The sequence below is a fragment of the Oncorhynchus masou genome, chromosome 21 (genome assembly GCF_036934945.1).
Source record: "Oncorhynchus masou masou isolate Uvic2021 chromosome 21, UVic_Omas_1.1, whole genome shotgun sequence".
Lineage (NCBI taxonomy): Eukaryota > Metazoa > Chordata > Actinopteri > Salmoniformes > Salmonidae > Oncorhynchus > Oncorhynchus masou.
The window spans coordinates 8,181,323-8,252,953 of record NC_088232.1 but is presented as its reverse complement, the minus strand read 5'-3'; the positions used below and the strand labels follow the sequence as shown (position 1 = coordinate 8,252,953).

The following is a 71,631-nucleotide window of genomic DNA, read 5'->3' as shown; positions in this document are numbered from 1 at the left end:
GCAGAACTATATCCAACGGTTCGACACCTGGCCGTTTTATCGGGGCTAAGGGTCTGGGAGGAGCCAAGCGCGCGGCATTAGAGGTTTCGCAACTTTGCAGTGCAATTTCGACAGAAATAAAGGAGCTTTCTGCTAATCGTGTGGTTTTGAGGGCAGCTTAGTTTCACAACCGAGGGTTTAATCGGGGGAAGTGTTCCGGCTACGTGGCTGTCATTGGCAAATCAGAAAAACAAATCCCCAGTTTAGAAGGTCATAAATATTTTCTAGCCTGAATAAACAGTCAGGTTGAGCTGTACAATGCTGACTCAATCTTGATATGTCTGGAACTGTGAATATGGTACAGTAGAAAGAAAATAATAAAGTATAGTCATTACTAAGAAATACTACCCAGATAATGTGTTTATTTTATGAGCGTGGCTCTTGCGTAAATCTACTTTATATGATTAAGTATTTGGGTTTTGGAAATACTATGGGGATGTATTGGGGATTTTATGCGGCCAATATTCCATCAATAACATGATCATTTGAAAATGCTGTGGGTGGTATTGACAAAGATGCAATGTGAGTATTAAGATGCACTGTGATTGCATGTACCTAACTGTATTGAAAAATACAGTCAATTATTTAAATTGTTCTTGAAACCAGACTAAAACAAACCAAATGATGACTTCCAATATCTTTATTAACATTTCTTATATTTACAATGTATTTGATGGAAAACAAAATGATTTGCTCTCAAAACACATTCGTAAAAGTATTGTATTAATCAGTGTAGTACTCTTAGAGTTTCAAACTGAATGTATCTATATAAAAAAATATATACATGAGTATCATTATTGAAGAAATGAAATTATTTACAGATTAGACGACATTGACTTACACAGTAAGATTAAAAAGTAGAAAATGTGCCTTGGCCAATCTTTTGGGGGGGAAATAGGGAAGATACTTTGGTCACAGAGGGATCATATGGCCTTTATAAAGGCTTTATAATGCCTTAATGGCCTACATACAATACAGTAAGTGTTGACATTAACACTCAAATGTAAATTGCTAGGCCTACAACCACATTGCCCTCTGTTTTCTTTTGGCTGGCCAGTATCAAATCAAAAGTAGCTATTGCTGTAACAATGGCCTATCATATGATATGCCACTTTAGGCCTATACCAAAGGCGTATGAGTTGGGAGGTGCCAAGTAATGTCACCACAAGGACCAATGAAAAGACACGATCCTAAATAGTTTCCATTGAAATGTCCACCGGAGTGTTTGAAGGTTTGAACTTTGGCCTCTCAGCCGGCCATCCACAGAGTGAAGGAGATGAGGGTTGTGGGTAATGTTGTTGAAGGTGCAAGGCCAAAGCAGAGGATGTAGATCATTCCCAGGAGAACGCTGAGAAAGACACTCCTCTGGTCTTGGATGATTGATTTCAGACACTCACAAAACTGCATAGAAAGGAGATGAATAATGCAATTAATAAACATGTATGTATAGGACTTTTATGAACAATTCATTTTAGGCATATTCAATTTCTTTATGTTACAAGTCTAAACTTTTTTGAAATATGGAAGAAAAGAGAGAAGAAGAAACACCAAAGCCCAAATATATGTATTTTCCGTAACACTGAATAAATCACAATGTTTCTGAATATAGCTGCCTATTATATTAACCATGGCATAATGTAATTTCAAATGGGGATGCATTATCATGAATATAAATAGAAAATATGGGATTGGAAATATCAAAGGTTGATGATGCTGTTCCCAATAAGTAATACAACCAGGTCTAACCTAAATCAACAATTCAATCGGATACATTTGTAATAATATTAATGGAAATGCAAATCTCTGAAAACATTATCTATGCCATAATCTAAAGATAACAGTCCTCACTGGGATACAGGTTATGCACAGGCAAAATATTTTAAGACACTACATTTATCTCCTGTAGCGTAAAAGGGGCCAGACTTATGCACAACGCAATTGTGAAATTAAATAAATAAATGAAATAATGCAAGGAAAATGAATGACCATTTCCGTTTGCTGACTTTTCGCTGAACCGTATCTGCAGTATGTAACAAAATGTTCACAGTTATTCCATAGTAAACTGTAAGGGATGGCGCCGACGAGTTGTTCCGCCCTCTCTGCAACCTCTTCATTTGGGAACGGTTGTTGCGCCTTGCATTTTCTATCCATATCATTCACCAATATGTTTGAGCCATACACAAAGTCCTCCAAAGTGTCCACGCGCACCGTGGCAGACTTGTACAAGCAACCCATGATGAGTCTCTTATTTGTGATAACTGTTTTGATGATCATCTTATCGTTGGTTAGCACGGGCATGATATCCGGGATCAGGTGGGCGACTTTGTTGTCACCCAAGTAGATACCGAAGTGCGTGAACAAAGTTCTCGGCACCTCCAAAAGGTCCCCTCTCTGGAGAGACAACGGCGCGTGACTGTGCATCGTGCGCTCTTTGCATCCCGCCTCATTGCGTTTCCATTTAAACTCGAAAAGTTTGAAGTTGGAAAGAAGGGATAGCTTCTCGACGAGAAATGTCAACGAGTCGAGCATGTTGAAAGTTCCTGTCCAAAGTTTTCTGAGAGTTGTCTGGGAGAAGTGGGTTTATATGCGTAAGTGCACTAGGAGGGGACAGTGCAGCTCGAAGGTAAACCCCGAAGACACGATTGGCCACAAAGGACATTTGCTATGGTATTTTTGGCACGTATGTCTTTTTTATTTAGTCTACATAATTTGGCATATTGTTTACTATACTTTTAATAATTTGTTTACGCTGAAGATGTACGTTGATTTGCGTAATTTAAATTCACAACCATTACATTTGTAGGATATACACATTATAATTACAGGCTCCTTGGAATCATATTGACCGAATAAATTAGATATTTTTATTTACAATTTTATAATCAAAAAGGCAGATTTATCAAATAATAAATTATGATCCTGTGCCCTGAATCTTGAAGTTTTTTTCCTTTATTATTGTATTATATACAGTAGGCCCTATGGGACAATCAATACAACATTTTGAAGAGCACCTTGTCTGGCTTATTAGGCCTATACTGTCTTTTAATCTAATCTACCTCAGGGATCTTTACAGTTGTTGTATTCTAAGCAAACTGACCTTGTCTGCCAAGCATTGTGCTACTTTTGGAGCAAGCCCTTTGTTTTTTTGCTTTTTGGGTGGGGGGGGGGGGGTACCCCATTGTCTCCGCCCCATCACTGCAGCTCCCGTATGGATTCCAGAGAGGCGAAGGTCGAGAGCCATAGCAAGCCATTTTTAACTCATTTCCAGTATCTCCCGGTACAGTATCCCCAACATGTTAGCCTCTCCCATCCCATCCATTGCCAATGACCTGGAGTAAAATGGTTGACTTTTGTTTGTACTGTAGTTGGTCTTGGTTTTGTGAAATGTGAGATTCTCTAATTAGGCTATTTAGCTGATTGCTTTGCAGACTGTAGGCTTTTGGCCTGCTTTGCTGACTCATAGTGGCGGGTCTGTTAGGACTATCTCCAATCCAGGATCATTTAGCGTGAATATAAATATTGTATTCAGTGATCCAATTTAGCTACCTGACACTGGCATATGATAACAAAGTGGCATTCCATAGACCAGCAGATTACTTGATAAAATCCTACTGGCTCCAATTTCACGTTCATCGTTTGGACATGAATAGCTCCTTTGGTGAAAGGAGTTCAACTCATTTGATATGTTTTTCAACATATTCCAACCTGAATACATGGCTGTTCATTTCAGAGTATAGCAAAATAAGTGTGTGACCTATAACGCCTCAGGTTTTCAAGGTTAACTGGAATCTGGATGGATACAACTACGTCAAGTGTTTATTAAAAACCTGTGCCCCTTGACCCCAAGAAACGGAACGTCAAGTACAAACATCAAGCATTACCTGTTAACATGTATAATATGTGAGTGTAAATGGGTCCATTCCTTAGCTAGCTAACTACCTAAAGAATGAGGCGATGGTAGCTGAAGTTGAACAGGAGAACTGGGTTTTATTGCCTTCAAAATAGAGGCTAACAGAGTTTTAAGATGGCTGCTTTGGGGGGCTATCGCTGTCAGTCCATATTCGGTCTGCCTTCACTCTTACTCCAACGACTCCCCTCAACCCCAAATCTAGTGGCTTATCATGTTATCATTGAAACTGTACATTAACTTGAGGTCCTGAGTCCATAACAAAGGCTCCAAAGTGGGTTGAAAATAGAAAATACTGAATTTGCAGTTCAGTGTCTGTGTTTATCTAAGTCTGGACAGATTAAAGGCTCCAAAGTGGGTCGATGTTGTATAATTCAGAAGTCAACAAAGATGGAGTCGAAACGTCTTGCATGAACTTCTAACCGTCCTCTTATCAACCAAAATATTTGGGGTTAAAAGTTGACGTCTGACCGTCATTGACCTTTGCAAGACTGCAGATGTGAAGTGGTCTTGTTGGGGTCAGAAAAGGGTTCTGTTGTGGTCATATCCAGGGCAAGTCAAGAGCATGTTGACATCAAACTCCCCTCACCCCTAACTGACTGGTGTCTTAAGATGTCCAATCCAACAGGATTCGTGGTTCAGCACTTGTCTGGACAGATGATCAGATCTTGACAGTGCCTGGAAAAGTGATAGATAGCCTAACAATCCTAACAGAACCTGTTTAAATGCACCCAACTCCTGTTAGAAAGTAATGTGACATTTTGTACCGGTAAAAATGAGAGTCCAAGTGCCTCATTTATAAAACGTTCTGGTGCACAGATTTGATCGTAAATTGTGCTAATACGGAACGTGAGCTGGGCTTAGGCCGTTGTGAGACAGTTTTACCCTACTGATGATGTGTTGTTGCAAAAGTAATCCTGTCACACCCTGATCTGTTTCACCTGTCCTTGTGCTTGTCTCTACCCCCTCCAGGTGTCAACCATCTTCCCCATTATCCCCTGGGTATTTATACCTGTGTTTTCTGTCTGTCTGTGCCAGTTCGTCTTGTTTTGTCAAGTCAACCAGCGTGTTCGTGTTACGCCATGCTCCTGCTTTTTTTCCCTCTGTTTTTTTTGCTAGTCCTCTCGGTTTTGACCCTTGCCTGCCTTGACTCTGAACCCGCCTACCTGACCATACTGCCTGCCCTGACCTCGAGCCTGCCTACCACTCTGTACATCCTGGAATCTGACCTTGTCATTATATTTTGCCTGTCCACGACCATTCTCTTGCCTGCCCCTTGGATTACAATAAATATCAGAGACTCGAACCATCTGCCTCCCATGTCTGCATCTGGGTCTTGCCCTGTGCCCTTATGGTACGAACTGGCCATGACAGACCCAGCAGACTTGGACCATCTCTGCCACGCTGTCTCCCTGCTCCCCGAGAACCCTGCTTACCTCCTCCGGAGCGATATTCTGGGGATCCTGGAACCTGCCGGGGTTTACTTTCTCAGTGCTCCCTTATTTTTGAGCTACAGCAATCTTCGTTCCATTCGGACCGGTCAAAGATAGCGTATATTATTACGCTAATGTTGGGAAGGGTGCTGGGCGACGGAAGTTTGGGAGCAACAATCTGCCATTTGTCGTCATCTGGAGGATTTCATGGCAGAGGTGAGGAAGGTGTTAGATTCTCCGGTATCCGGGAGAGAGGCAGCCTGAAAACTACTTGAATTACGTGAACACTCCCGTAGTGTGGCAGACTACGCAGTAGATTTTCCCACGTTGGCCGCTGAGAGTGTCAGGAATCCGGAGTCCCTATTCGATACCTTCCTTCACAGACTTTCAGAGGAAATAAAAGACGAGCAGCTTACCGCTTGGCCTTGATTCCCTTATCACCCTTACTCTTAGGATTGATGGGAGTCTATGGGAACGCAGGAGTGAGAGGAGGTCTGGACATTAAGATACCTATTTCTTTAGTAGGTACAAGTACTCGGGTGAGGCAGACTGGGAATCCTCTAATTCCCATCAACTACACTCCCTTTGTTGTGAAACTGCTGTGGGGAAACCAGTCTCTCCGGGTGCTCATTGACTCCGGGGCAGATGAGAGTTTTATGGACGCTACCCTAGTTTCTGAATTAGGTATCCCCACTCAACTCCACTCTCTTCCCATGGACGCTAGAGCACTGGACGGCCCCTCCATTGGTAGAGTTACCCACAGCACTGTTCCTGTTAACCTGCGGGTTTCAGGAAATCACAGTGAAGCTATACAGCTTCTCCTCATTGTCCCCCCCCCCATGTTCCTGTTTGGGGATTTTCTTGGCTCCAAAAACACAACCCCGTTAATGACTGGACCACGAGCTCAATCCTGGGTTGGAGTCCGTTCTGCCATTCCCATTGCCTCAAAGCAGCGCAGCCTTCCCAAGTCAATCCTCGGATTTCTCTGCCATCCCCGCAGAGTACCTTGACCTCCTGGAGTTCTTCAGCAAGGCATGGGCTACTTGTCTTCCCCTGCATCGTCCCTACGATTGTGCCATTGACCTTCATCCAGGCACCACACCACCTCGGGGTCAGCTATATTCCCTATCCGGCCCAAAGACCAAGGCCATGGAGGAGTATATTGAGGACCCTCTGGCTGCTAGAGACATCCGTCCTTCTGCATCCCCTGCCGGCACAGGTTTTTTCTTTGTGGAAAAGGACAAGACTCTGTGTCCGTGCATTGGCTACCAGGGCCTTAATGACATAACGATCAAGAATCGTTACCCCCCCCCCCACCACTCCTCTCCTCGGATTTCGAACCTCTCCAGGGGGCTACCATCTTCTCCAAGCTGGACCTTCAGAATGCCTACCACCTGGTTCGGATACGCAAAGTGGATGATTGGAAGATTATGAGTACCTGGTCATGCCGTTTGGACTTACCAACGCTCCTTCCAGGCCCTGGTAAACAATGTGCTCCGGGACATGTTAAATCGTTTTGTGTTCGTCTATCTCAATGACGTCCTGTTTTTTTCCCCCATTCTGCCCAAGAATACGTAATCCATGTTCGACAAGTCCTTCAGCGCCTCCTGGAGAATCAGATATTTGTGAAATGCCAGTTCCACCTTTCCACTCTCTCCTTTCTGGGATATGTCATCGCTGAAGGAAATGTCCAGATTGACATTGTCCAGATGGACATGCAAGAGAAAGGCCGTAGTATCATATAGTAGTTTAGGCGCAATTTAGATTTTGGACACCAGATGGCAGCAGTGTGTGTGCAGAGACAGCAGGGGTTCAAACTGTAGAACCCAGTTCCTACATTTTAATATAAAAATGTATTTTATCTAACAAAACTATGCTATATTATCTCTGTGACCCTCAGGATGACAAATCAGAGCATGATTGCAGAATGTAAGTACATTATTTAAATTCAGAGGTGAATGTATCACACCAGTTGCCATAAGTTGTATGTTGTGCACTCTTCTCAAACAAAAGCATGGTATTTTTACACCGTAATAACATGCTGTAAATTAAACAGTGCAGTTAGATTAACATGCATTTAAGCTTTCTACTTATGTAAGACATGTCTATGTCTTGGAAAGTTTGCCGTTACTTACAAAGTCATTCTAGTCACATTAGCGAACGTTCACTGCATAGGAACAGGGACACCGATCCCGTAGATCCTTGAGATAGCTGTAACGATGTGCGGAGAGGGAGTACACGTGACAATAGCAGATAAAATAGCAAATGTGGACCTCCTGTGGTGGGCCGGGCGCAGTACACGCTAACCAAGGTTGCCAGGTGCACGGTGTTTCCTCCGACACATTGGTGCGGCTGGCTTCCGGGTTGGATGCGCGCTGTGTTTAGAAGCAGTGCAGCTTGGTTGGGTTGTGTATCGGAGGACGCATGACTTTCGACCTTCGTCTCTCCCGAGCCCGTACGGGAGTTGTAGCAATGAGACAAGATAGTAGGTACTAACAATTCGATACCACGAAATCGGGGAGAAAAAGGGGGTAACATTCAACAACAACAACAACAAAAATAGCAAATGTGCCTAGTCTGGTCTAGCCAAAAGCTTGCAGATACTGTGCGTCTACAATAGCCTACATGAAGATATTATTATGAATAAGAGCAATAATATTTGTATTTACAAAACGGCAGTCAAGCATCATGTCACCAGAATAAGACCCTCAACATTTATTGGAAAGGAGCATCAAGCTCAACACCGTGCACGTTCACAACCCTGTGACGTTTATCATAATTGATTTCATCTGTAAACTAATAAACTACATGTTTTCCCGAGTCGTAGTGGGAGGACCACACACCATGTCATCATGTGACTCCAAGTTGACTTTGATATGTTGGTTATTATATCAATATTTGTGCATAAAGGAGTTTCCACCACCATTTCTTGCATAATTAATTTTACCATCACAAAAAGATCCCACCATGTCGAACAAACAAATACTTTCAGCATTTATTAAATTGTCCCGAAACTTCCTGTTTCCATCACAGCTGTCATGTGACTTTACTTGCATAAAAACTCTAGATGGAAACGTGGTTGGAGTGATTCATAAATCTTGAAGTTCACATTAAATTATGCCGTTTACATAGATTTTGCATGACATTTTGTGATTTACAAATGAAACATAGGCCTACTTATTTTTGAACAACAGCTGTATTAATGGGGGTATATATTATTATATAAACCAAATGTCATATTTTAAGAAATTACCATATGCATAATGTGGTATAAAAATTAAGAACATTATGATAACCAAATGTCAACCAGCGCTCTCATGTTCCACGTTTGGTGGTCATACCACGTTCAGCTGAATGAGCTTACAGTCCGTGACCATAAATTGAACTCCTGGGTGGCATTAAAACAAACCTTTGGCCTCTTCCCACTCAGAGATTTACTCCCCAGTCAAATGGCCAGTTATAGTTATAGCAGTCACCACTAGGGGACTTTTAACAAGGGTCCTGAAAGGTACTTCCATGAAGGCCACCAATAGTCAGTGTCGGCTTTGTTCTTGACTTCATAAACTTGAGATTATTACTGAGAGAAGCATGTTGGCTAGGTGAGAGTCAAGAGTTTGAGGATAACCCAAAAACTGCCCTTTATGCATATTGCTTTCTGACTGAACTGTCAGTGATATACATTGTATAACTCATTTAACCATTTAGGGTTGCAAAGGCGAATACGGGTGAATCTTAACTTCCACTTAAAGCTGGAATCCTTGACGGTCAAACTGCCAGGTCCGTTTGCGATGCAGCAAGTTACTGCAAATCCCCTCTGACGTCATTGCACTTGTGATAGGAGAGCGCAATATGTACTGCACTTTTTTTGTTATATGCTGCGTGAAACCCCTCAATTCGTCAACAAAAACAAAAACAGTGGCGCTCTTTCCCCCTACTGCGGATTCTATCTTTAAGCAGAATTTCCACTTGGTCAATGCTTTGATGTCAATGGGAGACTAAATAAACATTTGACTGAAGTTGAAGTTAGGATTTTCCCCAATACTGAGACTTGAAATTCTTAGACTAACTGGCTTAACAGCTAACTGCACTGTATATGCAATAAAAAAATTTAACACAGCTATCTCTTAGTGGTGAAGCCAATGTAATGGCCAATGAGAGGCTTTGATGTCGTCGGCCACCATATTGGTATTCCCAGAAGGAGCAGTCCCCCATAGGATTTAAGGGAATTCGACATGACAAAATTACATGTATTTTAGTATTTCTTAGTCGTAGTGAGGACAGCAGCATTAGTACTCTCTAAAAAATATATACTTCAAGGGATGTGTTTTTATATGTTCAATTTAGATTTTTAGTATATATAATCTAATTTAAAAGTATTTATTAAGGTGTCTGTAATAGAATATAATTCGCAAAAAAACAAATGCAGACGTTAATAAATTAATTTTTATAGCTTTTCCCCCCCACAAAAATTCTGTGAAGGCGTACCACCAAATTGGCAGCGCGGTGGCTTTAATACAGCGGCGCTGATAGTCATCCACGTTTTATAAACACCAGTGGGTGCAGCAGACTAGATACAGAACTGGAAAAAGGCAGATTGCAGGTTCAGATGTCCATGCATTTACCTCAGTGTAGCTAACTAATAAACAAGAAGAGGTGTTCTGTTTTCTCATGGGAAGTGTATACGTGATTGAAAACTCTCCAACACAAATTCCTCTCAACAGACAGTCACACCAACATAGGGCTTGGATGCTCTGCCCTATCTTATCAGTTGGTCCCAAGTATTTCTTCCTGGCACTTGCGAGAGTCCGGGAGCATTAGGAAACAATTTCCATCTGGCGTCTCTCTCCAGTCTCAAGGAGGAGGAAGAGGGGAGTTCAGCGAAAGTTCGTGGAGAGTTCACCGTTGTTTAGGTTTGACTGGCCCGACAGTTCACTCCCAGGTCAGCAAGGCCTTATCTGTCTGGGTGCCTGGGTTTCGTATGTTGTTTCCCAAAGTAAAAGTGGGTTATGGAGAGGTAGCCAAGGTGTGATTTTTTTCTTTCAATGTCAACAGCGGGGGCTACAGATGTAGCTTCATGAGCCACTAGGTATCGTTACAACTCCTCCAACTGTTTGCTTTGGCGTGGAAAGCAAAAAAAAAAACTGAAAGAAGATGTTGGACACCCTTGCCAGAAATGTAGCCTAGCTACCAGTAAATAAGATACAACTAGCATTGTGTTTATGGTGGTGTGCATGGTGATGCATGGGTGTCCAATACAAGACAGTAGGCTATTATGAGTGTCAGTTACGGTTCATTTACAGCATATTATATAGAGATCCATCAATGAAGACCCTGGTGGAAATAAGAAAATACCAGAGCACTGCCTGGGTGAAAATGTATAGACCTATTTGTATGCACCTATTGAATACATTCAGATGGCACTGCCCAGAGCAGTGTACCACTACTGCCCAGTCAGAGATCCCAATTCTTCAGATTTCTCAACCGCCCCTGAATGCTTGAAATCCGTTGGACGACAGCGTAGAGGGGTGTTGGGCATTTTGGCTGTGATTGAACTCCTGGCCTAATAGCCTATATGAAGTTAATGCCTCACATGTCATGCCCAACCTATCAGAACTCTGACCTCAATTCAATTAAACTCTCATTCTGGGATTATCATTATTTTTGCCCGTGGTCAGCGACAGGGCAATGTCCCTTGCGGGTCTCGAACCCCTGGTCTCCCAGATTTGAAAGCCTACCTAAGGCAAGGGTCTTGACACTGCGCTTCATTATACCAAGTCCTCCACATCAACACAAGTCTCCGATGACCTCACGGACAGCATCCCACTTCTGACACCAGTGTAGCGAACGGTTTTAGTGAAACCCCCTTTGTGGGTCTTTTGCCACGCCAGGGTCATGGGTTCAGTTCCTGCTGGGGCACCCATACGAAAATGTATGGAGGCACTACTGCAAGTCACTTTAGATAAAAGTGTTTGCTAAATGACATACTTCTGGAGATCATAACCAGGCTGTTTTCGGCTAGGTTCAAGGCTGATAATCTGTGTCGGGCGACTGAAAAAACAATAACCTGGAACGCCCTGATGGTTCATATTCAGTAGTAGGACTTTATTAAACAAACAGGAAATATTGTCTCTTCCATGGCCTCAAAATGAACCAAGACTCTCCAAGTCTTGGGACATATGAGGACACTGATATGTTGTTTATAGTCTCATTACCAGAAACAAATGGCCATCTGTTTCCATCCTCCAAAAGTTCCTTAAAAATAGAAAACATACCAGATACCGCAGCCAATTAGGCGCAAAGTTGCCCATTGGAAGCCTTGTTTTTATTCATAGGCTTCGTGGCTAATAATGTGTGCAGTGTTGGAGCTACACAGTACACACTGTGTAGCTTCAGTGTTAGATTCAGGGCTAACAATGTGTGTAGCTAGGAACAACTCTCTTGCCAGGAGGACCACAATGAAAAGGACTGTCACGGCATTTTTGAATGGTTGTTTTGACAATGGTGGTTCATGTAATTGATTACAGACCGATTTTATTGATTTTGGACAATGAAACGTGTCATAGCTTTCACATCCTGACTCATAGTAAAACTTGATGTTTCAGTACGACTGAAAAACTCTCAGGAGGTTTAAAGACACTTTAGGTCAACAACTGGCTGCAGTGATGTTTATTCTTTTAGACAGGACAGGAGACGCATGAATATTCCTGAATATAAATACTGAAAATTCTCTTGTAATATATCCAGGGGGCTAAATGCTTTACCAATTTTCCACAACAAACAAGTCTTTGTATTTTCAAAAGGAATTATAAATGAATCAATGTATAGGGTATATACATTGAAATACAGTAAAGTCCCAAATGATTGGCACCCTTGATCAATGACTGTATATATGACTGGACAAAGCCATCGATCACGTGACACCATTCCTTCCTATGTGAAGACTCAATAGCGCATTGAAGCCAAATGAACGAACAATAACGGTTGCCACAAAGCACGGGTGAAAACAGCACCCGGAAAAACACAGCCGGGAACGTACCGACCTGAACAACAAACAATCACACACAAAGACATGGGGGAAACAGAGGGTTAAATACATGACCAGTAATTGGGAAATGACAACAACATGAAAAGTGGATCGGCGGTGGCTGGAAGACCGGCGATGTCGACCGCCGAGCGCCGCCCGAACAAGGAGAGGAACCGACTTCGGCTGAAATCGTGACAGCAGTCACTTCTTTGTTGTTGTAGTATCGCAAACAGACGTGGCTCTTTCACCATTCACATTTAAACTAATACAATTGCTCATAAAAATAGATTTTGTTAAACAAGTAACATTTGGAATCATGTAGGAACCCAAAAAAAGGTTAAACAAATCAAAATATGTTTATTTGAGATTCTTCAAAGTAGCCTCCCATTGCCTTGATGACAGCTTTGCATACACTTGGCATCCTCTCAATCAGCTTCATGAGGTAATCACCTGGAATGCATTTCAATTAAACTAATACAATTGTTCAGAAAAATTGATTTTGTTAAACAAATAATATTTTTTCTCTCAAAAAGATAGTGGTCAAAATAATTTGGCTATCCTGTTTCCAATATCTTGCAATGCCTCACCTTCCGAGGATAACGTCACTGATCCTTTCTCAAATGTTTTAGGGAATCTTAGACCAGTCCTCAATACAGAATATTTCCAGATGCTTGATATCCGTCATTTGCGCTGATGACCTGCCCTCTTCAATTCAAACCACAGGTTTCCAAGTCCGGAGACTAAGATGGCCTTTGCAAAATGTTGATTTTGTGGTCAATTAACTATTTTAGAAAAAGGTATTATTGCAAGGTATTGAAAACAGCGGTGCCAATAATTTTAAACCCTATCTTTTTGAGAGAGAAAAGTGTTACTTGTTTAAAAAAATCTATTTATCTGAGCAATTGTATTAGTATATAATAATGTTATTTTCCAAAAGTGTTGAGCATGCAATATAGCTCTATTTGTGTTATTTATTTTATACAATCTTTATCAGGAGTTCCAATCATTTTGGTCCTGACTGTAGCTCGCCTTAACTGTGAAACAAAAGTAACCTCTTATCGTTTCGCTTCGCTCATTTACAAGTAGGCATGCTTTAACGACAACTCACTGACGTCAAAAAAAAGCCCACTTGAAACATACTGCAATGTCCCTGTGACTTTCGAGTGGGGACATTTGCATGCAATGTACGTGGGCAGGTCTTTTTTGGGGCGGTACAGCAATGGAAGTAGCCTCCATTCCAACTGTTCTCTAAACTATTTATCCCTTACGTGCTCTGCTAGGCTCCAATTCAAATCACAAAGTCCCAATAGCCTAATTGTTGGTGTGACAGCGTCTCGAGAATACGAATAAAAGCTTTTAAGCGCTTTAAAAAAAAAGCTGCTTTGTTTTTTGCGCAACATCAACACATGGAAACGTGTTTGCCCAACAGGCCGAAGCGAAACTAACAGTTAATACCCACATTATAATTCAAGGCCCTCTCGTAAACAATCATTTCATGACAGCGGGGATAATTGTGTTGACATGCATCACCACCGACAGGGCCGCCTTCGCCTGCGTTGTTCTGTCTCGACAGAACATAAAAGCCTATTTCAGAAGTACCATAAACACTATTTGTGTTTTGTTCATTAAGTTTGATTCACTTTATAGGCTTAAAAAACTCTCATTCGGATAGATTGACCAGTTAAAATAGATGTCTCTGTCATGCTGTGATTCACAGGCCTCTTAATGGTTGTGGGAACATTTCCTCTTTTTCACTGTCTGAAAAAAAGAAGGATTGTGGGAACATTTCCTATTTCCCACTGTCTGCAAGAAGCTGAGAATGGTTGTGAAAACGTTTCCTATTTTTCAACGTCGGTAAGAAGCATGTTTGTGGTAATGCTTCCTATTTTTCAACGTTGGTAAGAAGCATGTTTGTGGTAATGCTTCCTATTTTTCTATGTCTGCAGCAAGAAGGGTTGTAGGAATGTTCCCTCTTTTTGTAACTGTCTGTAAGGAGCTGAGGCCCTAACTGAGGCTGTTATAGTATAGACAACGTTGTCTGAAATTGTAGCTCCTGGGTGAAGTTTCCCCTCGACACAGATCTAGGATCTGCTTCGCCTCCCCCAATCCTAACCTTTACCATTAGTGTGGAAAATTCTAAAATAACCCCAGATCAGTGTCTAGAGGCAACTTCACCCTACACCTGAATTGTATGGCCTCTCCAGTGTTCCTCAGAACATGGTATCTCTACTCCCACTGGTGGTTATCCTAAGAAATGCAGCCACGGTTGGAGTAGGACAAATTTGCCCGCCCCACTACTGACAAAGGGTCATTCCCTGGGGTGGAAAGAGTACTGAAATATCCTACGCAAGCAGAAGTACTGTTACTTTAAGGACATTTTATGACAAGTAGATGTACAATTACTACTATAAAAAAAGCTACTCAGGTGAAAGTAAAAAGTAACTGAGGCACATTCAAATTCATAGACAGAGCTATGGATGAAAGGACTGACCATCCATGATATCCAATTGATTGTTTTAACAATGTTTTAAGGTTATACAGCCCTTGTTTACAATTGCATTGTTTACAAACAAAGCTTATACACTACATGACCAAAAGTATGTGGGCGCCTGCTTGGCTTGCCGAGCATCTAATTCCAAAATCGTTGACATTAATATGGAGTTGGTCCCCCACTTTGCTGTTAAAACATCCTCTGTATTGATTTTTACGCACTACACGCTTCAACACTCGGTGGTCCTGTTCTGTGAGCTTGTGTGGCCAATGACTTTGAGTTGTTGCTCCTAGACTTTTCCACTTCACAATAGCAGTGCTTACAGTTGACAGGGGCAGCTCTATAGCAGGGCAGACATTTGATGAAGGAAAGGTGGCATCCCATGACAGTGCCACGTTGAAAGTCACTGAGCTCTTCAGTAAAGCCATTCCTCTGCCAATGTTTGTCTATGGAGATTGCATAGCTGTGTGTTCGACACCTGTCAGCAACGGGCATATCTGAAATAGCTGGATCCACTAATTTGAAGGGGTGTCCACATACTTTTGTGTATATAGTGTATCACTCTCGCCACAGAAACAGCCAAATGGTGGAGGACTGTAAACTTGAGGGAGTGATTGCGGTCCTAAAAGAAACTTAAAGGGGGCTCACTAATTGTAGACAATTTTATTTAGATAGCACTCTAATATAATATCTAATGCAGTATCTTGTCATATGTTTTATACTGGTTTGAGTGGAATTTGCAAGGTAATGATATGGCATGATTGACCCAGTGTTGGTTTGACCCCAACAAAGTTCACCACATGAGCCTGCTGCCCACGACTTTCCCTGTGATCAAAAAAGCCGTGGAAGGAACCACACCACACCTGTCAATCAATCCCAGTCACATCTGGGAAATTATGAGAAGTAGGACATTTGAGTCACAATTTTGTCCCAACATTGAGTCATCTACTAGGACATGAGTTGGATGACCCGGTTCTGTTTACACGCGGACCCCTTATCTGCTGCAGGAAGGAGGACCTTGATCAGATAAATACACCGTCAGAGGCCAGAGGCTCTTCATTCTCCAACTGTACAACACCACAACTGGTGCACCAAAGACTAAGCAACATGGCTCCTTCACTTTTGTCCACAGCCGCAGGCCTTCTTTGGCTATTCTCCCTCTCCTCTGCAGTAAGTGTCAAATTTCAATGAACCTGTTTCAAACGAAGTGTGTGTTCTCTCATAAACAGTGTTCTCCAAAAACAGTAGATACAGTAGCATCTACTAAGATAACAGACTGTGCTGTTTTGCTTCTGTTCCACAGCAGATGAGGGGAGACTATTCCCAGGACTGCACACCAAGGGACGGCTTTGTAAGTATGATTGTAAATGGGATGCACCGATGTACTCTACCCCACTCATTAAGTGGTGTGTGTGTACAGGAAGAAATCCACCATCTTGCTATTTCATCCTCTTTGTACTGTATGCTTAATAGAGTCCTCACGCGCATATGATATGTAGTTGATTCTGGGGTATTATAACCAATTTTGTTGGTGCCTCTTTAAGAACACATGTAATTCAACATTTTGTAGTTTCTTTGAATCCAATGAAAATGTCCAACGCTCAACACATCCAATGTCACAGTATAACAATATGTTGTGAATATGTGTCACAAATGGCACTCTGTTCCGTATAAAGGGCTCTACTTTTGACCAAAGATCAACGGGCCCTGGTCGAAAGGCAGCTCACTATAGAGGGAATAGGATGTTCTTTGCGACACAGACACATCTCTCACAGAGTGTTAAAATGAAAGCATCTGTGTTCTGTGTCTGTTGTAGGGCAAGTACTGCCCGACGACATGTGGCGTGGCTGACTACCTCAACAAGTACAAGCCGGTGGTGGACAAGGACCTTGATGAAATGGAGGACATCCTGGATAGAATAACCAACCTTACCACGGGAGCCACAGAGAAAGTCACCTATATGAAGGATTCGGCAACACAACATCAGAAGTCTGGTGGAGGTAATTGACTTTTCTGTATCTTGGGCTATTTGACTGTGTTAAACTAGCTAACATGAAAATCAACACTATTAGATGTGGTGCTAAGAAGTGGGGATGTCAGTAGCAGAAAAGTCGAAACTTTCAAGAAGTACATCGATGAGGCACATTCCGCTTTTCATGGCTATGTGATTTAGTTTACATCACTTCACAAACAGTTTGTCTATAACCTTTGTCAGGGTTGTGTTCAATAGGGAGAAAACGTTTTGAAACAGAGTGAATCCGGGAGATACTGAGATACTGTACTCGTCCAATAAGAACACGTATTTTTTGTTTGCCCTACTGAAGACACCCAGGTGTTAAGCTAATTGTAAAAGAACTATAGACTCTGGTAATTCATGTAGGTTACTGTAACTGAAGCAGGTATTGTGATTGTTCCACAGACGTCCACTATAAAAGGTCAGCCAGCATACTGGATGATGTCCTGCGCTTTGAGAAGACCATCGTCTCACAGGAGGAGCAAATATAGTAAGACCTTCTTTTTCTGTTCTTTGTTTTTACATCAGAATCTAATTTGGTCTCAAATCACTTAGAATTGGACTTGGAAATTCTCCTTAGGAGAGCAATTGACTTCTGGAATTGATTGGAATTGACCCCAATGCTCGTATGTCTCTCAGTGGCTAAAGCTGGTTGAAACCAGTCAATGATATTACAATCATTTCAACCAGTTTTGCCTGCTGGAGATGAATTACCTGGAAATACCAGGACTAAGGGTACAGGTGTCAAATGCTATGTACTTAAAACACATTGATAGTCAAGTCATGCACCCACTGACCTACAATATAAACCGCAATCTAAGTTAATATCCGCGTCACCTGAGAAACATTTTCAATCTGTTCCCCTCTTTTGCTCAGTCAACTCCAGGGGATACTGGAATCCAACAAGAAGAGGATGTTAGACCTCAAACAGATGTCCATTCAGCTGGATCAGAAATGCAAAGATCCCTGCAAGGATACTGTGGAAATCAAACCCACCACAGGGAAAGGTAAAATCAACAGCGTTCTGCAGGTCGATCCCCAGTTCATCAGAGGTTGCTCAACCCTGCTCCTGGAGAATTCACTCTACATACCCGTCGTTTGTCCTTGTTGTGTGTTGAGTCAGAGGCGAATCAAAGGCATCAATCTATAGAGGCTGAGCCGATTTGTCCCAATCCAGTTATTTGGATGTACTTTAGCAATGGTTAATGAATTAATTTGTTCATATCATTTGTTGGCATTTATAAGTGATATTCTTTAAGCAATGGGGTATCAATCCAGTTATATGGATGCACTTTAGATTAGTTCAATTAATTTGCTTATATAATTTATTGGCATTTAAAAAAAATAGGTAAATAGGCATAGCTTTAATTTAAATGATCAAAAAACGTCTGTTAAATACAATACCACAGAGTGGATCTTTACAAGGGACAATAATCAGCAATGCACAAGATCATAAGAGCATAATCAACACAATCAGCAAGGTAATAGAGCCAGAGCTCATTTCCATCTGGAACAGGCTAAAAGCAGAATCAAAACACTACAAAACCGTTGTGCATAGCGCATTGCCTTATGGGAACAGTAGTCTTTGTTATTAACACATATCAACATGATCATGACATGTTGTTTTTCTCGTATTAGATTGCCAGGATATTGCCAACAAGGGTGCCAAAACCAGCGGTCTGTACTACGTGAAGCCACTGAAGGCTAAGGAGGAGTTCCTGGTCTACTGCGAGATTGACAGCTTCGGCCGCGGCTTTACCGTCCTGCAGAGGGTATGTGTGTTCATTATGGTTGGCTCATGCAGGATTCGAACCCCCAACCCCACCATGCTCCAACCCACTAAGCCATTGGAAGTTGGAACCAGGGTTGGGGACAATTCTATTTCAGGAAGTTAACATTCCAATTGGGATTTCAGTTTCCGGATTGACTAAAGTGAAATGGTATTGACCCAAACCTGGTTGTAACCACATACTGTATTATTATCATAACCACAGTCCAACATATATCTCCACAGCGACGTGATGGCAGCGTGGACTTCAACAAGGACTGGGTCCAGTATAAGGAGGGCTTCGGCTACCTGAGCCCAGATGACACCACCGAGTTCTGGCTGGGCAACGAGAAGATGCACCTGCTCTCCACCCAGTCCTCCATCCCATACGTGCTGAGGATCGAGCTCACCGACTGGGTGGGCAACAAGAAGTACGTACTACTAAATGCTCTACTCTACTCTGCTTACTTACAAGCCTTTAATATCCAACAATGCAGTTCAAGAAAGAGTTAAAAAAATATTTACTAAATTAAATAAGGTAAAAATAGTCAAATTAAAATGAAAGGTAACACAATAAAAAAGGACAATAACGAGGCTATATACAGGGGGTACCGAGTCGATGTGTGGGGGTACAGGTTAGTCAAGTTATTTTGTACATGTAGGTAGGGGTAAAGTGACTATGCATAGATAATAAACAGCAAGTAGCAGCAGTGTAAAAACAAAGGGGTGGGGGGGGGGGAGGGGGGTGGCCGTGTCAGTGTAAATATTCCGGGTGGCCATTTGATTAATTGTCCAGCAGTCTGATGGCTTGGGGGTAGAAGCTGTTTTGGTCCTAGACTTGGTGCTCCAGTACCGCTTGCCATGCGGCAGCACAGAGAACAGTCTATGACTTGGGTGACTGGAGTCTTTGACAATTTTTTGGGCCTTCCTCTGACACCGCCTATTATATACGTAGATCCTGGATGGCAGGAAGCTTGGCCCCAGTGACGTACCGGGCCGTACGCACTACCATCTGTAGCACCTTACGGTCAGACGCCGAGCAGTTGCCATACCAGGCGGTGATTCAACCGGTCAGGATACTCTCGATGGTGCAGCTGTAGAACTTTTTGAGGATCTGGGGACCCATGCCAAATCTTTTCAGTCTCCTGAGGGGGAAAAGGTGTTGTCATGCCTTCTTCACGACTGTCTTGGTGTGTTTGGACCATGAAAGTTCGTTGGTGATGTGGACACCAAGGAACTTGAAACTCTCAACTCGCTCCACTACAGCCCCGTTGATGTTAATGGGGGCCTGTTCGGCTTTCCTTTTCCTGTAGTCCACGATCAGCTCCATTGTCTTGCTCACATTGAGGAAGAGGTTGTTGTCCTGGCACCACACTGCCAGGTCTCTGACCTCCTCCCTATAGGCTGTCTCATCGTTGTCGGTTATCAGGCCTACCACTGTTGTGTCATCAGCAAACTTAATGATGGTGTTGGAGTCGTATTTGGCCACGCAGTCGTGGGTGAACAGGGAGTACAGAAGGGGACTAAGCATGCACCCCTGAGGGGCCCCAGTGCTGAGGATGAGTGTGGCAGATGTGTTGTTGCCTACCCTTACCACCTGGGGGCGGCCCGTCAGGAAGTCCAGGATCCAGTTGCAGAGGGAGGCGTTTAGTCCCAGGGTCCTTAGCTTAGTGATGAGCTTTGTGGGCATTATGGTGTTGAATGCTGAGCTGTAGTCAATGAACAGCATACTCACATAGGTGTTCCTTTTGTCCATGTAGGAAAGGGCAGTGTGGAGTGCGAATGAGATTGAGTCATCTGTGGATATGTTGGGGCGGTATGTGAATTGGAGTGGGTCTTGGGTTTCTGGGGTGATGGTGTTGATGTGAGCCATGACCAACCTTTCAAAGCACTTCATGGCTACCAATGTGATTGCTATGGGGCGGTAATCATTTAGGCAGGTTACCTTCACTTCCTTGGGCACAGGGACTATGGCAGTCTGCTTGAAACATGTACGTAGGTATTACAGACTCGGTCAGGGTTGAAAATGTCGGTGAAGACACTTGCCAGTGTGTCCGCGCATGCTTTGAGTACACATCCTGGTAATACACCTGGCCCCGCGGCTTTGTGAATGTTGACCTGTTTAAAGGTCTTTCTCACATTGGCTAGTGAGAGCGTGATCACACAGTCATCCGGATTGGCTGGTGCTCTCATGCATGATTCAATGTTACTTGCCTCGAAGCGAGCATAAAAGGCATTTAGCTCGTCTAGTAAGCTCGCGCCACTGGGCAGCCTGCGGTTGGGTTTCCATTTTATATTAATACTTGTCGCCTGTGTGGTCTAGTGCTTAGTGTCATGGACACAGGCATATGCACCACAGTAGGCATGGGTTCAAATCCAACCCAATGCCTTTCTGACCTGCACCGCTCCTACCTTTGTTGTCTTCTTCTCACTGTCTTATTTATTCAATAAAACCACACACATAAAAAATAGCTAATAATTAAATGTATTTTCTTTCTTTAGGCATGCCGACTACGCCATGTTCAAAGTGGGGCCGGAAGTCGACATGTACCGCCTGACCTACGCCTACTACTTTGGCGGTGACGCGGGGGATGCGTTCGACGGCTTTGACTTCGGAGATGACCCCAGCGACAAGTTCTACACGTCTCACAACGGCATGCAGTTTAGTACCAGCGACAAGGACAACGACAAGTTCCAGGGTAACTGTGCTATGCAGGACGGCTCTGGTTGGTGGATGAACCGGTGCCACGCCGCCCACCTCAACGGGAAATATTACCAGGGTAAGGACACGCACGTACACAGACACGTGCACACTCTCACACACAGACACGTGTGCACGTTCTTGCATTTTTCCATTGAAAGAATACTACTCTCCAAGTAACATGAACCATACTACAGTTATACATGTATGCAAATCACTACCAGCATATACCAATGTTAGTTTTGAGGGGGTTCTCTGACATTTTTACTGTTAACTTTCCAAGAAGGCCACATTTATGAGTCGGTCCAAACACTGTGATTTTCTTACTTGTAACAAACTTTTCATTGACAACTCTGCCTTTCCACCTTTCTATCCCTAGGTGGGAAGTACACGGAGAAGGACGCCGGCGAGTCAGGCTACGACAATGGCATCATCTGGGCCACGTGGCACAGCCGCTGGTACTCCATGAAGGAGACTACCATGAAGATCATCCCCACCAACAGGATCACGGCGGGGGACGGACAGCAGACCGGAGGGGTCAAACAGTTTGGAGGCCTGTAAACACTACTGAAACAAATACTGCAATATTGCCTAAGCTAGAACTTTTCCGGACACAGATTAAGCCAAATCCTAAGAAGCACATGGGGAGTCTATCAAACATGTAGAATGTGTCTGGGAAAATGGCCCTATGTCTTGTTGTATCTAGTGTTTTATTGGTTCGATCAATGTAGTTTTTTTGTCCTCTTGCCTAAAATATTGTCTATGATCAAATCGCTGTTGTTGGACCTTGGAAGATTGGTTTGAATTGTTCTATTTAGCACCTTCTGTTAGAACAAACTTTATCTAGTGTCTATCTGGTTGGTGTAATCAATTAATAAATGTTGTATTTTTTCTAAATATAGATACCCCTGCTCCGACTACATGATCTAAGACAGGGTTTGAACCTGGGTGGTCTTTATTGTACTTTTCCTGATATTCATTCCTGGTAACGCTTGTAATTGTGCTAAATATGATAAATGATACCCACATTTATATGACATACAAGTTGGTGGCGGCATTGAAAGACTTTTTAAAGAGAAGGCACTGTGCTGGGAAGACCTAACTCATTGCGTTCAACTATTTTGAGCTATTCCAGATACCGATTTGCAGAAGCTATTTTGATACATTGGGGGAAGTTGTTGGAAATCACCTATTGGAAGTCCTTTGAACCGATATTCAAATAGCCTGGGTTGAATTCTGAGAGGATATGTCAACGGGAAAGAAAGTAACGCTATTAGGTAGGAATGTGAAGTAGGAATTTACCGTATTAAAGAGGGTATGTGTGTTTTTCCCCGCATCTAAGACCAAAGTGCCCTCCAAAGCCAGGTTCATGTTCAGCATGGAGAAAACGTTCTGAAACAGAATGTAACTATTAAAAACGATTAAAATGTCCTATATGCTGTTCTATTACAAAATAAATACCTACCTGAACATAAGACTTAGTCAATTAATCAATCAATCAATCAATCAAATGTATTTATGAAGCCCTTTTTACATCAGCCAATGTCACAAAGTGCTATACAGAAACCCAGCCTAAATCTCCGGTGGCGATTATAACAGAACAGGGCCAAGATGCTCAAACATTCATAGATGACCAGCAGTGTCAGATAATAATAATCACAGTTATTGTAGAGGGTGCAACAGGTCTGCACTTCAGGAGTAATTGTCAGTTGGCTTTTCATAGCCGATCATTCAGAGTTAGAGACAGCAGGTGCGGTAGAGAGTCCAAAACAGCAGGTCCAGGACAAGGTAGCACGTCCAGAGAACAGGTCAGGGTTCCATAGCCGCAGGCAGAACAGTTTAAACTGGAGCAGCAGCATGACCAGGTGGACTGGGTACAGCAAGGAGTCATCAGGCCAGGTAGTTCTGAGGCATGATCCTACGGCTCAGGTCCTCAGAGAGAAGAGAGAGAGAAAGAGAGAAAAAGAGAGAGAGAATTAGAGAGAGCATACTTAAATTCAAACAGGACACCGGATAAGAAAGGATAAATACTCCAGATATAACAGACTGACCTTAGCCCCCCAACACATAAACTATTGCAACATAAATACTGGAGGCTGAGACAGGAGGGGTCGGGAGACACTGTGCCCTGTCCGACGATACACCCGGACAGGGCCAAACAGGCAGGATATAACCCCACTCACTTTGCCAAAGCACAGCCCCCATACCACTAGAGGGATATCTTCAACCACCAACCTACTACCCTGAGAGAAGGCCGAGTATAGCCCACGAAGATCTCCCCCACGGCACGAACCCGAGGGGGGCGCCAACCTGGACAGGTAGATCACGTCAGTGACTCAACCCACTCAAGTGATGCACCCCTCCTAGGGACGGCATGGAAGAGCACTAGTAAGCCAGTGACTCAGCCCCTGTAATATGGTTAGAGGCAGAGAATAGGGTTAGAGAGGAACCGGCCAGGCAGAGACAGCAAGGGCGGTTGGTCGCTCCAGTGCCTTTCCGTTCACATTCACACCCCCGGTCCAGACTACACTCAATCATAGGACCTACTGAAGAGATGAGATTTCAATAAAGACTTAAAGGTCGAGACCGCGTCTGTGTCTCTTACATGGATAGGCAGACCATTCCATAAAAATTGAGCTCTTTATAAGAAAGCCCTACCTCCAGCTGTTTGCTTAGAAATTCTAGGGACAGTAAGTAGGCCTGTGTCTTGTGACCGTAGTGTACGTGTAGGTATGTACGGCAGGACCAAATCCGAAAGATAGGTCAGAGCAAGCCATTGTAATGCTTTGTAGGTTAACAGTAAAACCTTTAAATCAGCCCTTGCCTTAACAGGAAGCCAGTGTAGAGAGGCTAGCACTGGAATAGTATGATAACATTTTGGGGTTCTAGTCAAGATTCAAGCAGCCATGTTTAGCACTAACTGAAGTTTATTTAGTGCTTTATCCAGGTAGCCCGGAAAGTAGAGAATTGCAGTAGTCTAATCTAGGAGTGACAAAAGCATGGATTCATTTTCCTGCATCATTTTTGGATAGAACGTTTCTGATTTTTGCAATGTTACGAAGATGGAAAAAAGCTGTCCTTGAAATATTCTTGATATGTTCGTCAAAAGAGAGATCAGGGTCCAGAGTAACGCCGAGGTCCTTCACAGTTTTATTTGAGATGACTGTACAACAGTCAAGATTAATTGTCAGATCCAACAGAAGATCTCTTTGTTTCTTAGGACCTAGAACTTGCATCTCTGTTTTTCCCGAGTTTAAAAGTAAAACATTTACCGCCATCCACTTCCTTGTGTCTGAAACACAGGCTTCCAGGGAGGGCAATTTTGGGGCTTCACCATGTTTCATCTAAATGTACAGCTGTGTATCGTCCACATAGCAGTGAAACTTAACATTATGTTTCCGAATGACATCACCAAGAGGTAAAATATATAGTGAAAACAATAGTGGTCCTAAAACGGAACCATGAGGAACACTGAAATGTACAGTTGATTTGTCAGAAGACAAACCATCTACAGAGACAAACTGACATCTTTTCCAGACAGATAAGATCTAAACCAGGTCAGAACCTTTCCATGTAGACCAATTTGGGTTTCCAATCTCTCCAAAAGAATGTAGTGATCGATGTTATCAGAAGCACCACTAAGGTCTAGGAGCATGAGAACAGATGCAGAGCCTTGGTCTGACGCCATTAAAAGGTAATTTACCACCTTCACGAGTGCAGTCTCAGTGCTATGATGGGGTCTAAAACCAGACTGAAGCATTTCGTATACATTGTTTGTCTTCAGGAAGGCAGTGAGTTTCTGCGCAACAGCTTTTCAAACAATTTTTTGAGGAATGGGAGATCCGATAAAGGCCAATAGTTTTCATATTTTCTGGGTCGAGGTTCGGCTTTTCACAAGAGGCTTTATTACTGCCACTTTTAGTGAGTTTGGTACACATCCGGTGGATAGGGAGCCGTTTATTATATTCAACATAGGAGGGCCAAGCACAGGAAGCAGCTCTTTCAGTAGTTTAGTTGGAATAGGGTCCAGTATGCAGATTGAAGGTTTAGAGGCCAAGACTATTTTCATCAGAGTCAAGAGATATCGTGTTAATTAAAAAATGTTTTTGTTTTTGAGGGTGCAACTGTATCTACGGTATTACGTACGGTTAAATTTAGTTCCTTAGTTAGGTGGTTAACCGATTTTTGTACTCTGACGTCCTTGGGTAGGTGGAGAGAGTCTGGAAGGGCATCTAGGAATCTTTGGGTTGTCCTGAGAATTTATAGCATGGCTTTTGATGATACTTGGTTGGGGTCTAAGCAGATTTTTGTTGCGATTGCAAACGTAATAGAATGGTGGTCCAATAGTCCAGGATTATGAGGAAAAACATTAACAGCCACAATATTTATTCTACGAGACAAAACTAGGTCCAGAGTATGACTGTGGCAGTGAGTAGGTCCGGAGACATGTTGGACAAAACCCACTGATGATGGCTCCGAAAGCCTTTTGGAGTGGGTCTGTGGACTTTTCCATGTGAATATTAAAGTCACCAAAACTTTGAATATTATCTGCCATGACTACAACTCAGTCAATCCTTTATTTCCTACAATACCAGCAGTACAGGAATTAGAACCCATACTGTTGTTGTCCCATTGGTGCATGGCCATACATGTTTTGAGAACAACATTTGTAATCGTTGTCACATGATCTATTAGACTGTACATGGACAAAACCATGTTTGGATGTCATTCGGTAGATGTGACACTATGACCAAAAATACTCTCTCTCTCCCGATCTCTCTCTCTCTCTTTCTGCCATCTAATCATATTGATCTCAGAAAGGCCTTGTGTGTGAGCACGTTTGCATGTGTGAGTGGGCGTGTGTGTCTGTGTGGGTTGATGCGTGGGTTTCTGCTGACTGGTATGTATGCTCTGTGTGAGTGATTATTTGTCTTTGTTTGTACATTGTGCAGGTCCCCTATGTGACCACTCTTTATGTCAATATTACCCAACGTACATGACATTTTCCTATCTGTGTTTTTATGGGGTCAACCAAAAGCCAAAACGAGTAAATTAGTGTATTTCATAACGCACTACTGCAATAGTCATCAATTGACAATAACTTTTCCATCCAGTAGATAGAAAGTAGGATCAGGGAAAACTTTGGGATAGTAGCATTGATGTTGTTTGATTAGAAGTCCCCTGATGGACATTTCATATTTGTATGGCAGTTACTCATATTGAGTCAAATATGTTTAGTAAATGGATAATACTCATTGCGGAAATATGCTTACTCATGTTTTCCAAGATGCATTGTACTGCAGGGAAAAAAACAGAAATAGGCTGGAATCTACAGGAGATGTGAACAGATTTTGTTTGGTGCTTGATTGTGATCGGAATACTCGTTTAAAATTGCAGAATGCAGATATGTATCTTGAATGGGGGAACCCTAAGCCAAATTTAGAATCGATAGTGGTTAAATATTAATCAGCGTACTTTAGTTGACAAACATGGTCCTAGTGCCATAGTTTTCAGAGGTTTTCAAAATGCAGTGTTGTCGTATTCAGGACATAAAGTCTGGATGAAATCCAAATCGACACTTTGAACTGTCCAAAAGCCTAACAAAAAATGAATGGGCCTAGGATATACATGTGATTAGGGCTTGAAATGAATCTTGAAAATAGCGGTTTTGCCAGGATAGTCATCATAGCTCGTTTATCTTGAATAAAAATCATTATATAAACTATAAATAAGGCCTGAATGGTTATTAGTAACACTGCAGAAGACATCATATAAAACTCAGCAGGATCCTGTCTTTCAAAGATAATTCGTAAATATCCAAATAACTTCACAGATATTCATTATAAAGAGTTTTAACATTGTTTTTCATGCTTTTTCAATGAACCATAAACAATTAATGAACATGCACCTGTGGAACGTTCGTTAAGACACTAAAAGCTTACAGACTGTAGGCAATTAAGGTCACAGTTATGAAAACCTAGGACACTAAAGAGGCCCTTCTACTGACTCTGAAAAACACCAAAAGAAAGACGCCCAGGGTCCCTGCTCATCTGCGTGAACGTGCCTTAGGCATTCTGCAAGGAGGCATGAGGACTGCAGATGTGGCCAGGGCAATAAATTGCAATGTCTGTACTGTGAGACGCCCAAGACAGCGGTACAGGGAGACAGGACGGACAGCTGATCGTCCTCGTAGTGGCAGACCACGTGTAACAACACTTGCACAGGATCGCTACATCCGAACATCCATCTTGCGGGACAGGTACCGGATGGCAACATCAACTGCCCGAGTTACACCAGGAACACACAATCTCTCCATCAGTGCTCAGACTGTCCGCAATAGGCTGGGAGAGGCTGGACTGAGGGCTTGTAGGCCGATTGTAAGGCAAGTCCTCACCAGACATCACCAGCAACGACTTTGCCTATGGGAACCAACCCACCGTCGCTGGACCAGACAGGATTGGCAAAAAGTGCTCTTCACTGATGAGTCACAGTTTTGTCTCACCAGGGGTGATGGTCGGATTCGCGTTTAATGTTGAAGGAATGAGCGTTACACCGAGACCTGTACTCTGGAGCGGGATCTATTTGGAGGTGGAGGGTCCGTCATGGTCTGGGGCGGTGTGTCATAGCATCATCGGACTGAGCTTGTTGCCATTGCAGGCAATCTCAATTCTGTGCGTTACAGGGAAACATCCTCGTCCCTCATGTGGTACCCTTCCTGCAGGCTCATCCTGACATGACCCTCCAGTATGACAATGCCACCAGCCATACTGCTCATTTTGTGTGTGATTTCCTGCAAGACAGGAATGTCAGTGTTCTGCCATGGCCAGCGAAGAGCCCGGATCTCAATCCAATAGACCACGTCTGGGATCTGTTGGATTGGAGGGTGAGGGCGAGGGCGAGGGCCATTCCCCACAGAAATGTCCGGGGACTGGCAGGTGCCCGGAGGAAGAGTGGGGTAACATCTCACTGCAAGAACTGGCAAATCTGGTGCTGTCCATGAGGAGGAGATGCACTGCAGTACTTAATGCAGCTGGTGGCCACACCAGATACTGACTGTTAATTTTGATTTTGACCCTCCCTTTGTTCAGTGACACATTATTCAATTTCTGTTAGTCACATGTCTGTGAAACGTGTTCAGTTTATGTCTCAGTTGTTGAATCTTGTTATGTTCATACATATATTTACACATGTTAAGTTAAATAAGTTTGCTGAAAATAAACGCAGTTGACAGTGAGAGGACGTTTCTTTTTTGCTGAGTTTACTTGTATCATAAAAGTTACTAGATGTGGCCAAGTGGTGGCGATAATCGTCAGCCGTAAGGGGGAATATTTGACCCGGAAATGAACACGTGAACCGATGGTTTGCATCCGGTGCATCTGAACAGCATTTGTGCGTTTGTTTAGCAAGCGGTGTCTAGCTAATTTATACATCTGTTTTATCGAAAGTTTTTACAGATTGCCAAGCTAACTGGCTAAATAACATCAGAAATGACTGAGGTATGTGCTTTTTCGTGCATATTTTTGTCAGTAAAACTGAAATTACAACAGGTGTAGCTAGTGGCGCATAAGCTAACGTGATAGCTAGCAAGCAACGTTAAGTTACACCTAGCCCATTTGAAGCACACTTGAAATAATTCCATTTGGAAAATTAATATTAGCTCGATCAGCTGTGTAACGTTATTTGCACTTACATCCACGAATGTGGTATCGTGGAGTTGAGATGTACGTTAACGGCACAAGACTAACTACAGTAGCTCGCGTCATGAATAAGTAGCTACAGTAGATGACAGTTAGCTAGCAAAGAAAATATAGCTTTTGTCGAAAGTAATATGTCCGTGTATTTCATTTTTCAGGATGTGCAGAAGCACTCAGTGCACACGCTCGTGTTCAGGTCCCTCAAGAGGACTCATGATATGTTTGTTGCTGACCATGCCAAACCAGTCTCCTTGGATGAAATAAGGTACTCATGTGTTGTATAACAATATGCTGTCGTTGTGTGAGAGAAAGAGACGCTGTGTGTGGGTCCAGTCTGTCTGTTCAGCATAGACATAATAATTAACGACCCTACACTTGCTAACAGCCGCACTGGGGTCAGACAGGCTTCCTGTTTAAATTAAGACACCGGGACCCGGCGCGAGATAAGACTCGGGAAATCTACTTCCATCCAGGGATGAGAAATGCGTTGTACTCCGAGGGAAGTGTCCCGTTATTTGCCAAATGCTTCGTAAACAGGTGTGGTGAAATGCTTACTTACAGGTCCCTTTCCAAACTGCAGAGAAAAATATACTATTTTAAAATATATATTTGTAACTCGAGGAATTAATAAACTGAATAACAAATAAAAAAATAACATGTCTATAAACAGGGAGTACCAGTACCAAGTCGAATGGTGATTGAGGTAGCTATGTGCATATAGGTAGGGACTAGGCAAAATGATAGATAATAGACAGTAGCAGCAGTGAATGGGGTGTGGCACTGTGGTGTCAGTATGCATGTGTGTGCATTTTATGTGTGGGGGCATACATAGTCTGTGTGTGAGTGTGTGGAGGCATACATAGTCTGTGTGTGGATAGTCCACTGTGTGAGCATAGGAGAATTAGTGAAAACAAGTGTGTGTGTCTTGGGGTGTAAGTATGTGAATTACACTCAGTTACATCGAAGATTGAATGACACATTTTTAGTAAACTGCCGTTTTCATCTTCATGCTAGCTAGCAGTAGCCACAGCAGCCGTTGTGGAATGGCACATCACATTGAACAACAAAGGAGCTGATTGGCTGACACTGCCCTTCCAAAATGCCGGCTGTGGCTTCTGCTACCGAGCATGAGGATGGAAAATGCAGTTTTCCGGAGAAACTAGCAGTCGTTCAAACTTCTCTGTGTAACAGTTGGGATAATGAGACAAATCAGAGTACAACGCATTTGTCATCCCTGGATTGAGGTACGTTTTCCGGGCCATATCTCGCACTGCGGTGTCTTAATCTGAACACGAAGCCTGTAAGATCCCAGTGCAGCTGTAAGCAAGCATAGGGTCAGAATCTATTCAGGTTATGTTCAGGACAGAGTCATTTCATAGAATGAGCTTAAGGTTTAAGGTAGGGCTGGGTGATATATCTAATTCAGTTGAATATGTTTTTGTATGATATTCCAAATGCCTGTATCGCAATCTAGTTTTTTTTTTTAGCGTCTATGTCCACTTTCTCTCATGTTGTCTTTTGGTCTTGCACCTCATTTACCCACACGCACCAAGCCCCTCCCCCACACACACCAAGCCCCTCCCCCACGCACACTGAAACACATTGAGACATTATCTTACTGTTATAGGGGAGAACTTTCTAACTATACCTTTTCTATGTTTCTACTGTTGTGTGAAGAACAGACCCTACTAAATTGGGAATGTCAATGGACATTGATTCTGGGAAATGAATACTCCGTTTCTGTCACACGCAACATTGCAGGACCATGTACCGCTAGCAGCATTTTAGCCACAGACTGATACACGAGCTGTCCGGTTTGTTTTATAAATGTACAAGGAGCGTTTATATAATGGCAATTCATTCTGAGAAATAAGGTAGGCCACTTGATTTCAACATCTGAACAATGTGGACAGGCTAGCATGCTGTTCAAACAGTTGGAGATGTGCAGGGGGGTGAGTTCATAACAATTAAACTTTTCTACTTTGTTGGCTAGCAAATAGATCCAAGTTGGCTAGACCATAAATACAAATAATAGCTGGCTAGTCACTAGCATGTGGGCTTGAGATTGTTTATGAAACCGGTGTTCATTTTCCAAAATGCCTGCTACGAGAGGTTGGTCATTTTTAGTGAAGGTACATTACCAGTCAAAATTTGACACTTACTCATTCCAGGATTCTTTATTTTTACTATTTTCTACATTGTAGAATCATAGCTTTCTATTTCGCAACAAAGCCTCCTTTACTCATGCCGCCATACTTACCCTAGTAAAACTGAATATCCTACCGATCCTCGACTTCGGTGATGTCATCTACAAAATAGCTTCCAATACTCTACTCAGCAAACTGGATGCAGTTTATCACAGTGCCATCCGTTTTGTTACTAAAGCACCTTATACCACCCACCACTGCGACCTTTATGCTCTAGTCGGCTGGCCCTCGCTACATATTCGTCGCCAGACCCACTGGCTCCAGGTCATCTACAAGTCCATGCAAGGTAAAGCTCTGCCTTATCTCAGTTCACTGGTCACGATGGCAACACCCACCCGTAGCACGCGCTCCAGCAGGTGTATCTCACTGATCATCCCTAAAGCCAACACCTCATTTGGCCACCTTTCCTTCCAGTTCTCTGCTGCCTGAGACTGGAACAAATTGCAAAAATTGTTGAAGTTGGAGACTTTTATCTCCCTCACCAACTTTGAACATCTGCTATCTGAGCAGCTAACCGATCGCTGCAGCTGTACATAGTCCATCGGTAAATAGCCCACCCAATTTACTTACCTCATCCCCATACTGTTTTTATTTATTTACTTTTCTGCTCTTTTGCACACCAGTATCTCTACCTGCACATGACCATCTGATCATTTCACTCCAGTGTTAATCTGCTAAATTGTAATTATTCGCCTACCTCCTCATGCCTTTTGCACACAATGTATATAGATTTTTTTTTTCAACTGTGTTATTGACTTGTTTATTGTTTACCCCATGTGTAACTGTTGTCTGTTCACACTGCTATGCTTTATCTTGGCCAGGTCGCAGTTGTAAATGAGAACTTATTCTCAATTAGCCTACCTGGTTAAATAAAGGTGAAATTTAAAAAAAATAGTGAAGACAAACTATGAAATAACACATATGGAATCGTATAGTTACCAAAAGTGTTAAACAAATCAAAATACATTTTATATTTGATTCTTCAAAGTAGCCACCCTTTGCCTTGATTTCAAGAAAAGTGAATGAAAGTTTTTTTTCAAGTGCAGTCGCAAAAACCATTAAGCGTTATGCTGAAACTGGCTCTCATGAGGACCGCCACAGGAAAGGAAGATCCAGAGTTACCTCTGCGGCAGAGGATAAGTTCATTAGATTTACCAGCCTTAGAAATTGCAGCCAATTGTTTCTGCTGAGTTCATGTAACAGTCACATCAGGTGAATAAGGCCTTCAAGGTCGAATTGCTGCAAAGAAACCACTACTGAAGGACACCAATAAGAAGAGCCTTGCTTGGGCCAAGAAACACAAGCAATGGACATTAGACCGGTGGAAATCTGTCCTTTGGTCTGAGTCCAAATTAGATATTTTTGGTTCCAACCGCCATGTCTTTGTGAGACGCAGTGTAAGTGAACGGATGATCTCCCAATGTGGTTCCAAGCATGGAGGAGGTGTGGGGGTGCTTTGCTGGTGACACTGTCTGTGATTTATTTAGAATTCATGGAACAGTTAACCAGCATGGCTACCACAGCATTCTGTAGCGATACGCCGTCCCATCTGGTTTGGGCTTAGAGGAACTATCATTTTGTTTTTCGACAATGACTCTAAACACACATCCAGGCTGTATAAGGGCAATTTGACCAAACACTCCAGTGTGTTGGAGTGCTGCATCAGATGACCTGGCCTCAACCCAGTTGAAATGGTTTGGTGTGAGTTGGCCCGCAGATTGAAGGAAAGCAGCCAACAAGTGCTCAGCATATGTGGGAACATTCTTCATAAAGCTGGTTGAGAGAATGCCTAGTGTGCAAAGGGTGGCTACTTTGAAGAATCTCAAATATAAAATATTTTTGATTCAACACTTTTTGGTTACTACATGTTTCCATATGTTATTTCATAGTTTGAATGTCTAAACTATCATTATACAATGTAGAAAATAGTACAAAAGAAAGAAAAACCCTTGAATGAGTAGGTTCCAAACTTTTGACTGGTACTGTATATTGTGAATCACCTATACGTTTGAAAAGATCAAGACATTTTTTAGGCCGTTTCACCCGGCCCTACTTTCAGTCTAGTGTGTTCAATTGAGTTAACTAGGGTTTCCCTTCATAGTCACAAGGTGAAGATGGCAGCGAAGCTAAGGGCAGACTACAGTGCCGTTCTACACATGCCCGTTCTGAAAGAGGGCAAGGACAGACCACTGGGATCCAACATGCCTGCCAATCAGAACTATCTCCAACCCGGTAAGAATGCCATCACGTCAACGTCAATCATTGACAAATCAGTGTTGTTTTCACGGGCAACGAATGAGCACTATTACAAGTCAATACTTCCAAGTATTTCTCATTACAAATCTCTGGTCTTCCAGGTGATGATCCAGAGTACTTGATCACTGGGACCCACGCATACCCCTCAGGACCTGGTAATTACAACAGTCTTACCCAGGGATCCCTTACTCTTGTCCTGGAGAGGTTCTTGGGGTGCAGGCTTTCGTTCCAGCCCTATCCTAACACACCTGATTCAGCAAATCATGACTGAAGATACAGATTTATTTGAATCTGGTGTGTTAAATGATTGGCCAGGAACCTAAACCTTCACACCCATTATCTCTCCAGGACCAGACTTGGAGAACCCTCCCTCTGGTATAACCTCAATACCAATGCTACTGTTGCAAGTAAAACCACATTCATTCATATTGTGCCCTCTGGGGTGTTACATGACTTTTATAATGCTGTGTATTGTCATCCTCAGGGGTGGCTCTGACGGCGGACACTCAGATACATAGGAACCCCAGTGAGGGGGGAGTTCATGCCATGGCTCTTGCCCTGCCACCATCACAAGCCAGGTACTTACTTCAGATGATGCCCGGTAGATTTGTTGAAGTGAAAAGTCACTAGAACAAACATAATTCGATAGTACACGTCAGACATTCATCTGTTTGACACAATTCTTCTGTAATTCTATAGCACTACAACCATCTGTACAGACCCCCAGATTTTAGAGAAATAAGCAAAGGCTTATTGTATCCAGTCAACACGAGACCCCAATCGGGGTTGCCTATCGTATAAGTGTACTTTGAGGTATCCAGCATCCATTTAGTTTTTTTGTGTAATTGCAGGCTGGACGCCAGTCGCACAGCAGCCAGTGTTGGGGACATCCATAGACACGCAGTGGGGGCAGAGAGGTCTCACGCTCCTCACTCACACGCTATGGTGGGCAACGCTCTCCGATACGTATTATTAGTCCTACACACCTTTTTGTGTCTAACACTTCACATGTATTTCTGCACCAACATTCCACTAATGTGACAACAGCCTTGTATGATCTAATGCTACCACTTCGAATAATCATTTTCTGTCTTCTTTCTAGTCTCTTTTGGAAGGAGGCGGCACCAAAAACTCTTCCCTCATTGCCAGAAAAGCCCCCACTATGCCCAAGCCCCAGTGGCACGCGCCGTGGAAGTTGTTTCGGGTAAGGACATTATTTTGTCACGTCAAGAGCATCTGAATACACTTACTTGCTCTACAGTGCACACACTTTATCAAAGCACTTGGCACACTTACCAAAGGTTGATGTTTTGTAAGGAACTGTGCCTAGTCCTTCAAACGTACTACCATAATCTTAGAATATCTTTTTGTAGGGCCTATGCGTTTTCAGATGCCTTCGGGGGTATTGGCTTGCCCCCTGTTTTGTGTGGTAGCTGATACAGGTTTGCTTTATCCCTTCCAGGTCATCAGTGGTCATCTTGGCTGGGTGAGGTCCATTGCCGTAGAGCCCGGCAACCAGTGGTTTGTGACCGGCGCTGGCGACAGAACCATTAAGGTGAGTACAGAGAGAGACCGGGAGATCTATAGCTTTGAAACGGCTGTTTTGAAGCGGGTGTACAAAAGTAAAAGACGCAAAAATGAAACTTAGGAACGGGAAGCATAGAAATGGCACACATAGAACAGATATACTGCTTCTTCAACTTGCTTTCAATGAAAAATCTATTACGCGTTTTTCTATGTGCATTTGGTCGAGTCGCCAAAAAGTTACATATTGCAGCTTTAAAGGAAGATTAAGTCCTTTGTTTGATCAGTGTGTGTGAATGACAGGAGGGATGAGGGGCTGTGTTTTTACCACTATCATCACTCGTAGATATGAGAATAATAAGTGACAAAGGTATTGGGGCACCCATTTGATCTATTCAATGTCTGTCAAATGGTGGCATTTAGTCGTGTATCTCGTAATAGATCAGTTATAAGTTTGATCGTGATGTCAAATCCCCATTGTTTCTTCTCCTGACAGATCTGGGACCTGGCCAGTGGGAAGCTAAAGCTTTCCCTTACGGGACACATCAGCACGGTGCGCGGCGTGGCCGTGAGCACCCGGAGTCCCTACCTGTTCTCCTGCGGTGAGGACAAGCAGGTCAAGTGCTGGGATCTGGAGTACAACAAGGTGCTGTACTAGTACCCTTTGATTTCTTCTTTACTTTATATTTTGTGTTTGAATGGACTGTAGGTCCATTATTATTTAGTTAAGTGTTTGGTATAGTTACGCCCACTCATTTCTGCTCTACTACATGTGTTTCAATGTCATATGTTTTTCCAATTATGATTGCTGTTTTTAGGTGATCAGGCACTACCACGGCCACCTCAGCGCCGTGTACGACTTGGACCTGCACCCAACCATCGACGTGCTGGTCACATGCAGTCGAGATGCCACGGCCAGGGTAAGTGTTGCTAATGACTAGTTGTCTTGACTTTCAAAAACATTATTTTTAGTGGAACATTTTGGATTGTATTGGGACTTCAATATGAAATCTGTGCGTCGATAGGTGTGGGATATCAGGAGCAAAGCCAACGTGCACACCCTGTCCGGACACACCAACACAGTGGCCACAGTCAGATGCCAGGCCGCCGAACCTCAGATCATCACAGGTACGGACGGATACGTTACAACTGCTTTGCCAAGCTGTGTCCATATATTGGCTATTTGACTCACTGCAAAGTACCATCAATGGCTTATTATATTGTTATGTTCTATTATGAGCTGGCGCGAAGAGAAATCAGAATTTTCACCTTTTCTCCTGGGTCATGTTCTGGTAGGGAGAAAATAGGAGATACCACATGAACTTGTCCAATAAGAACACAGCCTTTTGTTAGTTTCAAGGCGTTTTGCTACGGCGTGACCTTCTGAACCCTGCTCTTTTCTATTCCAGGGAGCCACGACTCTACCATCAGGCTATGGGATCTGATAGCTGGGAAGACCAGAGCCACTCTCACCAACCACAAGAAGTCTGTCAGAGCACTGGCCTTACATCCCAGACAGTATGTCAATTCCTCATACGTAGCTAGTATTGATACATATGTCACACCCAAGTTGGTCAACTTCTATTACCTCGTTGTAGTAAATGATAGGATTGATAGCTGATAGGGTCGCTCACTTTATTTGTGCGTTTGTATTTTTTATTTTGACACTGAACCATTGGTTGGCTGCACATTACAGGTATACCTTAGCCTCTGGCTCTGCCGACAACATCAAGCAGTGGACGTTCCCCGACGGCAACTTCATCCAGAACCTCTCTGGACACAACGCCATCATCAACGCAATGGCAGTCAACTCGGACGGCGTGCTGGTATCGGGAGGTATGAAAACGCCCGTTGCTTTTTCCAACTGGGCCTTGTATATATGTTGCTAGTGAAATAGACAGTTTTGAGCCTCTGTCATGATGATTGGGTCAGATTCTTTCTAGTCATAGTACATTGAAGGGCGTTGTTGCTTTGAAGGCGCATTACTACAGATGGGCAACAAACAAAAAAGAAGTGATAGCGGAAGAGGCTGGAAGCGAAGATATTGGAATGGCTAAGTAATAGGACATCTTATAGGCAGCCGTGTCTAGGTCCTAGCCCTATATCTATACCAATGTTTTGATCTACAGTACCAGTCGAAAGTTTGGACACCTACACATTCCATTATTTTTTTCTACATTGTAGAATAATAGTGAAGACGTCACACTATGAAATAACACATATGGAATCATGTAGTAACCAAAAATGTGTTACCACGTCATCTTATGCAGCACTCCATCACTCTCCTTCTTGGTCAAATAGCCCTTACACAGCCTGGAGGTGTATTGGTTCACTGTGCTGTTGAAAAACAAATGATAGTCCCTTTAAGCACAAACCAGATGGGATGGCGTATCAGAATGCTGTGGTAGCCATGCTGGTTAAGTGTGCCTTGAATTCTAAATAAATCAGACAGTGTCACCAACAAAGCACCATCGCACCACCTCTTCCATGCTTCACGGTGGGAACCACACATACAGAGATCATCCGTTCACTTACTCTGCGTCTCACAAAGACACGGCGGTTGGAACCAGAAATCTCAAAATTGGACCAGAGACCAAAGGACAAATTTGCACGGGTCTAATGTCCATTGCTCTTGTTTCTTGACGCAAGCAAGTCTTCTTGGTGTCCTTTAGTAGTGGTTTCTTTGCAGCAATTTGACCATGAAGGCCTGACTCACACAGTCTCCTCGGAACAATTTATGTTGATGTGTCTGTTACTTGAACTCTGAAGCATTCATTTGGGGTGCAATCTGAGGTGCAGTTAATTGCCAATTTCTGTTGCTGGTAACTCTAATGAACTTAACCTCTGCAGCAGAGGTAACTCTGGGTCTTCCTTTGCTTTGGCGGGGTCCTCATGAGAGCCAATTTTAACATAGCGCTTGATGGTTTTTGCGACTGCACTTGAAGAAACTTTCAAAGTTCTTGACATTTTCTCTATTTACCTTCATGTCTTAACGTAATGATGGACATTTCTCTTTGCTTATTTGAGCAGTTTTTGCCATAATATGGACTTGGTCTTTTACCAAATATGGCTATTTTCTGTATACCATCCCAACCTTGTCACAACACGACTGATTGGCTCCAACCCATTAATAAGAAGGAAATAAATTCCACAAATTAACTCTTAACAAGGCACACCTGGTAATTGAAATGCATTCCAGGATACAGCTGAACCTAACAGCTTCTTATTGTCTCCGTTAGCTGACAACGGCACCATTCACCTGTGGGACTGGCGGACGGGCTACAACTTCCAGCGTATCCACGCCGCCGTGCAACCTGGCTCGCTGGACAGCGAATCGGGGATCTTCGCCTGCATGTTCGACAACTCAGAGAGCAGGCTGATCACGGCCGAGGCTGACAAGACCATCAAGGTGTACAAAGAGGACGACACCGCGGTAAGAGATACTTTCATCCCGTGCTGTACATCTACATGAGTTTTTGTTTTGAGATGTGATTCAATAGTGGATTTTGATTTGTTTTTTTTTGTTTGTTTTTTTTTACTACCTTATTGTGGATGTTTATTCAATCAGGAAAAATGAGTCACTAAAACATTGCTAAGCTAATGAAACTGAAGTATTCCTTGACATGCTTCATAAGTTCTTGTTTCTGACTAGGGTGAGATTTTATTTTTTATTTCTTTCAGACTGAGGAAAGCCACCCAATCAACTGGAAACCAGAGATCCTCAAGAGGAAGAGATTCTAGTTTTGGCCAAAAAATAAATACTTTCATTAATTTCTGTTGTCAATATTCCCATCAATAGAACCCCATAATTTTTGTAACAAGAATATTCATTCAAAAACATACTTTGAACAAGTTGGCTTTTATTTTCATTTGAATCTTTTTTTGTTTTCAATGTACTCATTATTCTAAGTACCATTTTCAGTCTTCAGTGTACGATGTTAGTCCAACAAAGCAGCCATTATGGACAGCCTTTAACCTTCCAGAATGTTTGTTCTTGATGATGACCGCTCTCTCATACCTCTGGTCATTCTCGTCCACGATGATAAGCCACTCCTCAGCTCCGTAAGGGCTCTCCTTAGTGTGCACACAGTCCCCATTCAGATCAAATCCGGTAAATGTGTGGAAAAATCTAGATTTCTAGGTCAGGTTTTATTTTTTTGTATTGGTCCAACAGAATCACCGACTGTATATACAAGATAAATGTAATTTGTTGTGCAATCTGGTGTATCAAATAAATCACTGTATGATCAACAGAACCATTAAAATAAAACACATGTTGCTTCTCATTTTGAAGTTCTGTGAAGCGTGACTCACCAATGTAACCATTGGTGACAACATTCCGGTAGTCTTTGCAACTGTTTCCCTTGATCTCCTCCCACTATCCGTTGTCTCTTGGTTAGTCCTGGAGCTCAGCCGTATTCCTGGTTTCACTGATAATGTGTAAGTTCTGCTCACCTGTTTGACCTGTATTCGCTGCCAGTTTGGAAGAGTCCAGAAGTGTTATAAGACATCAAATATTAATTATATGCTGTAATTTCTAAACTACCTAGCAGCCAACCTGCTTGCACCAATCCCTTGTATTTACAGTAAATTATTTTTCATTCATTATGATTACGGTAGTATTAACTTTACAGTATAATCAATGTTATGTTTTGTACTGTCATTACACAGTAGATGTAATGTGAAATGCAGGCAGCTGTGGCAAGTTAGTGTCAAGTTCTCTGCAACCCCTTTTCAGTCTAAGTTAACTCATCAATGTGCATAAAAGGGGCAATCTGCAGTTTCTACATCAATTGTTACTTTTAAATTATATGTACCCATTCATTCTTGAAGAATATAACTTATGAATGCCTTGTGAGTTTAGTTCAACTGTCGTACCTGATCAGAATACAGTTGAAGTCAGAAGTTTACATACACCTTAGCCAAATACATTTAAACTCAGTTACGCAATTCCTGACATTTAATCCGAGTAAAAATTCCCCGTCTTAGGTCAGTTAGGATCACCACTTTATTTTAAGAATGTGAAATGTCAGAATGATAGTGATTTATTTCAGCTTTTCTTTCTTTCATATTCCCAGTGGGTCAGAAGTTTACATACACTCAATTAGTATTTGGTAGCATTGCCTTTAAATTGTTTAACTTGGGTCAAACGTTACGGGTAGCCTTCCACAAGCTTCCCACAATAAGTTGGGTGAGTTTTGGCCGATTCCTCCTGACAGAGCTGGTGTAACTGAGTCAGGTTTGTCAGCCTCCTTGCTCGCACATGCTTTTTCAGTTCTGCCCACAAATTCTCTATAGGATTGAGGTCAGGGCTTTGTGATGGCCACTCCAACACCTTGACTTTGTTGTCCTTAAGCCATTTTGCACAACTTTGGAAGTATGCCTGGGGTCATTGTCCATTTGGAAGACCTATTTGCGATCAAGCTTTAACTTCCTGACTGTCTTGAGATGTTACTTCAATATATCCACAATTTTCCTGCCTCTTGGATGCCATCTATTTTGTGAATTGCACCAGTCCCTCCTGCAGCAAAGCACCCCCACAACATGATGCTACCTCCCCCGTGCTTCAGTTGGGATGGTGTTCTTCAGATTGCAAGCCTCCCTTTTTCCTCCAAACAATGTTGGCTATTGTAGCCAAACCGTTCTATTTTTGTTTCATCAGACCTGAGGACATTTCTCCAAAAAGTATGATCTTTGTCTCGATGTGCAGTTGCAAACCGTAGTCTGTTTTTTTATTGGTGGTTTTGGAGCAGTGGCTTCTTCCTTGCTGAGCGGCCTTTCAGGTTATGTCGATATAGGACTCGTTTTACTGTGAATATAGATACTTTTGTACCTGTTTCCTCCAGCATCTTCACAAGGTCCTTTGCTGTTGTTCTGGGATTGATTTGTACTTTTTGCACCAAAGTACGTTCATCTCTAGGAGACAGAACGCGTCTCCTTCCTGAGCGGTACGACGGCTGCCTGGTCCCATGGTGTTTATACTTGCATACTATTGTTTGTAGAGATGAATGTGGTACCTTCAGGCGTTTGGAAATTGCTCCCAAGGATGAACCAGACCTTTTGGAGGTCTACAATATTTTTTTCTGAGGTCTTGGCTGTTTTCTTTTGATTTTCCCATGATGTCAAGCAAAGAGGCCCTGAGTTTGAAGGTAGGCCTTGAAATACATCCACAGCTACACCTCCAATTCACTCAAATGATGTCAATTAGCCTATCAGAGGCTTCTAAAGCCATGACATAATTCTGGGGAATTTTTCAAGCTGTTTAAAGGCACAGTCAACTTAGTTTACGGTAACTTCTGACCCACTGGAATTGTGATACATTGAATTATAATTCAAAGTGAAATCATCTGTAAACAATTGTTGGAAAAATTACTTGTGTCATGCACAAAGTAGATGTTCTAAACGACTTGCCAAAACTATAGTTTGTTAACAAGAAATTTGTGGAGTGGTTGAAAAACGAGTTTTAGTGACTCCAACCTAAGTGTATGTAAACTTACGACTTTAACTGTGTATGCTTTTTTACTCCATTGTTTGTAAATAATGTAATCGTAAACAAACACTGTGAAGCCTCAACGTGTTTTATTGTTTTTTTCTCCCCAATTTCCTGGTATCCAATTGTTTAGTAGCTACTATCTTGTCTCAGCCCTACAACTCCCGTACGGGCTCGGGCTTCGGCACTGAGCCGAAGCAGCTCTCACACATTAACAACCGTCTCCAGCTTCTCCAGAGCTTCCTATCCCTAGGGTGCACCCCTCCACTCACAAAGGACTGGTCTGAGGTCAGTGTTCACAGTGACGTGTGTGGGGACTGTGGGGAGAGCTGTGTCTCCGCCGGAGGAGATACTGAATAAAGAGATGGAGAAGCTGCCTAAAGTCCAACTGAAGAGGTATGCAGCAGTCTGCAGTGGATGTGACTCTGGGGTCGGATTCACAAAACATTACTTACGAAAAAACGTAGGAAGTTCATAAGACAGTTCGTAAATTCAATTCCTCAAAATATTCTTAGCAATTCGTAGTTTTCTTAAGAACTTTGTAAATATCTTTATTATGAACTTCGTAAATATCTTATGTGGCATTGACGTTAGTGATGTGCTTGAAACCATTAAATAGCCCTATGTGACAGGGAGGATCGGATTTGATTATTACATTATAGCCATCAGATTAGCTGTATCAAAATCAAAACATGGATAACCAAGAAAAGAGATTGAAGTGATGGTGGAGGAAATAGCAGCCAGGAAAAGGTTGCTGTTGGGGAGACTTGATAACTGCGGGGTCACTGCTGAGAGAAAGGATGGGCGAGAGTGGCCGAGTCTGTTACTGCCATCGGGGGTATGGCAAGGGACAGTGACGCCGTAAAAAAAGAAGTGGTCCGGCATCAAGCCGGCTGCTAAGAAGAAGGGAGATGAGACCATTCACATGGACCAGCTGGAGGAGAAGGTGTCGTCCATCATAGAGATGGTGGTAGAGGGACTGCGCGACCGGTAAGTTAGTCAGCTACATTAGCTAGCTAACGTGTAAAGACATTATAGCCAAAATAGCTAACGATTAATGACGTTAACGTTAGCCTAGTTCTTCTTTGCAAATTGACGAAATATTGCTCATTACTAGCTAGCTAGATAATGCGTGTTTTAATTGGTATTTTTGCTGTAACTTACTTAAATAACCTTTAGCCAACTGTGAAAACATTCATGGTTACAAAAGTATCCATTCGTCTCAAGACAAGGGTTTAGCTGTCCTAAAGTTAAGGGGAAAATGGCAGTTAAGAAATTAAGAAATTTAAGTTAAGAAATTTCATCTTAAGAATGTTTTGTGAACCCGGCCCCTGGACCCCGATACAGCACATCTATATCTCATCCTGTCTGAAGATGGAAAACAAGTAAGATGTGGAGACACACCACAGAATCTTCCTGACAATCCAAAAAGGTTTGATCGTTTTTGTCCTTGGAGAAGATTTCTTCTCCCCAGGGAGATTTTACTTATGAAAAATGACGGTTAAGGGGAAGACTTCGTGGGTTTTAGGAGTGGCAAGAGAGTCCACTGACATGAAGGTGAATATCACACTGACACCTGAGGATGGACTCTGGACTGTGATGCTAAGGGATGGAAATGAGTACCAAGCCTGTACATCCCACTCTATCCTCCTCTCATTGAGAGAGAAGCCCCAGAAGGATGGGGTGTCTGTGGACTACGAGGAGGGTCAGGTCTCCTATGATGTGGCCAGGTCTCATATCTACTCTTTCACTGGCTGCACCTTTACAGAGACACTCTATTCCTACTTCGGTCCCTCTGGTAATGATTATGGTCAAAAATCTGCCCTTCTCATCATCCCTCCTGTCAATCTAAGGCATTTATAAGTTACGTTTTTGAAGAATCAATGGGGTTATATCATTCATTTATACGTACAAAAAGGGATGTAGAAGCTACAGATGGACCCTTTAAGCTGGTTGTTGATACTGTATAAGTGAATGTGGTAAAGGACTTACTTTTGAGCTGGTTCCACAGTTCTGCACTTCGAAAAAGGACATACTTTCCCATTGTTACTGCGGATCTAAGACAGTGAATATAATAAGGGAAGTACTATGCCTTTGAGCAGGTTGTTGGTTACATTTTTATGATGGGAAATGTATAATACACACCATAATACACACACACACACACGCACACAAAAACGTACGGACATATACACACAACTCACTTTGTAAGTCATGTTATAGCCAACTCATTACTTTTGTATGAATTATTTTTAATAAAATATTTGTATCTAGTTGTCATGTATTCATTATCTTTAACTGGTTAAATGTTTGTAGTTTGCATGTTTCAGTAATGATCAACATGGTTAAATAGTCATACATCTCTGTTTGATTCAGCTTTTGGTATATTTGGGATTTTTATAATTAATCATCAAGCTACTGTAAATAAATGGATACTGCCTATAGCAAGCAGCGTACCACCTTGCATCCCACTGATGGCTTGCTTCGGAAGCTAAGCAGGGTTAGTCCTGGTTGGTCCCTAGATGGGATACCAAATGCTGCTGGAAGTGGTGTTGGAGGCCCAGTATGAGTCACTCTTTCCTCGTCTAAAAAAATATCCCAATGCCCCAGGGCAGTGATTGGGGACATTGCCCTGTGTAGGGTGCCGTCATTTGAATGGGACGTTAAACGGGTGTCCTGACTCTCTGTGGTCACTAAAGATCCCATGGCACTTATCGTAAGAGTAGGGGTGTTAACCCCGGTGTCCTGGCTACATTTACATTTACATTTAAGTCATTTGGCAGACGCTCTTATCCAGAGCGACTTACAAATTCCCAATCTGGCCTTCAGACCATCACGGTCACCTAATCATCTAATCAAGTGGCTCATTCATCCCTGTAGCTATTCCCCAGGCCATTGCTGTAAATGAGAATGTGTTCTCAGTCAACTTACCTGGTAAAATAAGGGTAAAAAAAAATGTCTTCATAAAAAACAGAAATTGCTCTCTGTAAATAAATGGTGAGAAATGCTCAGTCTTTAGCCATTCGGCAAAGGAAAACCACAGCCCTATAATCATGATAATATCATATTAAGAAGGGTTTATTTACAACCTGTCGGTTATAAGATGTTGGGAATAGTGGTATAGGTGAGTCTGATATTAATTAAATACCCTAAACTATGTTCAATGTCAGCAGCAATTTCCAGGGAGAAATGCTCAGTCTGAAGTCATTCGGCTATGGGTTTCACAACCCTATAGCAATGATACAAGTTATATCACCGTAAAAAGGGTTTATCTACAACATCTGGAGTATAACATGTTGGGGAGTCTGACGTAACTTGAGTTCAGTCTTCACCAATGAGAACCAAGAGGGGCCGAGCTTCATCCTTCATGCCTGGGTGTTTGTATATCAACCCTACACACATTTCCTTAGATCAGAACAGGATGGATAACAGTGATTCATATAACTGGTTTGCGCCCTAAAAAAAAGGATAGTTGTGTTTTGCTGCATGACACACTTACATTATGTGTCTACCCGCATGATGTGGATCATTGTCAGGTTATTGGATATAAACGTCAGTAACAAAAGAATACCATGGTTGTAAATGTGCACCGTGTGTTTGTTTTGGGTCTTATGTAAATTAGACAGTCACGGAGGATTTTCTTCTGATGAACAGGTCAGGGCATAGCACTTTCCATTCGGCTTCAGAGAACTTTGATGTAAAATGCTCGATCACACCTGTCGTGACGACTTCTATCCGTCACGCCCGTTGTTGCTTTATCCAACGCAATGTTGAAAAAAAAAGAATGCTTCCCAGCACGAGATCACAGAACTAGACATGAGCGAGACGTGATCCCAACGCTGCCGCCAATTTAGGCCTACAATGATGGCAAATGCCTTATTACAAAAGTATATAACATGATTGACACGGCCGCAATAATTGTCATGAAACAGCCTTCGAAGCTCCATAAATCTAAGCCAACATAGTTCATTGTTTTACATTAACCTGTTTAACTGCATTGATATGGCTTAATTGATTATAGTCCAGACTCGTTATAGTTGCAAGCACCAGGGGAATTTAAACCAAACATATTTTCTACAGGTCTTCTGTTTATTGATGAAGTAGTTTCCCATCTTGAAAATGTATCCCCATTCCCCAATCAAATGCTTTCATTGATGCCACACAAAAAACAGACAATAACAGATTTTTACTCGAATCTGCCAACCCTCATAAAATCGAACATAGCACCAGCATACAGCAGTATTAAGCGAAAACAAGCATAGAAAACAGCATTGGCATTAAACATGTTTTTAATAAAACGTAAGGATAGTATTATATTAGAAGTATTTCGGGGACAACATGATTGGTAACATAATTCGGTTGTTAACACGTTTGTTTTTTATATAAATAAATGTGGAACACAAAGACCGCGTAGAAAAGCATTGCCCAAAATGCATTGCTCCATTAACTTTTAAAAGATTGTTCAGAAGTTTTCCCCCCAAAAACATACTTTTCTGTAATTGAAGTAACACAAAAATGGTATTTTCCTACGAATTAAGTTGCACAAAAAAAAGTATTTTCACACGAACTAAGCCGCAGAAAAATGCACTAAATCTGTTGAAATACTTTTTATACGTATTTGCACAAATTAAGTGTGAGATTGTGATGCCACGGTTCTCCTCTGAAATATTATAATGACATTTTCTGTACATATGAATATACTGAGTGCACAAAACGTTAGGAACAAAACACTCCTCCCCTTCATCCACATTGCTTGAAGCGGATTTAATAAGTGATATCAATAAGGGAAACTATCCCTCAAAGGAGAGCTAAACCAAGAACACGACTTCTCAGGTTGAAAGCAACCCGCGGCACTTATTATTCCAAAATTAACTAGGGTACATAAGATAATTTGTCATATAGTCAGTATCTTCCAAAACAGATTTGCGAGATTCCGTGAATTGTATGACGTTCCTTGGATATTTGAGTGCTGAGTATGATTTCAATCATGCCCAGTCATGCCCACTTGGCCTCTAATATGGAATGGTAACGCCTATGGTGAAATGCAATAAGGGAAGGTTGAATGGGAGAAAAGGTGTGCTGAGTGTGCTCTATCTAATCGTAGCATCCGAGTCATCCTACAGCCTGCTTATCTCTTTACAGAGAGCAGAGAGGCTGTCTGAGGCACTACATCTCAGTGCTAGAGGTGTCACTGCAGACACCCTGGTTCGAATCCAGGCTGTACCACAACCAGCTGTGATTGGGAGTCCCATAGGGCGGGGCACAATTGGCCCAGCGTTGTCTGGGTTTGGCCGGTGTAGGCCGTGATTGTAAATAAGAATTTGTTCATAACCGACTTGCCTAGTTAAATAAAGGTTCATTTAAAAAATGTTGAAAGAACGAGACTTGATCATAATAAAATGCTTAGGGTTTACCGCTTCAAACGTCCTCACATTTGTGAGATAATGTTAGCATCATGTTTATCAATGCTACTCGAGAAAGGAGGCTAATGTATGGTTCGATTTGCAATTCTTGAACATTCATGTTCACATTGTCATGCTGCGTTTGCTAAGCCCAATAGTCACTTCATTCAAATGAAATGAAAAAGTAATCCAAGTTATGTTGCTTTAATTCATCAAATCAAATTGTATTTGTCACAGACACTTGTTTTGCAGATGTTATTGCGGATGTAGCAAAATGCTTGTGTTTCTAGCTCCAACAGGTCAGTTATATCTAATAATTTCACAACACACACAATACACACAAATCTAAAGTAAAGGAATGGAATTAAGAATACATCAATATTTGGGCGAGCAATGTCTGAGCGGCATTGACTAAGATACAGTATAATGGGATAGAAAACAGTATATATATAGTATATGAGATGAGTAATGCAAAATATGTAAAAAAATATTAAAGTGACCTGTGTTCCATTTTAATGTGGCCAGTGATTTCAAGTCTATGTATATAGGGCAGCAGCCTCTAAGGTGCAGGGTTGAGTAACTGGGTGGTAGCCGGCTAGTGAAGGCTATTTAACAGTCTGATGGCCTTGAGATAGAAGCTGTTTTTCAGTCTCTTGGTCCCAACTTTGATGCACCTGTACTGACCTCGCCTTCTTGGATGATAGCGGTGTGAACAGGCAGTGGCTCGGGTGGTTGTTGTCCTTGATTATCTTTTTGGCCTTTCTGTGACATCGGGTGCTGTAGGTGTCCTGGAGGGCAGGTAGTTTGCCCCCGGTGATGCGTTGAGCAGACTACACCACCTTCTGGAAAGCCCTGCGTTTGTGGGAGGTGCAGTTGCCGTACCAGGTGGTGATACAGCCCAACAGGATGCTCTCATTTGCACGAATGTTGCCATCTATCCACAGTTTCTGGTTAGGGTAGGTTTTAATAGTCACAGTGGGTACAACATCTCCTATACACGTCCTGATAAACTCAGTCACCGTATAAGTGTATTAGTCAATGTTATTCTCAGAGTCTACCCGGAACGTATCCGAGTCCCCATGATCAAAACAATCTTGAAGCGTGGATTCCGATTGGTCAGACCAGCTTCGAATAGTCCTTAGCACGTGTACTTCCTGTTTGAGCTTCTGCCTATAGGAAGGGAGGACCAAAATATAGTCGTGATCAGATTTGCCGAAGGGAGGGTGGGGGAGGGCCTTGTAGGCATCCTGGAAGTTGGAGTAGCAGTGGTCGAGTGTTTTAGCAGCTCGAGTCCTACAGTCAATGTGTTGATAGAATTTCGGTAGCGTTTTCTTCAAATTTGGTTGGTAAAAACCCCAGCTACAATAAATGCGGCCTCAGGATATGTGGTTTCCAGTTTGTATAAAGTCCAGTGAGTGTTCTTTGAGTGCCGTCGTGGTATCGGCTTGAGGAGGAATGTACACGGCTGTGACTATAACCGAAGAGAATTCTCTTGAGAGGTAATACGGTTGGCATTTGATTGTGAGATATTTTAGGTCGGGTGAAAAAAAAAGGACTTGAGTTCCTGTATGTTATCACAATCACACCACGAGTAGCTAATCATGAAACATATATTTAGATCTAATGCTGACCTTTCCCCTGAAAGTTATACTATTTTTCTCTCTTAACCTCTTATTCTCTCTCAAAGAGAAGATAACGATATGGCACCTTCTTAGCCTTTGAGGTGGTTGTGGATGTAGGTGAATGTGATAAAGGACGTACTTCCTTTGAGCTGGTTGTGGATCTAGGTGAGGATGGTCACGGTATCCAGGTGGAAGTCGACCAATCGCAGCATAGAGGACAGGATTGGGGTCATGGTCAGCTGGGATTTATTCCTGATATCCACCACAGGGTAGAGTTAAATGTAATTAGAAAAGAGTCAAACTGATACAGGACAGACCTGAATTCCAATTGTATTTGTTTTCTGTCAGACACTTTGAGCATTTGATTGAGCCTGTATATGGAGTGCCAGACATAGGCATTTAATAATTCTAATTTTGTGGTGCCAGGTTGGTGGGGTTGTACTTTTGGGACTATTCTATTGGTTATAATGCACCAGGGAAGCTCAAGTGCAGCTAACGTATTTGACAGAAAAAATATACTTTGAAGCCTGTGCAATTTCCATTTCACCACATCCCAATCACAAGCATTTAATTTAATTCAATATATTGTTTTATTGTTGGGTATACATACATTATTGTTTTATATTTGGGTATATTGTTTTATTGTTTCTCTCTCTTAGTGGATATCTTAGTGACATGCAGACACAAACCCATGTCCAAGATTGAACTGATTCTCTCTTGCCCCACAGCTCTGACAAAGACAAGAGGACATTGATTGTTTCCTTTTATTCATTTGCATAAAAATGTTACAGTTCTGTGTCATGACACAAACGCATGAAGGGAATAGAGATCCAGTCATAGGGAATCCCTTTTTCTATGGATAGAGTATTACAAACTTAGTAAGCAGTAATGACTCAATGTTGCCTCAATTTTGGGATTGTCAGTTATGATCAAGCATTGCCTCTGACATAAGGCAACTTCAGTACTCTTGGGCCTGCATTTCATACATTAGAGTAATAGAAAACTTTCGTATTAGAGTAAATGTCTATTTCATATCTGATCCACCGTAGTAACACGATCCTGTTAACAGGGGAGGGAGAACACATTGCACAAATGTAGAAAATTAAATTCACAAATTTTCCTAAAATGTCCGCTAGTCAGTTCTATTTGTCAAGGAGGAATACATCACAAGTAGCAACCATGATCATCAATCACACAATGTAAAAAGACATTGATATGCAAACAGTAGTATGGATTTAAAAAAATAACACATTTGTATAATCTCTCACGATAACTTCACCCACAAGAGGCGAAACAAAACCAAAACTCCACAACCTGTAGAATAGCACCAAACTCCATTAACAATCCCAAAATATGTGGCCTGTCAGCAGTCAAGTCTTCAAGATATTGGACTTTCAATAAACAAATTAGCAAAGTGTCACCTGCCACGTCATGATGATGCAAAATGCAAAACATTCTGGGACTGTATCAACAGTGGACTAATGACAAAAATACCAAAAGATAGTTGAGTGGGTTTTCCCATTTAGGCTTATATGGATGGGGCAATATTGAAATGTTTCTTACAGAAGAAAAATGCTATGCACCGGCATAAGCATGGTAGCACTTGAAAAGGAAGAGTTTGGAGATTATGGGGAAATTATTAGACCAAAATTGAGGACACAACAGATCACCTGACAAGACTAAATCCAAACATTACACTGCTGATTTTATGTGCATTTTACATGTACTATGCTTTTTGTTTTTATCAGCATTGTCATTTTGGGTGTATGACTCTAGATTATGGAGGTAAATGAATGTGTTCTCTGTTGGAAACGTTTTGTTAACTCACCATGTCACCGGTCCCTTCCCGGCATATTCTTACTGTTCTCTACAAACTCCTACAGAGTTTGTAGAGGGAGAGGTAGAGGGAGAAAGAAGAAAGAGCGTGAATGTGTGTGTTGGCTGTTGAGACAATAGGGGGCAAGTATCGCAAATGCTAGTTAGGTGTAAAATGTGCATAAATGCCATTCACAATATAGAAATGGATTAAAGTGGTACTCCGTAAAACCATTCAGGTACGTTAAACACTTCTTTAGGCACCACAAGCAGCATATGCAGGCATTCAGCATATGGCGAGCACGGGCATTTTCTTACATTCCCATTGTCTGGCATGACTTGATGAACTGGTAGTTTGTATGAGCGAAAGTGAGTATGTTTAAAGGCATAATTTGGGATATTTCGCTGCTTATGTACCCCTTTCCTGCAGTCAAATGATCTAGTGGCCTCATGTGGTGGCAGGGCAGCCTAGCGGTTAGAGCGTTGGACTAGTAACTGAAAGGTTGCAATTTCAAATCCCCTAGCTGACAAGGTACAAATGTTGTTTTGCCCCTGAACAGGCAGTTAACCCACTGTTCCTCGTCCGTCATTGAAAATAAGAACTTGTTCTTAACTGACTTGCCTAGTTAATTAAAGAAAGGTAAAATAAAAAAATGGGTGGGATGTTATGAATATGTTTCATATTTTCATCATTAATCAAACAAAATAAATAATTCAACAGTCGAAAATCCTGTGTTGCTTTGTCAAACCATTTTGTTATATTGCAAACTCAATGTATTACATTTCAAATCCATATCTGACATGGTATAGGTGTATTTTATTAAGCCCAGAATCATGTGTGTGAGGTGAAGAAGAAACACTGTGTGACCCTGATTTAGTCTACTGCAATGAAAGGTTAAATCAGGATCAAATCTACCTAGACGGACTGTATTTGTTCATCCCCTGTGAATTCTATTGTAGTCGATGTCTTTAAAAAACCTTCAATACATCTGCAGTAACTCCTTAATTAACATTTATGATTCACACTGTTGTATCAAGAATGTATCATGAATGAAGAGAGATCAGACATGTGAAAGAGTTAATTCTGTTCCAGAGCACAGAGCAGCACTGGGTGGGGAGCAGCATGTCAACGTCATTTTACTACAGAGAAACTCAAGTGTATAGACATACTTTATGTTGCCTACAGAAGCAAACGATCTTAAACTCATCTGGAAAACCATTAAGACAGCTACGCAGTTTTTATACCACAGTATATAGTTCCGATAAATCTGATAAAGTGCCCAAACTCTTTTACACACACATAGATACAGGTGAGTAGAGATTTACAAGGGCAGGTGAAGATGCATTCTACTTTTTTGAATTCTTGTATTCTCCTGTTTTCTTTATCGGTTACAGTACCTGTGTTTAACTTTATTTTGTAGATTGACAAATTTATACCGTATGTTGTATGCAGGTTTGGGGAGTAACGGATTACATGTAATCTGTTCAATGTAAGGGATTACAAAAAAAGGTAGTAACATTGCGTTACGTTACCAGCAACAACAAAAACATTTAATCAGATTACCGATACTTTTGAAAAACGAATTGATTACTTCAAGGATTACTTAAAAATTCAGAAAGGATGTTTGCGAAAAATCTTTGACATTCAAATCAGCATTGAAAAAAGGCACGTGTTTAAATTTGTTCCACCTGAGCGAGTCTGACCACAAGTCAGAGACCAGATATGATGACACACCAAATGTGTTTGATGGATCACGGGAAAAGAGCAGGAATAGGCTTTTGTAGGCTACAATCCAACCTATGTCTTCTAATGGTGCGACTGGTGTCGGCATCCAAAGATTATCCAATTTGAATAAACGCTTGGAGGTAAAGATGACAGTAGTGGCGTAGTCTACGGCGATACGGATATCACTTATTATTGATATCTACACAGCGCATTGATGTGAATCACACTGCTGCTCTCTCATTTAGCTATTTGCGCCTTACGGATTGTGGTTGTTGTGGATGGATGTTCACAAATCTAAATGTGTGTTTGAAGCCAATAACTTTTGAATTCAAGAAGTTTAAACTACCTATCAATCATTGTTCTTGAAACCAATGGACAGTCAGTGAAAAATGTGCTCTTGCAACAGCTGCATAGGGAGGATCCCAGCCTATGGAATAAAAGTGGGGCTTTTATTGCTCAATCTAATTCATGCTGATCCATAGGCCTAATGGAGACATGCTCAAACTTGAACACTTTTGAGAGACTTAAAGGGACAATCTGTAGTTGTTACATCCATTTTTGGATTTCTAAATTATATATATATATTCATATATCCATATATATCCATTGATTCTTGAAGAATATAACTTGTAAATGCCTCATGAACTTAGTTCAACTGTCATACCGCATCAGAACCGAAAATATAAACCTTTTTCCCCCCCGTGTTTATAAACATTGTAAATGTAAACAAACACTGTATAGCCTCATAACATGGTTAAACAATAATTTTGATATCATGAGTGGTCAGTCCTTGCATCCACAGCTCTGTCTATTAATCTGAGAGTGTTTACATTTCTCCAGGCCCATCCCTCAGCTTTTTACCAAAACAGAGTCGGGCAGCACATTTCGTTATTGGTTCAATTCTGGATTTGCCCTTTAAACAGCTGCATATTATCAAGATATCAAAGTGTCACCAACAACAAGGTAAAGAATAGGCCTATAGCAAATGCAGCATATGGCATTTGTTTTTCACGTGTAAATAGCACTTTTCAGTAGTGCTCAAAGTATGCCATTCCATGAGCGCAGCATTTCTTTTTCAACTCGAATCAATGAGCCCAATCAGTCCTCCATGACAACAAAAATCATAAACAACAGAGTAGAACTGGCTAATAATTCCTTAGTTTTGGGGTCATGCTCAGGTAAAACAATTTGGCTAATCTATACTTCCATATTTCCAAGTCCTATTCCTGAAGATCAAGATGTATAACATTTATTGGAATGACTGGAATTCTGATAGACTTTGGTTTTTAATTGTAAAGATATAATTTAATCGTGTTATTATATGTAGTAGAAAGCGATGGGTTAGAAGAAGCCTACATAACCAATCCATTAAGTAAATTTAACATCCATATATTGCCAGCTATGTACATTTTAACATTGATTTGTCCTGCAATAGATGTCGTTCAATTGGTAACATACATTTTTGTTTTCTTCTAATGCCCCTTAAGGGGAAAGTAATCTAAAAGTAACGGAATGCACGGAACGTTACTGAGTTTGGGTAATCCTAAAGTTATGTAACTGATAACAATTTCGGACAGGTAACTAGTAACTGTAACGGATTACATTTAGAAAGTAACATACCCAACCCTGTTTGTATGTTTAAACAATTTTAATCAGTGTTGGTTAGTGTCTTTAAATGCCATGTTGACAATGGCACTGAAACAATCGAGAAATAATTCATAGTTCCGCCTTCTTTTTTTTTTTTAGTTCCGCCTTCTTTTTAGATATGGCTTCCTCCAGCAGTCTCCTGTCTGAAGAGCAGTTCCTGTGCTCTATCTGTCTGGATGTGTTCACTGAGCCAGTCTCCACTTCATGTGGACACAACTTCTGCATGGCCTGTGTCACAGAGTACTGGAATGGCAAGAACATGTGTCAATGTCCACTGTGTCAGGAGACATTCTCGAGACGACCCAAGCTTCACATCAATGCAACCTTCAGAGAAGTTGTAGAGAATTTTAAAAAGACGAGAGACAGACGTAAAGATGGGTCCCCTTCCAAACCGGAAATAGTTCCCTGTGACGTCTGTACTGGGATGAAGCACAAAGCCCTGAAGTCCTGCCTGGTGTGTCAGACCTCTTACTGTGAGACTCACCTTGAGCCTCATCAGATAGCCTCACCCTTAAAGAGACACAAACTGATCAACCCTGTGGTGAACCTGGAAGACAGGATCTGTAAGAAGCACGACAGATTCCTGGATCTGTTCTGTAGGACTGACCAGACGTGTGTGTGTCAGTTCTGCACTGAAACAGACCACAAGACTCATGACACTGTTCCTATAGAGGAAGCGTCTGGAGAGAGGAAGGTTCAGCTGGGGAAAACTGAAGCAGAAGTACAGCTGATTATCCAGGGGCGACTGAAGAAGGTTAAAGATATCAAATTCTCAGTAGATCTCAGCAAGAGAGATGCAGAGAGAGAGATAGCAGACAGCGTGCAGGTTTTCACTGCTCTGGTGCGCTCCATTGTTAAAAGCCAGGCGGAGCTAATTGAGGTGATTGAGGAGAGGCAGAAAGCAGTAGAGTGTCAGGCTGAAGGGCTCATTAAAGAACTGGAGCAGGAAATCACTGAGCTAAAGAGGAGAAGCACAGAGCTGAAGCAGCTCTCACACACTGAGGACCACCTCCAACTTCTCCAGAGCTTCACATCCGTGGTGTGCACCCCTCCACCCACCAAGGACTGGTCTGAGATCAGTGTTCACAGTGATCTCTGTGTGGGGACTGTGAGGAGAGCTGTGTCTCAGCTGGAGGAGACACTGAATAAAGAGATGGAGAAGCTGCTTGAAGTCAAACTGAAGAGGATTCGGCAGTATGCAGTGGATGTGACTCTGGACCCCGATACGGCACATCAATATCTCATCATGTCTGAAGATGGAAAACAAGTACAATGTGGAGACACACCACAGAATCGTCCTCCCAATCCAAAAAGGTTTTATCAGTATCCCATTGTCCTTGGAAAGGATGGCTTCTCCTCAGGGAGATTTTACTATGAGGTGACGGTTAAGCGGAAAACTGACTGGGATGTAGGTGTGGCCAGACAGCCCAAAGACAGGAAGGTTAATATCTCACCTCGCTCTGCGTATAAACTCTGGACTGTGTCTCTGAGGGATGGGAATACTTACAAAGCCTGTACCTTCCCCCCTGTCTTCCTTTCCTTGAGAGAGAAGCCCCAGAAGGTGGGGGTGTTCGTTGACTACGAGGAGGGTCAAGTCTCTTTTTACGATGTGGAGGCCAGGTCTCATATCTACTCTTTCACTGGCTGCACCTTTACAGAGAAACTCTATCCATTCTTCAGCCCCTGTATGAATGCTGGTGGTAAAAACTCAGCCCCACTCATCATTTCTCCTGTCATTCACACACACTGATTAAACAATGGAGGGACATTTTCATCATAACATAGGTAATAAATGTTTTTATTTGCTGAAAAGACTATCAACTGAAATTTACTTAAAGGTGTAGTTGGTTCAACATATTAAAAAACCCAAATACATGTACAGTAGCAGTCAAATGTTTGGACACCTACTCATTCAAGGGTTTTCTTTATTTTTACTATTTTCTACATTGTAGAATAATAGGGAAGACATCAAAACTATGAAATAGCAAATAGTAGTAAACCAAAAAGTGTTAAACAAATCAAAATATATTTTAGATTCTTCAAAGTAGCCACTTTTGCCTTGATGACATCTTTGCACACTCTAGGACTACATTTTTTTCTGAGGTCTTGGCTGATGTCTTTTGATTTTCCCATGATGTTAAGCAAAGAGGCCCTGAGTTTGAAGGTAGGCCTTGAAATATATCTACAGGTACACCTCCAATTGACTCAAATGATGTCAACTAGCCTATCAGAAGCTTCTAAAGCCATGACATCATTTTCTGGAATCTTCCAAGTTGTTTAAAGGCACAGTCAACTTAAGTGCATGTACACTTCTGACCCACTGGAATTGTGATACAGTGAGTTATAAGTGAAATAATCTGTCTGTAAACAATTGTTGGAAAAATTACTTGTGTCATGCACTTGCCAAAACTATAGTTTGTTAACAATAAATGTGTGGAGTGGTTGAAAAATGAGTTTTAATGACTCCAACCTAAGTGTATGTAAACTTCTGACTTCAACTTGTATAAACATATTTTTTGGGGGCGATGGGGGAGACAAAAAAATAAGAGTACAGAATATATTATGGGACAATATATAAACTTTTTTAAGAAAGATGAAAATACAATTTTATTGAGTAAATGTATTTATTGGTTCTCTTAATTTTGATGAGAGATGAAAATATAATACATTTAAGGTTATTTGTTTATGTAAAAATCTAAATGTATTGACTTGAAGGTTGTCTCAGATTTGGGGTGTGGTGTGGTCACCAAAAAATGTGTGTCCCCGCTAAATAAAGTTGTAACTGGTTGTGGATTTGGGGGAATGTGACAAAGGACTTACTCTGCCTTAAAGCTGTATAAGTGAATGTGTTGATGGACATACTCATTCTTAGAGCAGGTTCCACAGTTCTGGATGTAGTTGAGGACGATAAAGGACATACTGGCTGTGGATCTAAGACAGTTAATATTTCAGCTGATTGTGGATGTAGGTGATGTAGGTGATTGTGGATGTAGGTGATGTAGGTGATTGTGGATGTAGGTGATGTAGGTGATTGTGGATGTAGGTGAGGATGAGGCGAGGGATCTCCACCAGGGTGATGATGAAGGATCCTTTGGTCACGAAGCCCAGGTGATGGCAGGCCAGATGCAGCATAGACGACAAGATGGGGGTCATGGGCAGCCGAGATTCATTCCTGATGTCCACCAGAAGGTAGAGGAAAAGAAGAGATAGGAATAGTCAAACTCATACAGGACAGACCTGGGTTCACATAGTATTTGTTTTGTTTCAAAATACTTTGGGTGTTTGATTAAGCAGGTATGTAGTGCCAGATCGGCGGGGTCTGTACATTTGGGACTATTCCATTGCTTCCGTTGCATCAGGCGAGCTCAATCAAGTGCAGCGAACATATTTGACAGAAACACAAATATATTGAGCCCTGGTCTGATACGGCTCTTTTTCCAAGATAATCACAAGCATTTAAATTCATTAAATATATTGTTTTATTGTTGGGTATATATAGTTGCTATTATTGGGTATATTATTTGATTGTTTCTCCCTCTTAGTGGATATCTTAATGGCATTACAGACACAAACTCATATCCCCCACTGAACAGATCCTGTCTTTCCCGATAGCGCTCACAAACATTTACATTTACATTTAAGTCATTTAGCAGACGCTCTTATCCAGAGCGACTTACAAATTGGTGAATTCACCTTCTGACATCCAGTGGAACAGCCACTTTACAATAGTGCATCTAAATCATTTAAGGGGGGGGGGTGAGAAGGATTACTTATCCTATCCTAGGTATTCCTTGAAGAGGTGGGGTTTCAGGTGTCTCCGGAAGGTGGTGATTGACTCTGCTGTCCTGGCGTCGTGAGGGAGTTTGTTCCACCATTGGGGGGCCAGAGCAGCGAACAGTTTTGACTGGGCTGAGCGGGAACTGTACTTCCTCAGTGGTAGGGAGGCGAGCAGGCCAGAGGTGGATGAACGCAGTGCCCTTGTTTGGGTGTAGGGCCTGATCAGAGCCTGGAGGTACTGCGGTGCCGTTCCCCTCACAGCTCCGTAGGCAAGCACCATGGTCTTGTAGCGGATGCGAGCTTCAACTGGAAGCCAGTGGAGAGAGCGGAGGAGCGGGGTGACGTGAGAGAACTTGGGAAGGTTGAACACCAGACGGGCTGCGAGTTGTAGGGGTTTAATGGCACAGGCAGGGAGCCCAGCCAACAGCGAGTTGCAGTAATCCAGACGGGAGATGACAAGTGCCTGGATTAGGACCTGCGCCGCTTCCTGTGTGAGGCAGGGTCGTACTCTGCGGATGTTGTAGAGCATGAACCTACAGGAACGGGCCACCGCCATGATGTTGGTTGAGAACGACAGGGTGTTGTCCAGGATCACGCCAAGGTTCTTAGCGCTCTGGGAGGAGGACACAATGGAGTTGTCAACCGTGATGGCGAGATCATGGAACGGGCAGTCCTTCCCCGGGAGGAAGAGCAGCTCCGTCTTGCCGAGGTTCAGCTTGAGGTGGTGATCCGTCATCCACACTGATATGTCTGCCAGACATGCAGAGATGCGATTCGCCACCTGGTCATCAGAAGGGGAAAGGAGAAGATTAATTGTGTGTCGTCTACATAGCAATGATAGGAGAGACCATGTGAGGTTATGACAGAGCCAAGTGACTTGGTGTATAGCGAGAATAGGAAAGGGCCTAGAACAGAGCCCTGGGGGACACCAGTGGTGAGAGCGCGTGGTGAGGAGACAGATTCTCGCCACGCCACCTGGTAGGAGCGACCTGTCAGGTAGGACGCAATCCAAGCGTGGGCCGCGCCGGAGATGCCCAACTCGGAGAGGGTGGAGAGGAGGATCTGATGGTTCACAGTATCGAAGGCAGCCGATAGGTCTAGAAGGATGAGAGCAGAGGAGAGAGAGTTAGCTTTAGCAGTGCGGAGCGCCTCCGTGATACAGAGAAGAGCAGTCTCAGTTGAATGACTAGTCTTGAAACCTGACTGATTTGGATCAAGAAGGTCATTCTGAGAGAGATAGCGGGAGAGCTGGCCAAGGACGGCACGCTCAAGAGTTTTGGAGAGAAAAGAAAGAAGGGATACTGGTCTGTAGTTGTTGACATCGGAGGGATCGAGTGTAGGTTTTTTCAGAAGGGGTGCAACTCTCGCTCTCTTGAAGACGGAAGGGACGTAGCCAGCGGTCAGGGATGAGTTGATGAGCGAGGTGAGGTAAGGGAGAAGGTCTCCGGAAATGGTCTGGAGAAGAGAGGAGGGGATAGGGTCAAGCGGGCAGGTTGTTGGGCGGCCGGCCGTCACAAGAAACGAGATTTCATCTGGAGAGAGAGGGGAGAAAGAGGTCAGAGCACAGGGTAGGGCAGTGTGAGCAGAACCAGCGGTGTCGTTTGACTTAGCAAACGAGGATCGGATGTCGTCGACCTTCTTTTCAAAATGGTTGACGAAGTCATCTGCAGAGAGGGAGGGGGAGGATTCAGGAGGGAGGAGAAGGTGGCAAAGAGCTTCCTAGGGTTAGAGGCAGATGCTTGGAATTTAGAGTGGTAGAAAGTGGCTTTGCTTGTTTATATTTATTTCATTACTCTGTATAAACTTTTTATCAAAGATATTTGGGGTTAAAACTCTGCTCTCATTCACGAATAGAGATACAGTCATAGAGGATCCCCTTTTTCTATGGATACAGTGTCAACAACTCAATAAGCACTAATTGGTCAAATGTTGCATTATCGCCACAATTTAGGTATTGTCAGTTATGATCAAACATTGCCTTTAACAAAAGACGATCTACATTTTTTGTTGGACCTGCATAGGATTTTTTTTAAACTAATATAAAACATCCTTATCAGGATAAGTGAAAGTGAGTATGTTTAATGGCATAATCTTGATGTTTCCTGCTCATATAGCCCTTTCCTGCATGGGTGAAATGTTTTGAATGTTTCATATTTTCATAATTAATACACTTTTTTTTAACAGTCGAAAATCCGGTGTTGCTATGTCAAACCGTTTTGTTTTATTTCAGTCTTCTGTGATGTATATATAAAGTGTAATATTGAGATGCAAACTCAAAATTGAATACATTTTAACTCTACATCTGACATGGTATAGGCGTCTTTTATTAAGCCCATAACCATGTACATGAGGTGTATACTTTTTGTTTCAAAGTAGATTTGTTGAAGACGAACAAGAAACACTCTGTGTGACCCTGATTTAGTCTACTGCAGTGAAAGGTTAAATAAGGATCAAATCTACCTAGACGGACTGTATTTGTTCATCCCCTGTGAATTCTATTGTGGTCGATGTCTTTAGAAAACCTTCAATACATCTGCAGTAACTCCTTAATTAACATTTCTGATTGACACTTTTGTATCAAGAATGTATCATGAATGAAGAGAGATCAGACATGTGAAAGGTTAATTCTGTTCCAGAGCACAGAGCAGCACTGGGTGGGGAGCAGCATTGTCAACGTCACTTTACTTAAGTGAAACTGAAGTGTACAGACATACTGTATGTTGCGCACACAAGCAAAGTATCTCAAACTCTTCTGGAAAATCTGTTAAGGCAGTATCTATTTTTATACTACTGTATATTGCACCGAAAAATCGGATAAAGTGCACAAACTGTTTCACACAGATAGAAACAGGTGATTTACAAAAACAGGTGAAGATAAATTATATTGTGTGAAATCTTGTATTCTCCTGTTTTCTTTATCGGTTATTGATACAGGTAGTCGGAAGTCAGTTGAAGTCGGAAGTTTACATACATTTAGGTTGGAGTCATTAAATCTCGTTTTTCAACCACTCCACACACACTCTTGATAACCAAACCAGTTTCGGCAAGTCGGTTCGGACATCTTCTTTGTGCATGACATAAGTAATTTTTCCAACAACTGTTTACAGACAGATTATTTCACTTATAATTCATTGTATCACAATTCCAGTGGGTCAGCCGTTTACATACACTCAATTAGTATTTGATAGCGTTGCCTTTAAATTGTTTAACTTGGGTCAATCGTTTTGGGTAGTCTCCCACAAGCTTCCCACAATAAATTGCGTGAAATTTGGCCAATTCCTCCTAACAAAGCTGGTGTAACAGAATTTTAATGTGATAAAAAAAAGCTGAAATAAATCATTCTCTCTACTATTATTCTGACATTTCACATTCCTTAAAATAAAGTGGTGATCCTAACTGACCAAAGACAGGGGATTTTTACTAGGATTAAATGTCAGGAATTGTGAAAAACTGAGTTTAAATGTATTTGGCTAAGGTGTATGTAATCTTCCGACTTCAACTGTATGTTTCGATATATAATGTTGTCAATGGGTTCCGTCCACCACCACCATAGCACAAGGTGTTATTGAGCATGGGGTGTCGTTTTATATTCATAGGAAATAGCGGCAAGAACCTTTGAAGGTACATATGGTGCATAGGATGTAACGACAGGGAATCGTTGAAGATGCACATGGAGTGGTGTGAATACCTAAGGTTTATAACAGTATATAGGGATTCTGTGTGATGTGAAAGAGGTGCGAGTCTGAGTGAATTCTCAAACCAGTTCTGTGTGAGCTGAGTTTTGTTAACTAAACTTAAGGCCCAGTCTATCCTGTCTCAGGTGCCAAACTTTTATGGACAGAGCACTCCATCTACAGTGGACTGATAGACAGTGCCAGCCCAGTTATAGTGTTTATCTCTCCCCTTCTGAATTGGCCGATGTATTTTATCATTTCGGCGCATTACATACGTATAAATCTCAAAATAATAGACATTTAATAAGTGTGAAGCAGAAAGTGAATATCCAACAGAAATTGGTAATAAATATATAGAGTAACATTGTTAGGGTAGGCTAAAATGAAAACAGTGGCTTCCAATAAGGAGAAATGTATCATGTTTGTTTTGTTTTTTAACCTTACAATAGGGGTAAAAGCAGAACATTGTTTGAGAGTGATCCGTGTGTATTAGCAGTAGTGATTGACAGGGTCTTCCTATTAGGAAGAAAGGGTCCTAGTTGAATGAAACAGATATGGAGACTGGTGAAAGTAACAAAGTGGATGGTGATATTAGTGGCTTTCAGATAGCACTCCAATAATGCAATATTTTTGTAATTTGTAGAAGTAAATGTTTCGACACAAGGTCACATGATGAAAAGATTATATTAGAGGCTGCCATCTGGTGTTTAGGTTAGAGATAAGCTTCCTGTGGACAAATAGATAAGCCACCAGGGGAAAATGTAGTGGTACTCACTGAACTCAAACAGGCTGTAACGGACACAGTGGGACATATGGGACAGAGGTATGTATAATTGAATAAGAGACATTTTTTACCATTTCCAATTATTATTACTGAATTTTATAGTTTGGTTAACTTCTTGATGCACCCATCCCGTTAGCGGGATCATTTATGTCAACATCAGCTGGATTGCAGTGCGCCAAATTCAAATTAAATTACTAAAAATATTTAATTTTCATGAAATCACAAGTGCAATATAGCAAAACACAGCTTAGCTTGTTGTTAATCCACCTGGTGTGTCAGATTTCAATAAAGCTTTTCGGCGAAAGCTATCCAAGTGTATGTAAGAACATCTCTCTCAGTAGACAAAATATTACAAACAGCTAGACGCCAAGTAGATTGGTCACGAAAGTCAGAAAAGCAATAAATTGAATTGCTTACCTTTGATGATCTTCGGATGTTTACACTCACAAGACTCTCAGTTACACAATAAATGTTCCTTTTGTTCCAAAAAGATGATTTTTATATCCAAAATACCTCCATTTGTTTGGCGCGTTATGTTCAGAAATCCACAGGCGCGAGCGGTCACGACATCGCAGACAAAAATTCCAAATAGTATCCGTAATGTCCACAGAAACATGTCAAACGTTTTTTATAATCAATCCTCGGGTTGTTTTTTCGATATATAATCGATAATATATCAACCGGGACTTTAGCTTTGTCAATAGGAGAGAGAGACACAATGGCTGTTCCAAACTGTTGCGCAAGCAAAATTCTGGGAACACCCAGCTATACACTGACGCGATGTGATATTTCTCGCTCATTTTTCTAAATAAAAGCATGAAACTATGTCTAAAGATTGTTCACATCATGGGGAAGCCGTAGGAAAAGGAATCTGGTTGATGTCCCTTTAAATGGAGGGAAGGCATTCAATGGAATATGGAGCTTTCAAAATAGAGGACACTTCCTGGTTGAATTTTCCTCAGGTTTTCGCCTGTAATATCAGTTCTGTTATACTCACAGACAATATTTCGACAGTTTTGGAAACTTTAGAGTGTTTTCTATCCGAATCTGACTGAATGTTCTATCCGAATCTGAATTATATGCATATTCTAGATTCTGGGCCTGAGAAATAGGCAGTTCAATTTGGGTACGTTTTTCATCCAAAAATCAAGATACTGCCCCCTACACTCAACAGGTTTCAACACCAGTGATATAAGTAAGAAGCTAAAACAATAATCTGTGGAACTGTGTCCAAAATTGAAGTAGATGGAAGTACATTTTCTAGTTCCGAATATTGAGCTGATAAGCCAGCCCCAACTTTTTGAAGGACCTAGCAGATTTGTTAAACAACAGGTTCCATATTCTGACGACTAGTTGAGGTCACATGGACAGTCAGTACAGAACATATGTCAGTGCAACAGGTCAAAATGATAAGATTACAAGAAAAGGGCTTTAGGTATGTTCTCTTTAGAAGTATGACTAGTCCACTTACAAGGAAACTGTATCACCTGATGTGTCTCAAGTATGATTATGTTTAGATCCTTTTTATCAAGACTTCCTGCCCAAGATGCAGTAAGCTCAGTTAAGATTACACATTTTTAGGAAACCTGCCCACATCCTGGTTTACTCTCTCCACCTGCCCATTACTCTTGGGGTAAAACCCTGAAGTAAGGCTGATCGAGACCCCAGACGTTCCATGAACGCCCTCCAGACCCTAGACATGAACTGGGGACCTCGATCAGACACTATATCATCAGGCACCGTGTCGTGCTTGAAGACGTGAGTAAACAAGGCCTCCAACAAGGGCCATAGGGAGACCTGGCAGAGGGATGAGACGACAGGACTTAGAGAACCAATCCACAATGACCAGGATCGCGGTGTTACCCTGTGAGGGGGGAAGATCGGTAAGAAAATCCACCGACAGGTGCGACCAAGGCCGTTGTGGAACGGGTAAGTGGTGTAGCTTCCCTCTGGGCAGGTGCCTAGGGCGCACACCGAGCAGGATGAAACATGAACCCTCACGTCCTTAGCCAATGTGGGCCACTAGTACCTCCCGCTCAAACACTGTCCGACCGATCTCAGGATGACCAGAGGAGGGTGACGTGTGGGCCCAATAGATCAACCGGTCATGAACAGCAGACGGGACGTACAGACGCCCAGTAAGATACTGGACGGGAGCGGGCTCTGCACGTAACACCTGCTCAATGTCAGTGTCCAGCTCCCACACTACCGGCGCAACCAGGCAGGAGGTGGGGAGTATGGGAGTGGGATCCATGGGCCGCTCCTCTGTGTCATACAGCCGGGACAATGCGTTTGCCTTCACGTTCTGGGAGCCTGGTCTACAGGAAAGGGTGAACACAAAATGGGTTAACAACATGGCCCACCTTGCCTGGCGAGGGTTCAGTCTCCTCGCTGCCCGGATATACTCCAGATTGCGGTGGTCAGTCCAGATGAGAAAAGGGTACCTAGCCCCCTCAAGCCAATGTCTCCACGCCTTCAAGGCCTTTATGACAGCCAACAGCTCCCGGTCCCCCACGTCATAGTTTTGCTCCGCCAGGCTGAGCTTCTTTCAAGAAGAAGGCACAGGGGCGGAGCTTTGGTGGCGTACCCGAGCGCTGAGAGAGCACAGCTCCTATCCCAGCCTCGGACGCGTCCACCTCCACTATGAACGCCAAAGAGGGATCCGGATGGGCCAAACAGAGGTAAACAGAGCCCTCAGGTGACTAAAAGCACTGTCCACCTCAGCTGACCACTGCAAACGTACCGGGCCCCCCTTCAGCATTGAGGTAATGGGAGCCGCTTCCTGACCAAAACCCCGGATATACCTCCGGTAATAGTTGGCAAACCCTAAGAACCACTGCACCTCTTTTACCGTGGTGGGAGTCGGACAATTACGCAAGGCTGAAATGCGGTCACTCTCCATCTCCACCCCTGAGGTGGAAATGCGATACCCTAGGAAGGAGACGGACTGCTGGAAGAACAGGCATTCCTCAGCCTTGACGTACAGGTCATGCTCCAACAGGCAACCAAGTACCCTGCCCACCAGGGACACATGGTCAGCGCGTGTAGCGGAGTATATCAGAATGTCATCAATATACACCACTACACCCTGAAAATCTCATCTACAAAGGCTTGGAAGACTGATGAAGCATTCATCAACCCGTATGGCATGACGAGGTACTCATAGTGCCCATAGGTGGTACTGAAAGCCGTCTTTCACTCGTCTCCCTCCCGGACACGCACCAGGTTGTAAGCGCCCCTGAGATCGAGTTTGGTGAAGAAGCGCGCACCGTGCATTGACTCTATCGCTGTGGCTATGAGCGGTAGAGGGTAACTATATCTCACCGTGATCTGGTTCAGACCCCGATAGTCAATACACGGGCACAGACCTCCCTCCTTCTTCTTCACAAAAAAGAAACATGAGGAGGCGGGTGAAGTGGAGGACCGAATGTACCCCTGACGCAGGGATTCAGAGACATATGTTTCCATAGCCTCCGTCTCCGCCTGTGAGAGGGGATACACGTGACTCCTGGGAAGTGCAGCGTCTACCAGGAGGTCTATCGCACAATCGCCCCGTCGATGAGGTGGTAATTGAGATGCCTTCTTTTTGGAGAAGGCGATATCCAAATCTGCATATTCAGGGGGAATGCGCACGGTGGAGACCTGGTCTGCAAACCCCTAAACACCTCCCCGAGCACTCTTGCGACCACCCCATGAGAGCCCTCTGTGGCCAAGAAACAGTGGGGTCATGACAAGCTAACCAGGGTAGGCCTAGCACCACGGGAAATGCAGGAGAATCAATAAGGAAGAGACTAATTCTCTCCTTGTGACCCCCCTGCGTCACCATGCCCAGAAGAGTGGTGGCCTCCCTAATCAAACCTGTCCCTAATGGTTGACTATCTAAGGCATGAACGGGGAACGGTACAGCCACGGGAACAATGGGGATCCCTTAACTATGGGCAAACAATCTATCTATGAAATTCCCAGCCATGCCTGAATCGACGAGCGCCTTATGCTGGGAATGCGGGGAAAACTCAGGAAAAGTGACATACACAAACATATGTGCAACAGAGGGCTCTGGGTGAGAATGGTGCTGGCTCACCTGGGGTGACGCCAGAGCGCCCTGCCTGCTGCCTCGATACCCAGAGGAACCAACCCAGCACCGACCGGCAGTGTGACCTCTGCAGCCACTGATGGTGCACGAGCTGGAACCCCTCTGGTCTCCCTGCGCACCGCCTCTCCCAGCTCCATGGGTATTGGAGAGGGGGTGCGGGGGGATGGAACCAACAAACCCCAATCTGAATGTCCGCGGGAAGCCAGCAGGTTATCCAGCCGGATGGACAGGTCCACCAGCTGGTCGAACGTGAGGGTGGTGTCTCTGCAGGCCAACTCCCGACGGACGTCCTCGCTCAGACTGCAGCTATAATGGTTGATCAGGGCCCTGTCGTTCCATCCCGTGCCGGCAGCCAGAGTCCGAAACTCCAGAGCGAACTCCTGGGCGCTCCTCATCCCCTGCCTCTGATGGAAGAGGTGTTCACCCGCCACTCTACCCTCGGGCGGGTGGTCGAAGACCGCCCGGAAGCGGCGGGTGAACTCCTCAAACTGGTCCAACGCCACATCTCTCCACACGTCGTTGGCCCACTCCAGGGCTTTTCCGGTGAGGCACGAGACGAGAGCACACACCCTCTCATGGCCCGAAGGAGTCGGGTGGACGGTCGCCAGGTATAGGTCCAGCTGCAATAGGAACCCCTGGCAGTTCGCAGCCTTCCCATCGTATTCCTGGGGAAGGGAGAGACGAATCCCACTGGGTCTAGGAGAAGAAAGGGCGCATAGTGGAGACCCCGGTTGTGCTGGTGGAGGTGCTGGGAGAACTCCCTGTCTTTCTCAGCGGTCCATTGTCTGGACAACGCGGTGCCAAGATGGTGTATGGCGGTGCCAAGATGGTGTAGCATTGCTGTATGCTCCCGGACGTGCTCCTCCACCCCTGTACCTGCTCCTTCTGACTCCATAAGTTTGGTCCGGAATTCTGTAAGGGGAACGTACTGGCGGCAGAGAAGTCAGGTGCAGGAGAGCGAAAACTGTGTTACAATGGCGTATTTTAATAATAAAATCACCGTAAACAGAATGAACAATACAATAGGTACAAAACCCGTTGCACACCAGCATAACGTGCACAAGCAATTACAATAAACAATTCCGGACAAGGACATGGGGGGAACAGAGGGTTAAATACACAACATGTAATGATGGAATTGAAACCAGGTGTGTGGGAAGACAAGACAAAACAAATAGAAAATGAAAAGTGGATCAACTATGGCTAGAAGACTGGTGATGTCGACCACCGAACGCTGCCCGAACAAGGGGAGGGACTGACCGTCATGACACCAGCATACAAAAGTATTAAGCGAAAACAAGCATAGAAAACAGCATTGGCATTAATAAAGAATTTCATAAAACGTAAGGATACTATTATATTATAAGTATTTCGGTGACAACCTGGTTAATTAACAATATTGGGTTGTTAACAAATTTGTTTTTTTATATAAATAAATGTGGGACACGAAAAAGACAGTGTAGAACACCACTGCCCAAAATGCATTGCTCCGATAATTTTTAAAGATTGTTCCGAAGTTTTCCTATAATTGAAGTAACACAAAAATGTGTGTATTTTTCTACGAATGAAGTCGGACAAAAAATATATTTTCACACGAATTAAGCCGAACTAAAACAAAATCTGCTGAATTACTTTTTGTACAGATTTGCACTAATTGAGTGTGAGATTGTGTTGCCACGGATCTCCTCTGAAATATTATAAGGAAATTCAAATTAAAACCTTTCTGTACATCACAATATACTGAATGCACAAAGCATGTTGACTCCAATGCTTCACACAGTTGTGTTAAGTTGGCTGGATGTCCTTTGGGTGGTAACCATTCTTGATAAGCGTGAAAAGGCCCTGCAGCATTGCAGTTCTTAACACATTCAAACAGGTGCGCCACGCACCTACTACCATACACCTCTTAAAGGCACTTAAATCTTGTGTTGTGTCTTGTGCATTCACCCACTGAATGGCAGACATACACCATCCATGTCTCAACTGTCTCAAGGCTTAAAAATCCTTCTTTAACTTGTCTCCTCCCCTGCATCCACATTGATGAAGTGGATTTAATAAGTGATATCAATAAGGGATCATAGCTTTTCACCTACCCATATTGTTGACCTTCTTTGACAGAAGGAAAACTATCCCTCAAACCAAAAAAACGGCATTTATTATTATTCCAAAATTGACTGCAAACGGTAAATAAGATAATTTGTCATATAGTCAGTACCTTTCAGAACAGAGATTTGCGAGATTCTGTGAAATGTATGATGTTCTTTGGATATTTGAGGGTTGAGTATGATTTCAATCATGTCCAGTCATGCCCACTTGGCCTCTAACACGGGGTGGTAACTCCTCAGATTTGTTTACATGCATACCAGACATCGTCGCCAATAAAATGTTGAAAGAATGAGACTTCTTCATTTTTGTTTTTTCCACCTCAAACATCCTCACATTTGTGAGATAACATTGGCATCAAAAACCCAACTGCCATCAAAGCTAATCTAGAAAGAAGGAGGAAATGCATAATGCAATTTGGGATTCTTGAACATTCATGTTCACGTTGTTACGCTGCGTCACGCGGTTGCTAAGCCAATATTCACTTCATTCAACTCAAATGAACTTAAAACGTAATACAAGTTATGTTGCTTTAATTTAACATAATTTAGATCTAATGCTGACCTTTGACAGAAAGTTATACTATTTTTCTCTCTTAACCTCTTATTCTCTCAAAGAGAATCTAATGATATGGCACATCCTTAGCCTTTGACCTGGTTGTGGATGTACATGAGGATGGCCACAGTGCCCAGGTGGAAGCGGGCCAGTCGCTGCATAGAGGAAAGGGAAAGTGGGATACTTAGTCAGTTGTACAACTGAATGCATTCAGCTGAAATGTATCTTCCGCATTTAACCCAACACCTCTGAATCAGAGAAGTGCAGGGGGCTGCCCTAATTGACATCCACGCCATCGGCCCAGGGAACAGTGGGTTAACTACCTTGCTAAGGGGTAGAATGACAGATTTTTACCTCGTCAGCTCAGGGATTCGATCCAGCAACTTTTCGGTTACTGGCCCAACACTCAAACCTCTGAAAGCTGAACTGTGAGGTGGACTATTGTTACAACTATTGTTTTAGGAAATTAGGCTAAAACCTCTCTAAAAATAGGCTATAAAGTTTTGCATACGCTACACATCGAAACACAATAAATAGTGTTTTTGTAATTTGTTATAGGCTGGTTACAAGGACACGTAAATGTGGCTTATTTAGCCAACTTTCCTCATTTATTGATGGCGCTGGCTGCACCATGTTGGATCTGAATGCATATGGATGCAGTTCCACGTAAATGAGACAAAACAGAGAACACAGGAATAAATACACAGGGGATAATGGGGAAGATGGGTGACACCTGGAGGGGGTGGAGACAAGCACAAAGACAGGTGAAACAGATCAGGGTATGACAGATGGCAACCTCGAATATGAGATCAGTCCCAAGACTCAGTCCCTCTGTTCGTCATGTGACCTTGAATTGAAATCTTTACTTCTTCAAATTACTAAAATATGCAGTTGTGGAACAAGGACCCAGTTGTCATACTTGAGTAAAAGTATAGCTACCTTAATAGAAAGTTACTCAAGTAAAAGTGAAAGTCACCCAGTAAAATACTATTTGAGTAAAAGTCTAAAAGTATTTAGTTCTAAATATACTTAAGTATCAAAAGTGCATGTATTTGCTAAAATATACTTAAGTATCAAAAGTCAAAGTAGAAGTATAAATCATTTCAAATTCCTTATATTACGCAAAGCAGATGGCACCATTTTCTTGTTTTGAAAATGTACGGATAACCAGGGGCATGCTCTAACACTCAGACATCATTTACAAAAGATGCATTTTTGTTGAGTGAGTCCGTCAGATCAGAGGCAATAGGGATGACCACATGTTCTCTTGATAAGTGTGTGAATTGGACCATTTTCCTGTGCTGCTAAGCATTCAACATGTAATGAGTACATTTGGGTGTCAGATAAAATGTACAGAGTAAAAAGTACATTATTTTCTTTAAAAAATGTAGTGAAGTAAAAGTGAAAGTTGTCAGAAATATAATAATCAAGTATAGATCAGATACCCCAAAAACTTCTTAAGTAGTACTTTAAAGTATTTTTTCTTAAGTACTCTACAGCACTGAACATATGGCATTATTAGAGGGCTATCTGGAAGCCACTGATAACATAGGTTTAGGTTTATAAAGGTTTAAGGTTTAAAAAGAAAACAAACTTGATACTTTTTTCCTTATTGGAAGGTGTTGTATTTATTTTAGTCTACTCTAACTATGTTACTCTATATATTTATTACAAATTACTGTTGGATATTCACTTTCTGCTTCACACTTATTAAATGTCTATTATTTTATGATTAACATGTATTGGGCCAAATTTATAAAAATAACGATCACAGTGCCGCCAGCCCGAGAGGTACATGTTCTCAAAGAAATCTCAGTAGTCAGACCACATAGACAATTTCCAGAAATGCCTATAGACAGCTGTCAGTGGGGCTTCTCTACCCTCACTCATACTCTCAAACTTTTCAATGGCTTCTCCTGTCAGTGCTCACTACCTGTAGATTGACAGGCAGTGGTGGACAGAACCCCCTAGATAGCATTATAGATTGAAAAACTCACACAGAACTGGTTGGGGTATCAGTTGAGCATCACTACTCTGGACGGTTCTGATTTATCAGTGATCAACTGCGGCTAGTCCCCTGACAGCTCTCATTCACTCAGTACTAATAATATATCTTATTATCTAAATGTCAATCCTCTTATCCAAATTTCAAATCCTTTTATTGTCCAAATTTCAATTCTTTGTTGAACTTCAGCTTACCACTTATTATTCAAATTTCAATCTCTTACTATCCAAATTTCAATCAGCTTAAATTGACATTTCAAGACTCACACAACTTTAACATTCACATTCACTTAGTACTATTCCCAAACACACTCAGTAATCTCCCTTATTACTCCATGTGCATCTTAAAAAAGTATAGTCATTACATCCTATGCACAATATGTATCTTCAACGGTTCTCTTGACGATACTTCCTGTACATATAAAATAACACCTTGTGCTCAATAACACTTTGTGCTATTATCAGTGGTTTCAGACCACGTAGACACTTCATTAATGCCTACAGACAGCTGTCAGCGGGGGCTTTTCTATGGTACCTTTCCTGCCCTCACTCTAGACTTCTCCTAAGATTAGCTCTAGCCTTCTTCTTAAGACTAGTGGTACCTTTTTATGTTTAGTTTTCTTGGTTTTATTATAAGATCTTTTTTTATGCAAATCTCTTTAAATTGACTCACTGAAATTCAGTCGCCATGTCCCTCAATTGTTTGCGGATGATGTGTCTCCTCCTGGGCAGCTCACAGTGAGGGTCTGGTCTGGGTGGGTCCTTGTCGTCTTTTGGTCAGATGGGAATTTCCCTCACGCTTCATAAAATGCTACACCGGTTTCCCTCGCAGACCCTCACTGGAACGCTCCACAGGCAGAAACAATCATCCTGTTCATTGA

General features: G+C 42.4%; 5 protein-coding genes across 7 annotated transcripts in view; 3 read left to right on the top strand and 2 right to left on the bottom strand.

Annotated features, from left to right (window-relative positions):
* Positions 1 to 63, bottom strand: part of LOC135507769 (lecithin retinol acyltransferase-like) — a 6,568-nt gene extending 6,505 nt beyond the window's left edge. Inside the window, exon 1 of one of the 2 annotated variants that reach the window (XM_064927402.1) lies at positions 1 to 63. This exon is cut by the window's left edge and continues 508 nt beyond it. The gene's annotated coding sequence lies outside the window, so the exon portion shown is untranslated. The other variant, XM_064927403.1, reaches the window with a different exon arrangement.
* Positions 64 to 670: 607 nt separating this feature from the next.
* On the bottom strand, positions 671 to 2,577 carry LOC135507320 (lecithin retinol acyltransferase-like). Its single transcript, XM_064926884.1, has 2 exons — positions 2,026 to 2,577; positions 671 to 1,440 (listed from the first exon to the last, which is right to left on the bottom strand). Exons 1-2 carry the CDS (start codon positions 2,566 to 2,568, stop codon positions 1,288 to 1,290), a joined length of 696 nt encoding a protein of 231 aa, XP_064782956.1. The 5' UTR covers positions 2,569 to 2,577; the 3' UTR covers positions 671 to 1,287.
* Positions 2,578 to 15,920: 13,343 nt separating this feature from the next.
* LOC135507768 (fibrinogen gamma chain-like) lies at positions 15,921 to 22,278 on the top strand. Of its 2 annotated transcripts, none has more exons than XM_064927400.1 (9): positions 15,921 to 16,064; positions 16,198 to 16,245; positions 16,711 to 16,894; positions 17,314 to 17,398; positions 17,785 to 17,915; positions 18,547 to 18,680; positions 18,923 to 19,107; positions 21,179 to 21,456; positions 21,757 to 22,278. In XM_064927400.1, the coding sequence occupies exons 1-9, from the start codon at positions 16,002 to 16,004 to the stop codon at positions 21,936 to 21,938; spliced, it is 1,290 nt and encodes a 429-aa protein (XP_064783472.1). In that variant the 5' UTR covers positions 15,921 to 16,001; the 3' UTR covers positions 21,939 to 22,278. The 2 variants fall into 2 exon arrangements, with proteins under 2 accessions (XP_064783472.1, XP_064783473.1); XM_064927401.1 differs by having other exon boundaries at positions 15,931 to 16,064; positions 16,201 to 16,245.
* A 6,440-nt stretch (positions 22,279 to 28,718) lies between these two features.
* On the top strand, positions 28,719 to 39,344 carry LOC135507767 (pleiotropic regulator 1-like). The gene is made up of 15 exons (XM_064927399.1): positions 28,719 to 28,873; positions 29,230 to 29,336; positions 33,380 to 33,510; positions 33,636 to 33,689; positions 34,019 to 34,112; positions 34,386 to 34,479; positions 34,637 to 34,738; positions 34,997 to 35,089; positions 35,555 to 35,704; positions 35,877 to 35,978; positions 36,084 to 36,186; positions 36,468 to 36,576; positions 36,755 to 36,894; positions 38,298 to 38,491; positions 38,740 to 39,344. Exons 1-15 carry the CDS (start codon positions 28,865 to 28,867, stop codon positions 38,797 to 38,799), a joined length of 1,542 nt encoding a protein of 513 aa, XP_064783471.1. The 5' UTR covers positions 28,719 to 28,864; the 3' UTR covers positions 38,800 to 39,344.
* Positions 39,345 to 51,544: 12,200 nt separating this feature from the next.
* LOC135507319 (E3 ubiquitin-protein ligase TRIM21-like) lies at positions 51,545 to 56,048 on the top strand. The gene is made up of 2 exons (XM_064926883.1): positions 51,545 to 51,697; positions 53,860 to 56,048. Exon 2 carries the CDS (start codon positions 53,879 to 53,881, stop codon positions 55,508 to 55,510), a length of 1,632 nt encoding a protein of 543 aa, XP_064782955.1. The 5' UTR covers positions 51,545 to 51,697; positions 53,860 to 53,878; the 3' UTR covers positions 55,511 to 56,048.
* Positions 56,049 to 71,631: the final 15,583 nt, after the last annotated feature.

What these genes read in the sequence shown, in the direction of transcription:
- LOC135507320 (XM_064926884.1), bottom strand. Translation starts at nt 2,568, where the DNA reads ATGCTCGACTCGTTGACATTTCTCGTCGAGAAGCTATCCCTTCTTTCC. An exon ending in AAAGTCAGCAAACGGAAATG is followed by an intron (nt 1,441 to 2,025) that starts GTCATTCATTTT and finishes CTTTCTATGCAG; the next exon opens with TTTTGTGAGTGTCTGAAATC.
- LOC135507768 (XM_064927400.1), top strand. Translation starts at nt 16,002, where the DNA reads ATGGCTCCTTCACTTTTGTCCACAGCCGCAGGCCTTCTTTGGCTATTC. An exon ending in TATTCTCCCTCTCCTCTGCA is followed by an intron (nt 16,065 to 16,197) that starts GTAAGTGTCAAA and finishes TCTGTTCCACAG; the next exon opens with CAGATGAGGGGAGACTATTC. An exon ending in GCACACCAAGGGACGGCTTT is followed by an intron (nt 16,246 to 16,710) that starts GTAAGTATGATT and finishes TGTCTGTTGTAG; the next exon opens with GGCAAGTACTGCCCGACGAC.
- LOC135507767 (XM_064927399.1), top strand. An exon ending in CTGCCACCATCACAAGCCAG is followed by an intron (nt 34,113 to 34,385) that starts GTACTTACTTCA and finishes GTGTAATTGCAG; the next exon opens with GCTGGACGCCAGTCGCACAG. An exon ending in GGGATCTGGAGTACAACAAG is followed by an intron (nt 35,705 to 35,876) that starts GTGCTGTACTAG and finishes TGCTGTTTTTAG; the next exon opens with GTGATCAGGCACTACCACGG.
- LOC135507319 (XM_064926883.1), top strand. Translation starts at nt 53,879, where the DNA reads ATGGCTTCCTCCAGCAGTCTCCTGTCTGAAGAGCAGTTCCTGTGCTCT.